General features: G+C 44.3%; 1 protein-coding gene across 4 annotated transcripts; it reads left to right on the plus strand.

The window, feature by feature from the left end:
• Positions 1 to 264: 264 nt before the first annotated feature.
• KMT5B (lysine methyltransferase 5B) lies at positions 265 to 50,426 on the plus strand (the record flags this gene model as incomplete). 4 transcript variants are annotated; one of them, XM_079708844.1, is made up of 10 exons in its annotated part: positions 17,817 to 17,991; positions 24,664 to 24,811; positions 28,651 to 28,719; positions 33,050 to 33,215; positions 33,596 to 33,705; positions 35,371 to 35,537; positions 35,811 to 35,830; positions 35,912 to 36,048; positions 41,617 to 41,813; positions 48,736 to 50,426. In XM_079708844.1, 10 exons carry the CDS (start codon positions 17,832 to 17,834, stop codon positions 50,214 to 50,216), a joined length of 2,655 nt encoding a protein of 884 aa, XP_079564970.1. In that variant the 3' UTR covers positions 50,217 to 50,426. The 4 variants fall into 4 exon arrangements, with proteins under 4 accessions (XP_079564969.1, XP_079564970.1, XP_079564971.1 ...); XM_079708845.1 differs by lacking the exon at positions 48,736 to 50,426 and adding an exon at positions 42,868 to 43,048 and having other exon boundaries at positions 17,832 to 17,991; XM_079708843.1 differs by lacking the exons at positions 17,817 to 17,991; positions 28,651 to 28,719 and adding an exon at positions 265 to 352.
• Positions 50,427 to 65,166: the final 14,740 nt, after the last annotated feature.

The following is a 65,166-nucleotide window of genomic DNA, read 5'->3' on the forward strand; positions in this document are numbered from 1 at the left end:
GCGCCAGGACCCGGGACGCGGAGCCACCAGGCCAGCGGCTGCCTTTGGCACCCCGAGGCCGCGCGAGAGGCGAGGTGAGGCCCGCGGCGCGGGGGCGCGGGGGCGCGGCGCGGTGGGGGCGGGGGGCTCCGGCCGCGGCTGGGACTCATTTCCCGACAGCGGATGGAGCGGGCGGTGCTGCGGCTGGGGCCGCCATCTTGGATTTTGCTCTCCATTTTTCTCTGGAATTATTTTTGGTGATTAATATTCTTGGGGGACGGGGAAGTGTCGCCGGGCAGCGCGGGTCCCCCAGCGCAACGGCGGGGCGGCGGTGCCTCGACGCGCCCCGAGGAGGAGCGGGCAGCGCCCGGCGGTGAGCGGGGGGCGGGCGCCGGTGCGGGGGGCGCAGGGGCGGCGGGCTGGGGGCGGGCCGGCGGGAGCGGGGGCGCCGGGCCGGGCGGGGGCCGGGGCCGGGGCCTCGCGGGTGGAGGGACGGCCGGGGGAGGGGCGCGGTGGCGGCGGCGGCGGCGGCGGCGGCCGGGGGGCGCGGGCCCTGCAGTGGGCGCCGCCGCCGGAAGGGAGCGGTAGCGGCCGCCGGGCAGCGCCGGGCCGGCCCGCGGCCGCACGAGGGGAGCAGCCCCGCCGCTCGCGATTGGGGGACTCTGTTTTCCCTTTTCTCCAATGGGCAGCCGTGAATGGTCTCGCCCAATCTGCTCCCTCTGCCGCGCTCAACTTTGGGTTGTTTTTGTTTGGGCTCGAGCCTTCTTTCAGATCTCCTCCCGGGCCAGTCCTCCGCCCCGCTCCGTCCCTCCCCTGACAGCGGCTCCGGCTCTTGGCCGGGGCTTGCCTCCCGGGCCCCCTCCGTGGGCCGGCGACTCGGGTCCCGAGAAAAGGCGTCGGTCCTCCCAGAGTGACTCGATTCTTTCCACATATCCAAAGATGATGTATCAGCGTCACCCCTACCTATGAGAGTGGGGGAAACGTTTACAAGATGACAACTCGAGCCAACTTGCTGGAATGGTAGAGAAGCACGTTGGACCCAGAGAAACTCACTCCCTTTCTGTTTGGGTTTATTTGACCCCGTGTTAGAGTTCTTTTACTCCCGACCCATTGACTGGGGGAACTTTTAAGAATACTGAGGGGGTGAACATGTGTTCTTCGAAGTTAATTTTAAAGAACTTGCCGTCTGAAATTCACCGTGGGGGGGGGGGAATCTTATCTAGAGTGGTGGGCAGAAGAACTGACTGGTTGCGATTGTGCTTCTTCTCATCAGGACCTTTTAAGATTTAAACCATTTTGATATAAAGTATAGTTGAACGTAGCTTTATAGGGTCATCAGAGGAAACAGTTGCCAGCTGAAGCTTTTTTTTTTTCCCTTTAATATTAAGAACACGCCTGTAACTTTTGATGACTAGTTATAAAAGCGTAAATATTTTGAAACGGGAGGGGGCAATCAGTTTAGCCTGAAATAATCGCAGATAATTTGTGCATACTGAGAAGTTTACTTAAAGAGTTACTTACTATAGGTACAAGTTTACAAGTAGCCGAATGTTTAGCAACTTCCACCGCAGGTGTGGGTCCGTCATCTAAGCATTCTCCTCTTCCTTTCCAAGCCCCGGCCCCAGTGGTTTCCCCTTGCCTGGTGCCTTTTGCTCGCACCCTGCCCGGCATTCCTGCATCCCCGCATCCCCTCCCCCGGATTAATACTCGCCTTCAGGAAGGCCCAGTGAGAGTGTTACCTCCTGGATAAATCTTCACACCCCTTGCAGACGTCTTACAACATAAGGGCAGGGGCTGACCCACTCAGGAGAAGGCACACTTCTGCTTTGTTCCCTGGGCAGTTGTTACATTGTATCATATTTGGTTGTTGACCGTCCCCTCAGCTTTCTTGTGAGCTTGTTATTTATCTCCTCTGCTCAGAGCAGGTACAGAGTAGGTGCTCAGTAGACACTGGATGAAAAATGTTAATTAATAGAGCTTAGTGATTTATACTTAGTTTTTCTTTTCTTTTTTTAAAAAATATGTATTTATTTATTTGGTTGTGTTGGGTCTTAGTTGCAGCAGGCGGGCTCCTTAGTTGAGGCATGTGAACTCTTAGTTGCGGCGTGCACGTGGGATCTAGTTCCCTGACCAGGGATCGAACCCCGGCCCCCTGCGTTGAGAGCGTGGAATCTTAACCACTGTGCCACCAGGGAAGTCCCTATATTTAGTTTTCAAAATATGTTCATTCTGTTGTTATTGAAAACGTTGTTGTCATTGACACAACAACTTAGTTTGGGTGTGAAAAGAATAATGGGGAGACTTACTCTTCAAGAGGAGAGTAGAGTAAGGCTTACTTTTTTATTAGCCCGTAAACTTTGAAACCACACTCAAAGTCATTTCCACGTGCCCTCTTGCCTGTGTTTTCATTTGTCTTCACATACACACTGAAGTGCTTATGTTTTGAATGCTCCATACCTGAACCGAATACCAGTGGGCAAAATGGGGGGAGGGGAGGATAGGGGTATAGCAGAATATGCATGTGAAGGAAGTGGTAGCAGGTTGTGTGTCTTTGAGCTTAGAGTTTTGTGGGTGGAGCATGTTGGTTTATAAATTTTCCCTTGGGTCATCTGTATCTGGGATTGAATCTGATTTCCCTTTGAGTGTCAATTTGTGGGCTTATAGGACATGAGCGTGTGGCCTGGTTGTGTTGCAAAGTCATTTGTGTGTGAAGCATCTGAGCAGCTCCCTGTCCACAGGAATGCCCTTCCCACGGTTTATGAGAGCAAATCCTTTCAGATGAATGATGTCAGTTCCATTATTTTCTACTCTTGCCTGCCACATATGAGCTCTACTTTCTCTCCACTCACAAACTCCTTCTCCTTCATGGGCAAGAGTTACACGACTGTGTCAGCCCTAGAACACTAATTGCTGAGTTTTCCACAACAGTGTTAAAGATAGGGACCATGTGTGTTTGTTCCAGTATGACACACTGTTGGTTCCATAGATACACTGAGTAAATGCAGGAAGAGAGCTTAGGATATCTGTATCTCAGATAGAGCTCTATGCAATAGAAGTTTTATGTGTAAGATGTAACTTAATTTTTTAGCCTGATTTTTAGTTACTTTTTATTTTGGGGAAAAAATGTATTTTACTGATGTGTCTTGGTGTAGGAAATGGTTCTAATTGCAATAAAAACACAAACTTAAATTTATTACAGGATAAAACTAGCCAGTGCACTTTAAATTTCAAGTATTAGGGAGTTCTAACCATTAGAACACAGTGATTTGAAAAGTAATTTTTTTCTTGGACAGACTGTCAACTTTGAAATCTTCGAATTGAATCCTGTGGTTTTAAATGAGTTTCATTTAACAAGCTGAATGGGGAAGGGTCCTAGCGAACAAATCAGGGGACCCCGGGGCTTAGGAAGGTTTCACAACTTCCTTCAAATTCTTTCTACCAACTCTACATTCCGCCCCCCCCCCAAAAAAACGTTCTAAAAATCTGTTTTTACTTTAGTTCTTACAATAATCCCTTTTCTTCCCTGTAATTTGGTGTTTCCTAGAAGATTAGAAGTGCTGGTTGAGAGGAAACGTCATGCCTGACCAATATCTAACCCTGTGTTTTTCTATTAATGTGATTGGAGTTTGTCCTAGTCAGATTACAGAAAGTCTAAGTAAGTTTTCACTTACAGTTATATCTTATTTTATTCACCAGACACATCCCCAAATTTTAGTCATGCACACCTTATTTTACATGCATTACAGGATTTTGCTATTTTAAAGGTGTGGAATAGAGAGAATCCATCTGTGCATGACAGACTCATCACCTTATTTTTGTAAATCAGCATTTATGTCTAGCTTGAAAAGAAGAACAAAACACTTTTCTTTTGATCCCCATAGTTGGTGATGGAACCAGAACCAATTGCATTAATTCTAAAATATTGTCACAAAAGGGAAAAAAAAAAGTCACTGATTTCCGTAGTCATTTATACTATAAATTATGCCTTGCTTCATGATTTTCCTTCCATCAGGTTAAAGGTTCCTAGGACCACTGGACCACTTTGGTCACTCACTGCCTCTGGCTCCCACGTCTGCCAGCCAGATTTGAAGCTGTCTGGTATCTGTGTGAGACAGAGTCAAACACTGCACCATCTTCTAAGGTTGTATATAATTAGAACTACAGTTATACGTATAATTCTGGGGCTGGATGAAGGTCCGCTGGAGTAAGAATCAGTACCTGCATTCCAGTCTGCTCCACCTTATTTGTGTAACACACTGACAGGGCCAAGCCTTAGTTTCTTCATCTGTAAAATAACTAAACATTAATCTCTGAGATCACTTGCAATTCTAAATTATACTTTATCTTTTACACTTGATCGCCACCCATTTTCTCACTTCTAAGAGCTAATTTAATCATATTTTGCCAACTCTCCAATTGGTTTACATAGTTCATCTGTATATTCCATGTAGTCTTTTCTCCTTGTTTTGAAATATTATTAAGTTGATGGTACAGCCTACATTCAGTTGGGTTTTAGAATTTGGAGACTAGGGTCCCAAAAGCCTAATTCTTAAGGTCTGTATGGTTCCCACATCTCTGTGGCTCCTACCTCTGAGTTGCATTTCTGCAAGATGTCTTATTTTCTGTATTATAAGAGTACACAAAGAAAAGTGGAGCTAGGAAGCATTCCCCAGTGATAAGCCTGTATGTTTGTGGGTGATGCACATGTGACTCAAATATTGAAGTAAACCCCAGACTTAGGCCTGAATGCTAGGGTTCTAGACTCCGCCTTACCACTTAAAGCAGTTTGACTTCAGGAAGGCAACTTCATTCTGAGCTTTAGCCATCTCATTTGTAGCGATAATACCTGTCTCGCCTACCTCATAGGGTTGCCAAGCTGGTGAACCCTCAGTCATGTGTGTTAGGGTGCAACAAACACCTAACTTGCACATCTTTATAGGAACACCGGGTCAGTACATCTCTCATGACACTAGGATTGCCTCTCACCTTTAAGGCAAAAGATCCCTTCAGTGAAGGGTCATTCTGCTTCCTATTCTGCACTCTTCTGCTCTGTTCATCAGATACTTGGTTTTCACATGCTTCTGTTTGGTTTTGCAAGGTCCCCCACTCCGTAGTAGCTCTGTGCAGATTTTCCTGAAAGCTGAAACTCTCGTGCGCCCTCTAGTGTTCCCTGCACACAACCAATATTCCAGCACCACGAACAGTGCCCGGTGGCTCCCAGTAGGTTCTTGATAAATGTTGGATTGAGTTGATTCTAGGTCTTCCGAATGATTCATTTTGTCTGTCTCATTTTTATAACAAGGTTGAAATATATGATCCCTGAAAAGTATTAATGATCTCTGAGAAGTATTTTTATTTTCAAAAAAAATCTTTATGTTGCATGTTATGAAGGGATATATATTTTTATCAAGAAAACCAACCTACTCTTAGGAAGATGGATCCCCCCAGCTAAAGAGGAAAGGGGGTGATCCTTCAGCCAGTGAGCCCATAGAGTCTGGAGCCGGAGAGGCCATATACAAACCTGCTTCTCCCTTCCCGTTAAAAAAGAAACAAAAATCAGACCTTATTCAGAGGAGGATTTAAACAAAGCCAGTTGCCTCAGAAAATATTTGTTTGGTGGATATAAATAGATACCAGGAGTGTTTCTGATCCAAAAAGAAGGTGATTGTTTCTGTATTTATGCTTTTGATTTATTCTCCTTGATCATCCAGTCTAAAGTTTGTTCCTATATTATTCTCTCCTGATATCCTAGTTGCTTCCTTTATAGCTCTTACCAGAATTTACCATTTCATGCTTATTTGATTGTCTCTCTTCCCACACTATACTCTGAGCTCCATAAAATCAGGAACCATGTCCATTTTGTTCTAGGGTCTTACTCTTCAAGTATGGGGCAAAGCATGTTTAAAAATTTGAGTCAGGATTATATTACTTTCTTATATGGTGTCAAGAGTGTACAGTCTTTAAAGCCCACCTTGGCTAATTTTTTTTTCTAATTCTCTAAGGCTTCCTCTCCTTTGTAAAGTGGGGGTGATAATAGTATTTTATATGTTGTATATATTTAATGTTTTTATTATATGAATTATGTTGTATAATTTAATATTATACATTAATGAATATTTAAAATATATTGTATATGTTAAGGGACTGTGATGTGGGTGAATGATATGATATATGTGAAGTTATTAGCACAGTTCTTGGATCATAGTAACGAGCAATAGTGTGAAATGATGCCCAGAGAACTGGAGCTAAGAGGTGTCTCTCTGTCGTCCCCATGGCACTCAGTTCTTCACTCACGTCTTGAGTGGACATTACTTAGCTGTGTGTTGGACACTGTGCTAGGCATTGAGCGGCGTGCCCCAGGCGCTGTAAGTGGGGAATGCTCCTTTGCAAGGCCTCTCTGACTCTCACGGTGCCAGCATGTGTCTGTTGCTTATTTTATTTCCTTTTCTCTTCACTCCCCTTTTCCTTTCATTTAACTGACCATGATAAAGCTCAAAAAAATCTTTTTTTTTTTTTGGTTTCACATATTCGTACCATGTTATCTTGTCAGAAGAAGTGAATTACTTTGGGCAGGTAATACGTGTCCCTGAGCCTGTTTCTTTTAATCTAAGACTTTTTGCTCTGAAATTCTGTGATTTTTTGAATTAAGATAATGTTGAAATGCTTGGTGAATTGTAAAGTCCTCTGTTAATGTTACTCTTTGCACAGTCACTTCTCTCCTGAGTTTTAACATCTTAAGACAGCTTCACGTGGGTGGTGCCCCATCCTCAAATTCAGCAAACCAAACTTTCTCATCTTTCCTGCAAATGTGTTCCTTCTGCAGTCCCTAACTCAGTTCATGGCAATCTTGCAGTCTCCCCAACTGAAACTTCTACCCCAGCTAGAGATTTCTGACTTGACTTCCTTTCTGTCCCTCAACCCCTATGTCTGATTTGTCACCAAGTCTTGCCAAGCTCGTATTTGAAACACCAGAGCTTTCCTCTCTCTTCCCATCCATTTCTACTCTTTGTTGCATTTAGTTTTCTAACTGGTCTCTCTGCCTCCAATCACATGCTTTTTGGCTAGTGGGATCCTTTCTATGAGTACAATTGAGCAAATTCTCCAGTCTTTCATCTGTGTAACCGGGGAAAAAAAAAAAAGTACCTGCTTTACAGGGCGTGACAAATGATAAAGTTAATATAGGAAGCACTAAGGGAATGGAGGAGCAATTATTTTAACAAATGGAGTTACAGTAACATAATATTTTATCAGATACACAACAAAGTGTATTCTGTTGTAACAAAATCTGCAGTCCCTCTGAATGTTGACATGTGAGGCTAATTCAGTGATGTTTAATTATACATTGTTGCCAGAAGTCACATTCCTTCTCTTCAGGAGCTGTAGGAAAAGCAAAGCTGATCTCAGCTCTGTATCATAACTTAGCACCCCTGGTCCTTTTTTATTCTCTTGAAAATTTGTACTTTTTTAAATGGATGAGGTGATGTGATTTTTTTTTTTCTTTCCTTGTGTGAGTTACGGTAGGATGAGGAATGGAGGGGAAATTTCTACTTGATTGTTTAAAGTTTTGTGAATAATACATCAACATATCTTCTTTGTTTCTTTCTTAGTTACATGAAAAGAGGCGACAGTTGGAGACCTTTATTGTATTAGCAGTTTCTGCTTATTTAATCCTTGTGCCAAACCTCTTTTCATTTTACTGATGAGACATTAGCGAGGTTAAATGGCTTGTCCAGGGTCACATTGCTGGAGAGCAGTGAGTGGAGCCAGGGCGGCACCGATGCTTTGACTCCACCCCGAGCCACGTCCTGAGCCACTGTGCGCGCTGCCCCCTGCACGGTCTGCCACCTGGCCTTTAGGACCCAGCCCAAGAACCACCTTTTGGAAGTTTTTTCTCACCCTTATCTTTGCCCAGTAAGAATCAATTGTCCTTTGTTCTACTTACCTCATAGCCTCTCAGGAACTGTGGGCTGTACTTACAGACTCTTGACACTAGGTGGCATCTGTTTATAGAAAAGTAAAATGCTGTTTGGGTCTCAGAGACTACTCTAACAAAGGAAGCATCCTTGGTTTTACTTATAGGCCCTACGCGGTAAGCGGATGGGTCAGATGCGGAGAGATGGGGAGGAGATTTTAGGGAGATTAGGGGCAGAATTCCCCTCAACAACCACGTCAGCTAAAACCTTTATTTTAGAAATACCTACTGAGACAATTGGAGACACAGATCTTTCTTACATAAAACCCTTTGTTGTGATACGTGTTGGTGTACGTGTGGTGTACATAAATAAGGAACTGTGAAGCAGTATTTTCTGTAATGAGGAGTTTATCACATGCTCAGCTGTAGTTCAGTGGCTGAATAAGTAAGTGTAAGTGTTGCAAACGTCTGATCGTAGACTTAACCAGCGGTGGCTGTTTTGCTGTTTAAAATGGTCTGCTAAGTGAAAAAGTCTAATAGTTTTGATTTTCATTTTTTTTAATTGTAAACATATATGTAAATATAATAATGTTCAGTATGTCACGTCTAAGGGAGATCTTGGGTAACTGCTTAATCCGTGCATGAGTAACTAGACGTGATTGAGACACCAGCTTTATCTTCGGAATCCATATAGCTCGCTCTGTAGCCGTGTTTCACATGTGCAGTTGAAGGGGGAAATGTCTTTTTTAAAAAGTGTATTTAAGACAACTTTTTAAAGGTGCTTAAAAATCTCTTTTCCTGTGACATGTTGGAATTTTACGTATTTCTGGAGTCTAATTAGAAAGCATTTTTACTTTGATTTGCTTTTTCATGGTCTCTGTATTAGTTTCCTGTGTGTGCTGTAACAAAGTACCACAAACTTGGTGGCTTAAAACAGCAGCCATGTATTCTCTCACGGTTCTAGAGGCCGGAAGTTCACCATCAGTTTCACTGGACCAAAATCAAGATATGGGTAGGGCTCCCTCCAGAGGTTCTAAGAGAGCATTGTTCTTTGCCTCTTCCAGTTTCTGGTGACTGTGGCATTCCTTTGCTTGTGGCCACCTCACGCCACTCTTTTCCCCTTCTTCTCAAGTGTGTGTGGTGTCAAATCTCCCTCTGCCTCTCCCTTTTAAGGGCACTTGTGATGACATTTTGGGCCCATCTGGATAATCTCTTACATCTCAAAATCTGTAATTTACTCATATCTCCAAAGACCCCTTTCCTTATAAATTAACATTCATAGGTTTCAGATTAAGACCTGATAGATATCTTTGGGGACCATTTTCCAGCCTCCTTTAAAGAAGTTATTGCAACCAACTTAGCAGGATTAGTGGCGCTATCTCTAGCCATCATTTTATCCTAAAAGGAGGTGGGTGGGGCATTATTATGCATTGGTGGGAAACTGCTCTCTTCAGGCACCATCCTCTTGCTGGTCTGATTGGGGCTTTGCCACCTGAGGCTACTTGAGAAAGCTGTTAAATTGGCGGAAGCAAAACGCATATGAGTTTGACTGTACAAAAGCTGGAAAAGGTAAGCAGAAATGATACTTTTAATAATAGCACGTCATTAGTAATTATTTTACAAGTATAAAGACCTATTCTTTGCTCTGGAGTTTGGTGCTAGATACCCGATTAGCATTGAATCTGCATGACAGCTCCAGTTTTAGAGCAACAAGGGCTTAATGCTGAATTAAGGAGAAGAAAAATCCCCAAGACTTTTCTTTCGTACCACTAGGACTAGTTGAACTCTGACAGGTCATCTAAATTCTTAAATGAGATTTATTTCTGACGGTGTTCATAGGAGCAAGTTTTAAGGTGATAGGTGAGATCGTGGATTCCTGGTAGCTTTCTAAGAAACTGGCAACTGGGCAATCACCCTGTCAAACTGCATTACAGAATTACAATGGAATAGTGATCCCAGAGGCTTCTCATGGCTTCTCAGGGCTTCTCAGGGCTTCTTCAACTGGTCTGATTGTGTGAATTATTACTGTAGGATTCCATGGAGCCTTGGCTATATGTTATTTGCAGATGAATTTGGAATAACCGTTGATAAAGACTGACATGGAATTCTTCGGTACATATATTATAGAGTCCTTTTGTAATTTTAGATTTGAGGGAGAGAACTAATACCCACTTGGGCTTATGTGTAGCAGTTACGTTTGAGACTAGAAAGGGGGGTATGACATGAATAGACCTGTGGTATGTTGGGCCTTGTGCTAGGTTCCAGTGATACGAAAGTGTACCTTAGCTCGTTTATACTGCAGTGGGGAAGGCAAGTGTCACCAAGTAATTACATAAAGAAGTGAATACAGTTGTAATAAACACCATGAAGGAGAAATATTCAAGCATGTATCCAGACAATCTACTGGGTGGTGGAGTGGGAGGTGGGGACTGATGGGCAGGTTGGCAGTATCCCAAGTGCAAAGGCCAGTGATGGGAAGATGCCTTGCACACTAGAGGGTTGTAAGCTAGGCTGTGTCTGGAGTATTAGCTGGAGCAAGGGGTGAGACTGGCAGGGCTGGATCATGCAGGACCTTGTAGGCCTTGGTAAGTAAGGTAAATTCTGTTAATGGTAGTTCTTAACAGTTTCAAAATACTTTTATTTTTGCTATTGCATGTAATTTTCACATGTGAGATAGGCTGCACACATGAGGCCCTAGAAGGGGGAATTGGTTTTTCACTTAAGTAGTGGGATGTTGTTGGAACTGATAGTAGTCTGAGTAGTTTCACCCTTGGTCCACCTTGTGCTCTTTGTTGTTTTTGTGGGGGGGGAGCGCTGTGTGTTTGTTTGCTGTTTTCTTCTTTGGACAGTGCTTTCTTTCATTTCTATGCTTTTTATTTGTGTTTGTCTTCCTTGTGCTTATTTAAAATATAAAGCCCCTGGGAGTCTGGGATTGTGACACTTGAGCATCAGAGTCCACAAGCAAAGATATCAAAAACTTGTGAAAGTAGTTCAGTGATATTTTTTCAGTTCCCATCAACCTAGAAGTCTGATTTTTGAATTGCTGTGTTTAAAGTTTTAGAAATTGGCTTTAACTTACATACATACGGATGATGCAGAAGGATTTTTGTGAAATCTGCTTTATTTTCCTTATATACACCTTTATTTTTTTATTACAAAGTAATATATGTTCATTTTGAAAAGTTGAACCTTTTGAAGAATATGTCATGTAACAGTTAAAAACATTGCTTGTAATCTTTTTCTCCAAAGATAAAACTGTTAACTGGTGTATCGAATTGTTTTCTTAGCAAATTGTAACTGAATCACTTGAAAAATGTTTGTTCTGCTTTTTCTCAATAAAGATTTTCAAAAGTCCTCTAGCAAGCTAGAGCCTGCTTTTTAAAATATATATGTTATCTTTTCATTTTCAGCCACTTGGGGATTGTTTCCATGTCGATGGATAATTTCTCTAAGATAAACTATCTGCAGACAAGTTCAGCTTGTAAACTGGTTAGCGTTCTTGGTAATGGCACAGGAATTATTTTGAAATTCTTGGTAGTCTTTCAGAATCAATATTTTCATTTTTCTGACAGATGTTTTGAAATCCTGATTTGTGTTTAGGATATTCAACAAAAAATTCCTTTCCAAAAGCTTTAATGAAAAAGAATTGAAACCAGAGCTCTCAAATTGGAGGTGAGCAGCTGAGCTCAAAAGTCACTAAGAGTTTATGATCCTTGTGTGTGTCCATAAAGGGACAGTGGGAGGATAGGAGGGTGTTGACATTTGTTGAGGGTCCATCACTGGGAGTGGAGTGGGCACTTTACATAAACCAAGCGCATTTTTCTATGAAACAACTCTGTGGTTTCTTTAGAAACGTGAATATCAAGTATTGGGGGAAGCGGATTGTTGGGTTTTTTTCCAATTATAAATAAATAGGTTCACTGTAAACATTTTGGGGAAGAAATCTTTTTTTGATGTTAATCCCATTCCCCCAAAGACAGCCATTGCTGTTGGTGATTTGGAATGTATGATGGTGTGTGTGTGCATTTTACCTTCGTGGCATTAAAATGTGATTAAACTTTCCTCTTTAAATGCAGCTCTTACTTTAGCAGTTTTCTAGTACGTTTTGTATTGTCATAAATTGTGTGCCCCTTTGTTTACATTTGATACTAGAATCTGAAGTGTGTGCATCCTTCCCCACCTATTGGTCCAGTGAAACCTTTCCTGTTGATTTCAGGTAGTCCCTGGGGGTGGAAGGAAGGTGTGCCCATGCCGGAGCATAGTCACAGCTGCGTTTCCTTAGAGCCCGGTTGTGTCATTTTTGTGAACACTCATAAAAATAGAGGGGGCAAAGCCTTGCACAGAACCCTCAGGGATTCAATTCATCAGCATACTCAGGTGATTTATTACTCCAGGCCAGAGAACTAATTAATCTGTTCGTTTAAAAACTTTTTTTTTTTTTTTAAACAAAGATCCTTGTAAACTCTCTCAAGGCATGCTGGTCTCAAATTAACCTATTTCCACCATCTCCCATCCTGTGAATATTACACATATCTTTTCTGGCACCTGAAATTTGGACTCTTTTTCTCTTGTTTGAAACAAATAACAAGAACTTAGGACTCTATTCATTATTCTTTAGAGTCCTTTCTGCCATCTCATTCTTTCCCCATGAGCCCATGTTTCGAGACATTATGTCCATTTCAGAAGTTCTCTGTCGTTTCTGAGAGAGGCTCACAGTGGCCCATCTGTCATGACTTTCAACTCTTCAGAGATTTGCCTTATGAGCAACTGCAGCCTGTGCCCAGCTGGGTCACTCCTTCCTGAAGCACTGGGCCCTGGTTTGCTTTTGCTTCTCCTCCTGCCTCACTAGTTGCTCCTTGCAGTATCCTTAACTGCTGTTTCCTCATCTTGATCGCTAAATATTTGGGTGTCCCTCAGTCCTTAGACTTCTTTTATCTCTACTCCCTTCCTAGGTGATTTCCTCTTGCCCCATGGCTTGAAATCCCATTAGTCCCCTGACTCCAAGTTTATACATCCAGCCTGGGCCTGTCCTCCAGACCCAGCTGCCTAAACATCTCTGCTTGGTCTCTAATAGGTATCTCAAACATGACCAAACCAAACTCCTGCGCCCCAACCCCTGCCAAAACCCGACCTGCCTGTGGTCTTTGTCACCTGCATAACTGCTAATTCCATTCTTCCCCTTGCAAGCACATCTGAGCCCTCTCTCTTTCACACAGTGTCGGCAAAATCTTCGGAAAAGATCCTGAGACCAACCACTTCTCGCCGCTTTTGCTGCTGCAAGCCACCAGCATCTATTTCCCCTCTCATTGATTGCTGTGGTCTCTTAACTGCTTTCTCTCTCGTCCCCCCAAATTGTTAGTCGCTTTATTAGACCTGCTTTTTCAAAAGCATTCAAACTCTTCGCCACGTGACAAGCAGCCAGCTTGGGCCTTTAACACTTCACTCCTGTCACTCCTCTGCTTTCTCCTGGGAGTTAGTGCCCACGTCGCAGCAGGGGCTTGGAGGCCCTCTGGCCTTCCTCCTGCCCCTCTTAGCCCCTGCTCTGCTCCAGCCACACTGGGCTCTGTGCTGGTCCTCGGACACACCAGCTGCTTTTCTCCCTCGGCTTTTGTACTCGCCCTTTGCCTGGTGCACTCTCCCCAGTGCTGCCCCGCTTTTCCCCATCCCGCCCTGGCTCCACCTGAAACACTCCCTGCCACTTAGAAACGGCTTTATTTTCTCCAAGGTGCTGGCATTTATTGGTTAGTTTGTTGTTTCCCAGAGCTTCCTTCATTAGAATATAGGCACAGATGAGGGTTAGAAACCTTGTTTGCTGTATCCTCAGTGCCTGGAATAGTGTCTGGGATGTAGTAGGTGTCTAATAATTTTCATGATAGTTTTGTATTGGGAAATCAGATCAGAGGAAGATTTGTAGCTGTTAGGTAGGCCATTTAAGGAGTCGCCAGTACTCCTTTCTTGAGAATTGTCTTTCTGCCAATTTTGGAATAAATTTGAGGCAATTTTAACTTCTAGATATAGTCAGTGGCCAGTTAGCTCGGATACGTCCACCAAGCCACGACCATGGTAGTATTTCCATGTGAGCCAGCTGGGTTCCAAGCCAGAGAGACTGCACCCTTGCTCTGTTGGGAGGGGGAGCTCTGGGGGAGCCACCCGATGTCTTCAGCTCCTGTTTCTCCTACTAAAATATCCACTTGTGTTAGCTTTTGAAATTCCATCTCCACCTTTAATATGTAAGTGTTCTTCCAGCTCGTAGTCTTACGGGAATGATCATGCCAACAGCAGATCCTGCACTCATGAGGGCAGAACAAACAGTGACCTGATGATTAGTAGAGTATATGTTTGTTTTGAACTAAAAGTTTATAAATAGCCCCCAATTTCTGATAGCTTTACTAGAACTGGTTTTACAAAATATTCATTGTGAGCTTAAGTCTTCTGCCTTAATGATAGCTGTTGTTATCTGGACGAATGGAGAGTATTGGTGCCTCTGCTAGGATACATCCAGACATAACATACAGTGTGTTCATACTAGTGAAATTCAGCCACATCTTGTGATTGACAGTGCTTGTCATGCTATGGTACCTTCAGTTCAAACAAAATAATATCAGTTGACTGCAATATAAGTGAGACCCAGGGTTAGGAATTTGCTCCATTTTGGATCATTAACCCACATTTAATTGAAATGATGCGTAAGTTAGAGTGGATCTCAGTCTGTGTTCCACACTGTGTTCTAGTACACAGTAGCTAGAGTATACTATTAAAATGATTTGTTGGTGAACTTTTCCAAATTCTTGGGAAAACTTCGGTTGATAGGTATAATTTCCTCAAATTAAAAATTTTTATTCCATACTTCTTAAAATTTTGGTATTTGCTCTTTGCCCTAACAGTTGAACAAATGAATGAATAAGTAACTTAGAACAATAGTTCTGACACTGGAAAACTAGTGTCAGAATCACCTGGAGGGCTTATTAAAACACAGATTGCTGGGCCTCGTCCCAGGTTTTCCGCTTTTTATCTCTGAGTAGGAAGCTTGGTTGCGACTTAAGGATTCTCTGGAGAGGTGACTTGCTCTTCTTTTGTCTCTTAATTCTGTCTAAAGCCACATTGCTCTTTTCTGTTCCGTATAGTTACATTTTATGTGTTAATCATTGAGGAAGTATTAGGACTCCAAAGAGTCTTAAAGACACATTCTTCCATCATTATCTGTAAGTTGTATGTTATATGTGGGCGTTCTTGAGATGAATTTCCTAAAGGACCCAAAGCACTTTACCACCTTCTTGTTCTTTTTCTCTGGAGGTGCAGAGTCGGGGGTGAACCAGAAAGCATAGTGGCAAGTAGTAGGGAGGTTGATGGTGGTGATGGCTGATTCCTGCCATGTCTTGCCTGTGCCAGAGCTGCTCCAGCCGCCTGTGACAGCACAAGCATCTTGAGGAAGAAGAGCATTTGAAGAGGTCAGGTTTTAATTTATAGTTTAAAAAAAAATACAAAAGTGGCAGCTCCTGTGAGGTGGTTTAGACCACAGCCTAATTTATTTATTCTTTCATAAGTTGAGTGCCTTTGATCTACTTTGTGCTGTACTAGAGAAAAGAAAAATAAGTTCTTGACCTCAGGAGCTCTCAGTCCATTAAGGAGGCAGACAGGCCTTCACTATATGGTGACATAAGGGGTTTTACCCAGGGTTTTTTTTTTTTGTTTTTTTTTTGGCTGTGTTGGATCTTCATTGCTATACGTGGGCTTTCTCTAGCTGTGGCGAGCGGGGGCTACTCTTCGCTGCGGTGCCCAGGCTTCTCATGGTGGCTTCTCTTGTTGCGGAGCATGGGCTCTAGGCACACGGGCTTCAGTAGTTGTGGCACGCAGGCTGTAGAGCACAGGCTCAGTAGTTGTGGCACATGGGCTTAGTTGCTCCACGGCATGTGGGATCTTCCCGGACCAGGGCTCGAACCCGTGTCCCCTGCATTGGCAGGCGGATTCTTAACCACTGTGCCACCAGGGAAGTCCCTCACCCAGTTTTTTGTTTGTTTGTTTGTTTTGTTTTTGCGGTACGCGGGCCTCTCACTGTTGTGGCCTCTCCCGTTGCGGAGCACAGGCTCCGGACGCGCAGGCTCAGCGGCCATGGCTCACGGGCCCAGCCGCTCCGCGGCATGTGGGATCCTCCCGGACCGGGGCACGAACCCGTGTCCCCTGCATCGGCAGGCGGACTCTCAACCACTGCGCCACCAGGGAAGCCCCCTCACCCAGTTTTATAGTAGGCTTGTCCACCTGGATTTGGCAGTGAGGGTCAAGGAAGACTTCCTGGAACGTGAAGGAATTAGCCAATCAAAAAGACAGGTCGTCTAAGTATAAATATAAGATATTTGATCATCAATTGGGGGTCTTCTGTTTAATTTGATAAAGTGTATTAGTTGAAAAATATTTAGCTTAGAACTGATGTATCAATATTTTACTTGCCCATTCCTATTATTTAAGTAGCAGCATTTTTCTGGGTTTAGTGAAGCCTACAAGAAGAATCAAAAGATAGGCACAATAAAAGTTGAATACTAATTGAATTTTAATAGTGAAGGAACCAAGAGAAAATTACATGTTCGAGAACAATTGTAAAAGTATCCTTAATATGGATCAGCTGTTTTTCACGTTTTTACCTAAGCATGTTGCTCTCACCCACATTTTACCTCACGGAATTCACACAAAATTCCTGTGACGTGAAAGAGACTGGAGGTCAAGTAAAAATTAATATTTTGTATTTGTGTTGGGTATCATTAAAGACGTTTCCAGGTATACATTTCTGGGAGCACTTCAGAATAATTTATCGTGTGTACTTTTCTGTGTGTTTGGAAAAAGTGAGGGAAAATGAGCTCTGTCTGGTGTGGTGAGATGAGAGGCCCTTGGGCAGCAACGCCTGGTTCTCCTCTGGCTGCGGCTGCAGGCTGATTGTGTGGCATTGGGCGTGCTGCCTCAGCTCCATCTGCAAATTGAAAGAGTTGTGCTAGAATCTTAGGGTTCCTTTAGCTGTCAAGCTCTGTTTTTACACTTTCTTATCCTGGAGCCTTTTTAGTCTGACTTACACTAAAGCATAATTCCGTAATGAGGTGCTTTCATGGACATCCTTTCTCATTCCATTCCAACAAATGTAATCTATTATACCTTCACTTCCAAAGGTCCTTATAAATTACAAACATTTCTCACTATCCAAGACATTTTTTTCCCAAATTTAGCTAATTAAAATTCAGATAGTGAGGGATACCACTATATTAGCAAATACAGTAATCTCAATTTTTGTTGCTATCATAAAGGAATGCTAAGGCAGGTATTTCATGATGGGCAATACTTTGATATTCGAATGTTGGTCCCTTAAATATCCTGAATCCTGACTTCAAACTAACAGCAACAAAAGGATGTTACAAAGCTGTTGTGGACAAAGCTTAACTGAGATGCCTTTTCTTCAGCTCCTCAGAAGAGAAGAGAGAACTTCCTTGTTTCCTCACAGAGTTAATAGAATGTTACCAAAACGTGCAATTTGAGCAGGTTATTGAGCTATATACCTAGGTATCAAGGCAATAAGAAGCAAAGATGATTCTTACTGGCAGCTGAAAGAGATAAATATTTATTGAGCACTTACTAGTTACCAATCACTCCTCAGAGCACAACCAATGAGCAAGGCAGAACGAGTCCCCCCTCAGTCTGGGGGCACGGTAGACCTCAGCGTGACGCGGGATGCAGGGGGAGCCAAGGTGGTCTGTGAGGAGTGGAAACACTAATTGCGAAGTTACTTTGAATACTCTGAAAATTTCTCAGGGGTCTGTGTAGCATGGTCTTTTATGTATTTACCTCCCCATTTTGTTTTGTTTTTTCATGTTTTGTTTCTGTTAGGAGAGAACATTGAAATTATTCTCTAAGCTATTTGAAGAGAGTGACTAAATGCACCTGGGTCAGGCTGTCTGTGGGTATGAAGTGGTTGGGAGAATCCAAGAACATGGTGGTGAATGGCAGGAGAAATGGAGGCAAGTTGTCTAATGACCATCAGCAGAATCAATCAAAATTACAGCACACGGGAAAGGACACCGTGAAGGCTGGCAAGAACGCAGCCGAGAGGAGGTCAAGCAGATGTATGTACACACTTCAACTGTCACTCTTTTGATGGTGATATGGGGCAGTAATTCTTTCCACTTTGTAATGTGTGTTCTGTTCTCTGTTGTTTTCAAAACAATTTTTTTTATGTTCTCACAGCTAACAGTATAGTTTTTTTACTCTTTCAAAGTTATATCAACTTTTGTTCCCATCAAACATTGTATACAACTCAAGTTTAATTCTTAATATAATGTTTTTATATGCATAACTTTATATTTTGTAGAATTTATAACTGAATGGTTATTTGTTCTATTAAAAATATTAAAGTACTGCTATTAAATTTCTTTTAAGTTCAAACTGTGTTTTTTTACATTTGATGTAAGTTTAAGTATGTATTTTTTAAAAAAGTTATATAGAGTAATATGAATGATAAAGTCAACCCTAATTTACATGATAAGTGGAAGTTAGGGCAGCTTTTCAAATTGTCACCATTTCTTCTGTTTATATAGGGTGAACAGTTTATCCTAACAGAGAAGAAGTATTGATAATGAGTTACTTTTTTACCTCTATGTCTCTTGGTGAAAATGAGGCTACTTCCTGAGAGTTCAATAAAGTGTAGATTTGATACATGTTTCATAGTTCTCTTAAGAGTAGTAAAATGCCCCAGGATAAGTGTAAAGCTAAGTAGGCAGCTATATAAATACTGTCCAAAATTAGATGGCCATGTTAAGGACAAGTTTTTCTTCCTTCCTTCCTTCCTTCCTTCCTTTCTTTGTCTGTGCCATGCGGCTTGCGGGATCTTAGTTCCCTGACCAGGGATTGAACCCGCTCCCTTGGCGGTGAGAGCGCGGAGTCCTAACCACTGGACCACCTGGGAAGTCCCAGACAACTGTTTATATTTCTTCTTTTCCTAAGGTTAATTTAGCCACAACTAAATAGCCTTAGTTTGTGTTGGAATTGGCCTACTTCCAGTAGATTTGGATTGATTAGCCTGGGGTTTGCTACAGTTTCAGATAGAGTGCACCAGTTCTGATTTCATTTCCTTCTTACCTTTTATGGGTTTATGCTCTTCACTGGGCCCAGGCTGCCCTTAACTTTTCCATATCAGATCAGGACACTGTTTCTGTTTAAAAAAAAAACCCAAAGAACAAACAAACCAAAAAAACCAGACAGATATCCCTGCTTGGGAGAGGGCTAAGGAGAGAGCCCAAGACTAATGGGTTTGCCTCTACCTGGACACCTCCTCACCCCCTTAGCATGTGGTGGGAACCTGAAGGAACTGAGAAATGTAGTGATTATGGCAATGGTATTGGCTCTGGTCAGTAAATTAGGCATCTCTTAAATCTTTTTTTTTTTTTTTTTTTTCAAATTGCTGTTGGCCTCCTTTTTGGGCATCAGTGCAAAAAGGTCTTAATTAGTTTGGTTGTTGGAGGTACATAAGAATTTAGAAAATGACCATTACATGAGCTACACTTTGCCAAGTGTAGACAGATTTGGAGGGATGGGTTGGAAAAACCCAGAGAGTGTGAAGATGAACAGCATCACATTGAATGTTATTGGGCATGAATGGTGCAGAAATAGAGCCAATGATGAAGAGAAACAAAGCATTGCATCACCTTAGATAAACTGCAACAACTTCACCTACCATCCGAGCCGCAGAATACATGAAGCAGAAACTCACAAAATTGAAGGGAGAAATAGATAATTCAACAATAATTTGGAGACTTCAGTTCCCCACTTCCAATAATGGATAGAACAGCTTAAGCAGAAAATCAAGAAGGAAAGAAGACTCAAATAGTCCTATACCAACTCTTCCTAACAGACATCTATAGAACACTCCACCCAACAGCAGCAGAATACACATTCTTTTCAAGTGCCATGAAACATTATTCAGAATGGACCATAGACTAGGCCATACTTTAAGCCCCTCAATCAATGTAAAAGGATTGAAATCATACAATATATGTTCTGACCACAATGGAGTAAAATTAGAAATGAATAACAGAATTTGGGAAACACAAATATGTGGAAATTAACCCGCTCCTAAATAACCAGTGGATTAAAGACGAAATCAAAAGGGAAATGAGAAAATACGTTGAGATGATTGAAAATGAAGATACAACATACCAAAAACTTATGGGATGCAGCTAAAACAATGCCTAGAGGGAAATTACAGTTGTGAACACTAAAAAAAGAAGAAAGGGGCTCCCCTGGTGGCGCAGCAGTTGAGAATCTGCCTGCCAATGCAGGGGACATGGGTTCGAGCCCTGGTCTAGGAAGATCCCACATGCCACGGAGAAACTAGGCCAGTGAGCCACAACTACTGAGCCTGCGCATCTGGAGCCTGTGCTCCGCTACAACAGAGGCCGCGCCAGTGAGAGGCCCGCGCACCGCGATGAAGAGTGGCCCCCACTTGCTGCAACTGGAGGAAGCCCTCGCACAGAAACAAAGACCCAACCCACCCAAAAATAAATAAACTTATAAAAAAAAGATCTCAATCAATAACCTTTCACCTTAAAATGCCAGAAAGAGCAAAACTAAACCCAAAGCAAGCAGAAAGAAGGAAATAACAGAGTAGAAATTAACAAAATAGAGAATAGAAAGAGAATAGAGAAAATCAGCAAAGCTAAAAAGTTGGTTCTTTGAAAAGATCAACAAGAATTGGCAAACCCTTAAGCAACAATGATTAGGAAAAAACTCAAGAATCAACATCGAAAGAGGGGACATTACTACTGCCTTAGGATTGTAACAGAATACTATGAACAACTGTATACCAAGAAGTTAAGTAACTTAGATTAAGTGAACAAATTTCTAGAAAGTAATAAATTACTGAAACCAATTTAATAAGAAATCTTACTTATACAAAATCTGAATAAATCTATAGCAAGTAAAAAAGATTGAATTAGTAATTTCAAAAACAAAACAAAAACAAAAAAGACTACCTACAAAGAGAAGGCCAGTATTATCCTGCTACCAAAACCAAAGACATCATAAGAAAAGAAGACCTATAGACCAATATCTCTAATAAATATAGATGCAAAACTCCTCAATAAAATACTAGCCAACCAAATCCAGCAACAGATGAAAAGAATTCTATAGCATGCCCAAGTGGGATTTATCCCAGGATTGCAAGGTTGGTTTAATATCTGAGAATCAATTGATGTAATACCATATGAATAGAATCAAGGACAAAAACCATACTGTCATCCCAATAGATGCAGAAAAAGCACTTGACAAAATCCAACACCCTTTCAGGATAAAAACAGCAAACTAGGAGCAGAAGGGAATTCTTCAACCTGATAAAGCTTAATGTCATATTTAATGGTGAATGGTTTCCTCTAAGATCACGAACAAGGCAGAACTATATTTGTTCTCACCACTTCTATTCAGCATTGTACTAGAAGTTCTGATTACAACCATTAGGTGAGAAAATGAACTTAGAGGCATCCAAATTGGAAAAGAAGAAGTAATACAATATTTGCTGGTGACATGATTGTGTATATAGAAAATCCTAAGGAATCCACTAAAATATTAGAATAAATGAGTTCAGTAAGGTTGGAGGATACAAGATAATTACACAAAAATCAATTGTATTTCTATGCACTTTCAGTAAACAATCCAAAAATGAAATTAACAATTTCATTTACAGGGCATCAAAAAGAAAAAATATTTAGTAATAAATTTAACAAAGTGTAAAACTTATACTCTGAAAATGATAAAACATTGTTGAAAGAAATTAAAAGAAGATCTAAACAAACAGAAAGGGCTTCCCTGGTGGCACAGTGGTTAAGAATCTGTCTGCCAATGCAGGGGACATGGGTTCGAGCCCTGATCTGGGAAGATCGCACATGCTGCGGAGCAACTGAGCCTGTGAGCCACAACTACTGAAGCCCACGTGCCTAGAGCCTGTGCTTCGTGACAATAGAAGCCACCGCAATGAGAAGCCCGCGCACTGCAACAAAGAGTAGCACCTGCTCGCCGCAGCTAGAGAAAGCCCGTGTGCAGTAACGGAGACCCAACACAGCCAAAAATAAATAAATAAATAAATACGTAAATGGAAAGAAAAATAAATGGAAAGACATCCCATGTTCATTGATTAGACGACTTAATACTGTTAAGATGGTAATACTCCCCAAACGACCTGCAGATTGAATGTAGTCCCTATAAAATCTCAACTGGCTTCTTGGCAGAAATTGACAGGCTGATCCTAAACTTCTTATGGAAATTCAGGGGATCCAGAATAGCTAAAACAGTCTTGAAAAAGAACAATGTGGAAGATTCATACTTCTCAGTTCCAAAGCTTACTACAAAGCTGCAGTAATCAAGACAGTCTTATGCTAGCATGTGGATAGACATATATTTGTGGAATAGAATTGAGAATCCAGAAAGAACCCTCATGTTTGTAGTCAACTGATTTTTGACCAAAGTGCCAATAAAATTGAGGAAAGAATAGTCTTTTCAGCAGTTGGGGTTGGCAAAACTGTATATCCACATGCAAAAGAATGAAGTTGGATCGGACCTCACACTATGTAAAAAACTCAAAATGGATCAAAGACCTAAATTAAAAGCTCAAACTATAAAACCCCCCAGAAGAAGACGTATGCATAAATTTTCATAACTTTGGATTAGGCAGTGGTTTCTTGGATATGACACTAAAAGCACAGGGAACAAAAGAAAAAAGTAACATGAAATTTACCAAAGTTGCAAACTTTAAGGGATACCATCAAGAACATGGAAAGACAGCTTACAGAACAGGAGAAAATATTTTCAAATCGCATATCTGATAAAGGACTAGTATCCAGAATAAAGAACTCTTACAAGTCAATAATAAAAGACAAACTCCAGGACTCCCCTGGTGGCGCAGTGGTTGAGAGTCCACCTGCCGATGCAGGGGACACGGGTTCGTGCCCCGGTCCGGGAAGATCCCACATGCCGCGGAGCGGCTGGGCCCGTGAGCCATAGCCGCTGAGCCTGCGCGTCCGGAGCCTGTGCTCCGCAACGGGAGAGGCCACAACAGTGAGAGGCCTGCGTACTGCCAAAAAAAAAAAAAAAAAAAAAAAACCTCCAAATTTTAAATGCGCAAGGGATCTGAATAGACAGACGTGGCCAATACATGAAAAGATGCTCAAAATCATTAGTCATCAGAGAAAATCAAATCAAAACCACCACTTCACAATCACTAGGATGTCTGAAATCAAAAGGACAAATAGTAACAAGTGTTGGTGATGATGTGGAGAATTTACATACACTGTTTTTTGGGAACATAAAATGGTGCAGCCAAATGTGGTCAACCCACACAGTGGAATATTATTTGGCCATAATAAGGAATGAAGTACTGCTGCATGATACAACATGGATGAACCTTGAAAACATGCTAATTGAAAGAAGCCAGTCACAAAAAAACACATATGATTCCATCTATATGAAATTTTCAGACTAGGCAAATGCCTAGAAACAGAGTAGATTAGTGGTTGCCAGGGTCTGTGAGGGAAGGAGAAATGGATAGTAACTTCCAGTAGGTATGGGGTTTCTTTTGGGGATGATGAAAATGTGCCAGAATTGATTGTGGTGATGGTTACACAATTTTGTGAATATACTTAAAACCATTGAACTGTACACTTTAAATGGGTGAACTGTACGGTAGGGGAACTAAATTTTAATAAAGCTGTTGTAGAAAATGTAACTTTGATAGTTTCATACATACCTACGTGCAAATAATTTGATTCAAAATCATATACTGACCCTTTGGCAGGGTCTTACATGTAAGTGTTTATTTATTTATTGGAACAGTGGGTGAAAAGGTTAGACATCTCACTTTGTCACTCATTCTTCCACCTCTTAATATTGAGAGGCTTAAAGTTATACTGCTGGAATCCTCTGTAATTGCATGTGCCGACTCCATGAAGACCCTCAGTGACGTATACATCAAACGTGAATCAGCACTGATGAAACTTCATCCATACAAATTTGGCCTTCCTTTCCTCTCTTTACACTGTTCTTCTTCCATAGTTAAACCCAGTTACTTCAGTTATCTTTTTCAGTCACTTCCCTATTTTTATCCATTCCTTCAAAATCTGTTTCAAACAGGTGTTAGAAATAGGCCTATCAGTCTCTCTCTACTTCTTTCCCCTCTTCTCCTACCTAGCTTTGTAATCACAGGCAAGTTTCTTAACCTCTGGGCCTGAGTTTCCAGCAAAGTGGGGATGATAATCACACATCTGCCCACAAGCAGGAAGTTGAAGGTAACGCCTTGAGGCTCCATTTTGGTTCTTGAGATTTAGCCTTCTGGCACTTACTGCAGAGGGTATCTTGTGTTCCTCTTGTTTCCTTCTCATGCCAGCCCTGTCTGTAGTGGCCCTTTGTGCTGTCTTGCTACTGTGATGAGCATCTGCCCATCTCCTGTGTCTCAAATCTTCCTTGGAGAGGCAAGTAAGGCATCTGAGCCAGAATCTCACAACTATCCAGACCCTGTTCTTGGGAAACCTGATAATATTATCTAACAAAAATGCTCTCAGTAATTGGGTTAATTTACTGCATTTGGTTTTCTGTTTTTGCAAAGGGTACTCCATTCTTAATTAGTAAAACTGATAGAAATAAGCAATTTCAATTCTTAATTACTAACTTGAATGGGCAGTGAAGCTAAAGGTTTTTAAGGTAGATTTAAGTAGTACTCAGTGCGAGTTAATTTTTCTTCTTTTTTCTTCTCACAGGTAATGGTAATTCAGGATTCGAAGGACAGAGTCGATATGTACCATCTTCTGGAATGTCTGCCAAGGAACTCTGTGAAAATGATGACTTAGCAACCAGTTTGGTTCTTGATCCCTATTTAGGTTTTCAAACACACAAAATGAATACTAGGTAATTTTAAGTCTTTATCCTGAGTGGAACAGATGATATCGTTGAACTTAAGAAAATAGATGGCTAATTTTACTTTCAGTCAGAATTTAAAATGACATTAAAGGAAAGGTTTTGCTGCAGGAGGATTTTCCATGTGTGAGTCAAGAAAAGCAGCATAAGGTTCCATGAGTTGTCAGTTTTAATTCCGTGTTCTTATTTTATCTTGGGATACTTCTATTAAAATACAAAGTTGGAGAGACATCTCCATATTCTCTTTTAAATGTTGATGAGAATTAGCTGAAAGAAATACATGCATCCTGTAAAACCTTGAAAATGTGTATGATTTTTTTCTACCTAAATAAGGTTGCATCAGTTTTTTTCATGATTTTATTACAAACTTATTCTTTCACATACTTTCCACTGTATATAGGGAATTTTGCCATTATGTTTTTGGCATCTTTATTGGAATATAATTGCTTTACAATGGTGTGTTAGTTTCTGCTTTATAACAAAGTGAATCAGCTATACATATACATATGTTCCCATATCTCTTCCCTCTTGCATCTCCCTCCCTCCCACCCTCCCTGTCCCATTTTTGCCATTATGTTTTATCTTTGAGACTCAGCTAGTCATTATAAGTTAGAGTGAATATTTTTAAAGACATGTGCTTATATTCAGTGATACAGGTAAGAACATAGATGTGTAACCACTTTACTGAGTATCAAATGCCATCTGTATAAAATACTACGTAGCCCTTGAAATCTGTCACCCTTTAAAGTTCTTTATTCTAATTCTCTTAAACATCATCTCGCTCCCAAAAAGGCCTTTAGATAATTTCATAATTAACTGCCAGCAAGCACTAAATGAGAACTTTACAACTTTTTGTTACCTCTTAACTTCCATGGCAAAGGCTTTCGAGTGATAGAAAAGCCTAACATCAGGGATTTAGAATGTGGAACAAGTTCTGGACCACTGTTCACTCTTACCATAGCTGCAGTGTCAGTGACTGCCCTAGAGGGACTTGATCACCAGGGGGTTAGTCACCAGTAATTAATTGGGGGCAGGTGATTAGAGGAAAATCGTGTGTCCGTTTTTTCCTATTTTAATTCTGTCCCTTGCTGGAATTAAAACAAGATAATTCATTTATCAATTATATTCTAAATCCCAGAAGAAGTAATTCAGGTTAAAACGTGCCTTTGGTATTTTCGTGTAATTTCCTGTCATCATATATCTTTACTTACTAAAACGAAGTGAAAGTTGGAATGGACTTGAGAGATTATTTAAATAGTTCCCTGCTGTCAGAGGGGCACATACTTAAATTTTCTACATAGGCAAATGGATGGCTGTTCTCTGGAAAATCAGCAGAATTGGATGCCCTAGTGTCCAACTAAAAATCTAGTTTGTGGGTATCCCTGGTGGCGCCGTGGTTGAGAGTCCGCCTGCCGATGCAGGGGACACGGGTTCGTGCCCCAGTCCGGGAAGATCCCACATGTCACGGAGCGGCTGGGCCCCTGAGCCATGGTCACTGAGCCTGTGCGTCTGGAGCCTGTGCTCCGCAATGGAAGAGGCCACAGCAGTGAGAGGCCCGCATAACACACACACACACACACAAAAATCTAGTTTGCATTATTTTAAGCCCACATCCCCTATTTCCCAGTGAAACCAAGAGACCAGGGCTCATTCTCCTACTATTAGGGTCCCAATAGTATTTAACTCACCTGTTAGCCTTTTTTTTCCGAGGTAAGAAATGTGATTCACTGTTTCACAGAACAGTCTAGTGGCATTCAGAATATTACACAAAGGCCCATAATTATGGCCCGGAGTCATCATTGAAACAGATTCAGTTCGTTATGCCTTGTATACTGAAACATGGAAGCAAATAAACCATTTTAAAAACTTTTCCATCAGAATTACAAAAGTTGTAGCGGCTTGGGAAAGAACTCCATGTATTCAGAAGCCCCCATGCTTTGACTATTCCAGAGGATGAAGAGTTACCTGTTACTGGGTTCTGCGACAGAAAATAACTCATGTTTTGTAAAAAATCCTCCTTGACAACTGCTGCTTTTAATTAGTTTACATATGAGTCACTTGGGGAATCTTGTTAAGATGCAGGTTCTGATTCAATAACTGTGAGGTGGGGCCTGAGAGTCTCCATTTCTAACATGCTCCCAGTTACAGTTGGGAAGCAAGGTCCTAAACCGTCTAGCCTACTGAGCTTTGTCCCGATGTGATAAATGGATAGAAAGTTCCTTATCAGTCGTTTTCTAGGGCTCACTTTAAAACATGTAATCCTAAAATGTCAAGTTTAGGTTTACCACACAGATATTGTTAAAACTTAAGACCTTACCATATCCAAGTACCTCTAAATTCATATTTTCCAGTGCAACATTTAATCCTACTCAAACACTTCCTAAAATAGCCGTTCATGGTGTAGATAATGCTACTGCTCCCTGGTTAGACTACGTTGGCTTTGTAACAGTGTCGGCACTTAGGCCAGTGCGGTTGAGCAGTTGATGTTGCTGTGTCAAAGCAAGGTGTGCTCTCCGCCTTTCAGCAGAGGCATTCATTCCAGAGGTATTTTAACAGACTCTCGTAAGCTGACATTTGGGGAATATACAGAATTTTTATTAATGAAGCTTGTTAATCTTAATGAAAGGTATATACATTTTCATTTAATCTTAATGGATTTATTTGAAAATTATCACTTATAGTTCTTTATCGTCTGAGCAAGAATTTGCCAGAATGTCACCCCATTTTCAAAGGTATTTTATAGACAATAAGGGAAATCTATAGTGCTTTATTTGAATAACCCTAAATATTTCTTAAATTATTAGCTTTTTGTAGACTTCTCTTTCTTTGGGGTGCAAAAGAAGTGACTGGAGGACGTGATTGGAGCTTTGGGTTTTAATTCTCCAAACTGTCCGTCTGTTACTTATATAAGTGGTCTCTTTGTTCTCATGTTTATACATCTGTGATTTGAACTTAGTTTCTCTTTTTTTATGCCCTCCTCCTCCTTTCTACTTATTTCAGTTGTACCTTCAGGAATACTGTTCAGAAACAGTAGATATTTAATTATTTGGCTATATTATGAATTGCTTATGTTTTTACTCTTAACATATCCCTGTATTTACTAAGAAGGCAGTCAGAGTTGTGGCATGAATGCCTAGAAAAAGCATAAACAAAATAGTAATTTCAATTTATTGGGAAATGTTTCAGTTTAGTTGACTTTTGTCAGTTATGAAACTTAAATTCTTCCTTTTAACCAGAGAATAGAGTTGTTAGTAATACCTCTAATTTTTTTTAAAAAGCTAGTGGAGAGATGAATGTAGCGAAGCAGGAATGGATGCTTTCAGTAATGCGCCCTCGTTCAGGCTGCGTGACCAGCGATTTCGTGGTATCCTGAGGAGTTGGGGGACATCACATTGTAAAGAAATGGGAAGAGTCCTCTCAGGGCACGGACTTCAGCCTGTGTAGTCCTTACTCATCCTTCCACTACTGTAACCGTCTAATTTTTATTTTCCTTATATATTTGATTATTCGTATCCACCGTTGAATATGAATTTATAAATCACTTTAAATGCCTCTTGAAAATCAAGTGCTTGACTAGAAAGCATAAAGAAATTTTTCAACCTTCTAACTTAATATAATCAAGGGTAAAATGATGTTATGTGGGAAGGAAAGCGTTTTAGCTTCCTGCACTTTGTTATCATGCTAGGCCGACCCGTGGCTTCATAAAGTTCTTGAATATCACAGCGTTTTAGGGATTTCTGCTACAACCAATATTGTAAGTCTGTTTAGAAATTACAAGTACAAATTATACAAATAGTTTTTTATTGTTGTTTGTTTTTGCATTTATATAGCGCCTTTCCTTCGAGGAGCTCAAGGCATTTTTCAAAATCTGACAGTTTTTCTCACAACAACCCTGTGAGGTAGGTAGAGAGCATTACAAACAGTAATAAGATACAAACTAACCTGTTTCAGCCTTTATAAATGTTCTTTTATGTTAAGTAATTGGAGGTGTCAGCATAAACACGATTTTTAGAACATTTTGCAAACCTTTTAAAATAGTTTGGTCGTAGTAATAGCTATATTTAAAAAAACCACTTGTACTCCATAACAGGGTAATTTTAAGAGAAATCATTCATCCAAAGATCAGGAGTCACTCCACGGGATTAGCTGAGCACTGATTGCAGGACTCAGCCAGGTATGTTTCTGGTTGCTGTTTATTTTCAGGTCAAGAAGGAATGAAGAGCTGTGGTCCTAGCCTGACTCCTCCACTCGGCATCTACGAACTGTCAGTTCGCAGTTAATCTTTCTTCAAGGGGGAAATGTGTTCACGATGTTGACTCACGGCTTTATTTTATATCTTACATATCTGAGCATTTTTCTCTCTCTTCCTCCCTCCTTCCCTTGCTCCCTTTTTTCTGTCTCCCCTCCTCTCTCCCCTCCCTCCAGTAGCTCTTGGTTGTACATGCTAATGGAAGGGCACGGTAGTGCAGCTAATACAAATCTGCAACTTTTCTTCATTGCCACAGTGGTCTCTTGGGTTTGGAAACAGAAAAACCAAATAGCAAGAAAACCTGGGAAGTCAGTCTCTGGAAAGAGTGGGGAACAGGTGTGTGGGAGTGTGAATTCATATGTTTTTTCCTGCCCCTTTTAGTAGTAAATAATTGTAAATGACATAGTTTTAAATTTCATATACCAGCCATTGATCAGAGAGGTGTGGAAAGAGAAAAATAAATGTTTGGTTTATTTAAAGTTGCAAATGTTAAATAGTAAGAGGGAAGAGGGGCACATTGATGTGGAAATGCCGAATACCTGTTTCTCTTGCCTCCCCTGCCATCCCAGGCCACCCCACCCCACCCCCAAATAGTCAATTTGTTTCCACCCCTTTCACGGCGCTGTCAGGGTACCGGTCAGCACTGTCTCTGGCCGAGCTCAGTGCTGGCGCTCAGCGGTAAATACAAGTCAGACCCTGTTCTCCTGACAGAGCGACACAAGAGGGCTCTCGTGGTTCAGATAAGAGCAGGGCCGAGAAAGGCCTGGGTAACAGCCCCAGTCCTTCCAGCAGTTAGCCCTCATTGGGCCTTATTTTCCTCATTTATGGAACAAGAGATAATTTTTAGATAATCTAAATTTTCTCCTAGCTTTAGGAGCCATGGCGTAAGGATAGCTTTGTGCAATTCGTCTGGGAGATTTAGAGTGATTGTGGTTAAGGAGAGGACAGCGTATTTTTCTATTCAGTGATAGAAAATTAATTTTTTCTAAGGTCCTCAGTGCCTTTTGCTCTGGCCCTAATAGTTGTAACAATCTTATGTTATTAAATAATTCTTATTTCCCCGCAGTTTTTGTTACAATGGGATTTGACTGGAACTGTCAGCCAGGTGATTTTGATGTTCTTCTATAGGGTTATCGAAAACAACTGTCTCTTCCCCTTCCCATCTGCACCCAGAACCATTTTCTTCCTCCTTTGCCTCACTGTCATTTCACGCCTATAGCAGCCAACTGTGACAGTAAGTTTTGACAGTAAATTACATTTTAAGTAAAGTAGAGGTTCTTGCCTAGTGGGCAACAAGGGACAGTTTTGGGGGTTTGTGTTTGAGGCAGTAGAAGGCAGGAAAGCAGAAATAAAAGTCACAGGATATGTGGAAGGCAGAATATTATTAACTCAAGAGTTGATTATTTTGTGTTGGTTTTAGCATATAAATTGTTTGGCATCATGAACAAAGAGTAAACAAAAGGATAGCTGAAAGGCATTATTAGATAGGGAGGAAGTTTCAGGAAGCGGAGAGCACACGTAAAACCTGTCAGGAATAGCCGGTGTCCGTTCCAGGTCTGTGGCTTATTTTCTGGCATGTTCTTAAGATCTTCAGGTGAACTTCGTCCTGACTCTTGCTCTCTAATGTGTCGAGCCATGCATTTATTTTACAAGTGTCACCGTGGGTCAGTCCTACGTTGAACATGTAAAGATTGCTTGGCTCCTGTCGTCTGTAGCCCCGTCCATCACTTAACATCGTGGATGATTCATCGTATTTGCTCAAAGTGAACTACTGCTTTTCTGTTTACTGCGTAAAACTCCGGTTATCCGTTTCCCATCACTTTGTATTGCCTGGAGTGGTGTGCCTTAGCTAACAGCTGCTTGGTGGTCTTATCTGTCCTTCATTTGCAAATAACCCCGTGGTGTAGGGTTGCAGCCAGAAGGATTTAGACTGGGTTTCTTAGAGAAACCCAATCTTGACGAAATCACTTAATGATGGCTGCAAGTAAGTAGTTTAATATTATAACTGTATGGAAGTTTGGATACTTTCACAGTTCTGCAAATCTTTATGTTAGTGGTTCTCTGATACCATAGTCTGACAGCCTAGTTAAAGACATTCGGAATTGTCTAAAGGACTTCCACTCGTCTGTCTGTGAGGGCTGGTGTGCTAACTGATTGAAACGGGAAATGAAACAGGGCATATTGTCCGTTTCTTCACATGATGTCTCTAGAACTCCTTCAGATCGTTTACTTAGTAGTCATAAGAGCTTACTGAAACTGGAGTCTGCAGCTAGTAAGTTCCTCGAGGTGTCAGCACGCTCACACATCTGAAGGCCTCTGGAGATCCTGCCTAGCAAATTGTATTACTGTCCTGTTCCTCATGTCTCCCCTCTTCCTTGTTCTAGAACTCTCCTTTACTGTTGCTCGCCAGCTGACTCCCTCAGCTCCTGTCATCTCTGAATCAAGCCTTAAGATCCTCTGCTTCGAATTTCTCTCACTTTGCCTTCCTTCTTTTGATTCCTTCCTGCCTATAGTAATATTCTGCTTTTTCTTTAGAAATCTAAATTCACCACTTTCCTCATTGCCCATATCAAAGTCAACTCCAAGCTGCCCCCTTCCCAAACAAACCTTACACCTTAGTTATAATTTCCATACTTTAAAGTGCTGCAGCAGTGTTGTTTGTACCACATGAACATGCATTTGCATATTGATGCCTTGCTTATCTGTTCGATGCATGAATATGTCTTTCGGTCCCAGCAAAATTTTACCTTCAAGAACAGTAGCCATGTCTTCTAGCTTATATTTTCCACCATAGCACATGTGTACACAGCACCTAATAAATAAGCCTTGGTGAAATATTGTGGCTTAAAATTTTACTGAAATGTGATGAATACATTTGTGATAGCTTATTTGGAAAACAAAATACTGCTTGAATGCTTCCTTTGCTGGAGTCTATGCTAGATGTTATCTCAGTTTAGAATTCTCAGGTGTCTGCGATGTGCAGTTTTAGATGCTAGAGCAAGATTCATAGTTCAAATAGTTTTTCTCCTGAGACACTAATATTTTTTTCTTAATGTATTTTATTTGAAGAACAGTCTGTAATTCCTTGTTTTGTTGGATGTTAATTTAAAAAAAAAAAACCTTATTTTGGAAAGTAGACCAGATGAAATCGACATGAGAAGAAATTTTGGAATTAAGATCCAAGTACCTTTAATCATATTACATGTTTTATTGAGAACATAGCTTTAAAATGAGTACAACTTAAGTTTTACTTGGGCCATGATTGTATCATGTGTTAATATGTGCATAGCCATGTGATATTCTGTAGTCATTATAGCTGATTTTACATGGAAGCCTTCTAAAATTCTACCCCAACAGTTTTTCCTTCCATCACCACCACAACAGTATCACCGCTAGAGTTGTACTTTTGCACACTTTTTGTTCTCTGAACGCAGTTATCAAAGATTAATTTGACATGGATGTTGGAACATCAAGGTGTGTTTCAAGACCTGTTGGGATGCTTAGTTTGGGGTTTTTCTCACTATGTACATAGAGGATGTTTTTGTTTATGGCATGATTTTGTTTGCTTCATCCTTCTTCTGAAGCTTATTGCCTTGCACTCTTCTGGCTTGATTCTGCATGTTTTAAAAAATTCTTGTCATTCTAACTCAATTAGATGAGCTCTATTCTAGATCTATTGTTTTGTACCTCCCAAAGTAGATGACTAGTTATAAAAGCCTGAATCAGACAGCTTTCATTTGAATCACCTGGTCACCTCTCAGTTAATGAGCTAACTGAAATAAAAATATTAAAGTATAGTTTGAAGAAAGAGAAATTATATATCCTGGTGATCAATATTACTTTAGTAATAATTATCAAGATTACTTATTATTACTCTTTTGTTAGGTCTGGCTGTTTTTAGGTTACTTTTTTCTCAAGATCTCTTAAGCAGTGGCCCAAGGATGATGGAAGAAAACTAAAGTTACTCTGATTTCTTTCAGATTTCGGCCTATTAAAGGAAGACAGGAAGAACTAAAGGAAGTAATTGAACGTTTCAAGAAAGATGAGCACTTGGAGAAAGCCTTCAAATGTCTGACTTCAGGAGAGTGGGCACGGCACTATTTTCTCAACAAGAACAAAATGCAGGAGAAATTATTCAAGGAACATGTGAGTTTATTAACCAAATTAATACTATTTATCTGTTTGGATAAGAGTAAAGGAAACTAAAGCCTAAATTTTAGGGAACACTGAAATTTTAAATCAAATTTTCATAAAACTAATCAATATGAAGACCTAATAACACATCAGATAACTTCTATGACTATCCATAGAGAAAACTGTCATCCAGAAGGGAAACTTACTGTGAACTTTTAGAGTAACATAGCCAAGTCACCAGGTACACAAGTATGGGAAATTTTAAAATAACAAAATTTGTTACTTAATCTTAAATTTTTTCATTGTTGGTGGTGGTTTGCTTTTATAATTCTGAGGAAGTCTAGCAAGGTAAATAATGTAAAGTAGGTATCAGTTTTTTTTTTCTGTTTTAGGTATTTATTTACTTGCGAATGTTTGCAACCGACAGTGGATTTGAAATATTGCCTTGTAATAGATATTCATCGGAACAAAATGGAGCCAAAATTGTTGCAACAAAAGAGTGGTAACTATTACACTAGTATAAACCTGTAAAGTAATTTTGTTTAAAGTTCTCTCTTAAATTACTGTTCATGTGCTAAGAAAGTTGTAGGAAGGAATAAGGCCAGAGCTTACCCTAAAGGAGCCAATGCAGTGCCGGTGCCTCAGCCCAGTGACTGGGGTCGGGATGGTGAAATTAGAAGTCTGAGTTGGGGACTTCCCTGGAGGTCCAGTGGTTAAGACTTCGCCTTCCAATGCAGGGGTGGGGGTGCGTGTTCGATCCCTGGTTGGGGGGCTAAGATCCCACCTGCCTTGGGGCCAAAAAACCAAACATAAAACAGAAGCAGTATTGCAACAAATTCAATAAAGACTTAAAAAAATTTTTTTTTTGTAAAAAAGAAGAAGTCTGAGTTGAACCAGATCCTAGCTCTAAGCCAGAATGCTTTGTGTTTTCCTTTTATTGAGTCTGGATGCCTGCTCAAGGACTACTGAAAGGTTAGGGATGCTGGGGTTGAATAACCTGGCTTCCAGAGTCAGTCTTTTACTGGCCTCTAAGAAAGGTTATGTAGGAATTTTGTGTGTAGAAGCTTCCCAGCACAATGCCTGCTTCAAAATATATATGTGTGCCAGCTTAAATAAAAGTAGTAAAGTTGAGCCCAGCTAGGAGGGATAAAAGCCATACATGAAAGAGAGAATATGTGATTATATCTTTCCTCTAATGCCTGTGCCCTGCCTTATCTCCCAGAAGAAACATGTAACCCCTCTCTTACACCACCTCCGGTATTTTTTATAGCAAAAATTTTAGGGTCAGGTACCTGAAAATGGAATGGGAAAGAGCCTTTCTCCTGGGCTTCTTGCGTGGGTGTGTGTACGTGAGTGAGTGTATCTGTTTGCTGTGGGACGGTATCCAGCCTGTTCATCGGCTCCCGTGGCTCCGTGTTGCACATGGCTGTGGAGGTTTGAGGTCTTGGGTTCTAGAGCTGCACCGTCCAGTACCATGAACACCAGCCACGGGTGGCTGTTGAACCCTTGAAATGTGGCTAGTCTGAATTGAGAAGTGCTACAAATGTGATATACATGTGAGATTTTATATTAAATTGTAAATATTTTTCATTAATATTTCATACTGATTACCTGCTGAAATAGCATTTGGGTTATATTGGGTTAACATTTGTTACTGAAAGGACTTGCACCTGTTTTTCCTTCCTTAATGCGGCTGCTAGAACACTGGCGATCGCCTGTTTGGCTTGCACGACATTCGCCGTTGCTGCTCTGCAGGGCTGCGTCCCAGTTCCGGGCTCTCCCGACCCTTCTGCTGCTTGTCTCTGTCTCCTTCCCCAGTGTCAGCAAGTTGAATGCAGTGCAGCGGGTCTTTGAGTCCTTTCTGCCTGCAAAGCACTATGCTGGGTCCGGTAGGGGATTCAGAGGTGTAGGTAGCACGATTCCTAGTGTGGACTTTCTAGTCTCTGGTAGGGATAAGGCAGCTAGCTGCACAAGTAATTGTGCCCAAGGCTGTGGGGCTTCCAGGGAGAAGGAGATGACATCCAGGTGGGGATCCAAGTGAGTCAGCTAGAACATGCACAGCTAAGTCTTCTCGATTCCTGGCGTTTATTGGACAGGCTTATTTTATTAAAAGAAGCCTTACGATTTATAATTACTAGTAATTTTTAACATCACATATTTTAAATAGGAAACGAAATGACAAAATAGAATTACTGGTGGGTTGTATTGCCGAACTTTCAGAAATTGAGGAGAACATGCTACTTAGACATGGAGAAAACGACTTCAGTGTCATGTATTCCACAAGGAAAAACTGTGCTCAGCTCTGGCTTGGTCCTGCTGCGTTTATAAACCATGGTAAGCTCTGTTTCTAAGGTGTTAGCTCTAGTGTTGGGTAGCACTGCTAAAACTTAGAATGACCTTATCTTCCTTTAAAGGAGGGTTGGAAATAGAAATTCTTCTTTTTGCCTAAACCTATTAAAATAAATATTCCTGTAGTTTAACTTAAGACCTGAAACTTCTATCAAAAGTTGGTAAAGTTATGTGGAAAGCTTATTTCAGATTTCTGTAATTGTTCGTGTTTCAGATCTTATCTACAGTTAATTGACTTTTCTTTTGGACATTTTTCAGATTGCAGACCTAACTGTAAGGTAAGCATAAAAAATATTTTATCTCAAGTATTTTGTTTTTGCTTCAGGTATGAGTTTCTTAATGAGTTGATTTTATTTCAGTTTGTGTCAACTGGTCGGGATACAGCATGTGTGAAGGCTCTAAGAGATATTGAACCTGGAGAAGAAATTTCTTGTTATTATGGAGATGGGTTTTTTGGAGAAAATAATGAGTTCTGCGAGTGTTACACTTGTGAAAGGTAAAGTATTAAGTAAGATATTTGGCCCTTGCATTCTTTTAACCACCTGATGATTATGAGCATGAACTCACGTTATCTTCTCATCCTTTAAATGATAAGGGATAGTCTTTTATGTTCTACAGCATTGCACCCAGTACAGCATGCATAAGCAAAACCAAAGAGTACAGAACTATTCAGGGGCCCCAGCACCTGGCCCTTTAAAATGTTAAAATCATTACCAGCAGTTATCATTATGAGTTAATCAGAATGCAAATATGCTTAAAGAGAGAATGGGAAATACCTTACACACACATGCACACGCACACACCCACACACACACGGTGCCAGGGTGGGGTTGCTCCGAAAATGGCCAGTGAAGTTCACCACTGCTAATCATGTAAAAACCCTGAGGTTGTCTTGGGTACTGCCAAGCTGGGTCTTCTGGAATTGTTATGTTTTGAGGCACATGCTCTTAATAATTTCTAAGTTCCGTTACTTGGTGAAGAACTTCTTTTTGTGACCCGTCAAGATTCTGGAGTCCTTGGAGAAATCCCCCACATCTGACTTAGCAGGACTCCTTGTCCACACTGCTCGTCTCCTTGTGGTGATTTCTGCGTGTCTGAGCTCAGAGGCAGCTTCACAAGCTTGTCCGGGCCAGTGCTGCAGGGAGGCCCCCATGCTGGCATAGGCCACACAGGGAGCACACCTGGATTTGGTTTTTTGGTTATTGTTTTTATTTTTTTAATTGAAGTATAGTTGATTTACAAGATCATGTTAGTTTCAGGTGTACAGCACAGCGATTTGGTTATATGTGTGTATATGTATATATTCTTCTTCAGATGAGCACACCTGGATTTGTTGAGCCCATTTTACGTGCTGTACTGGGTGCTTTACTCACCCTGACTCATTCAGTCCTCACAGCTGTCCTGAGAGAGAGCTGGTGGTGTGGCCACACTGCAGGTGCAGAAGTCCAAGTCAGCCTGACCTCAGAGCCTTTTACGCATGGAAGCAAAGATAGGCGGTGGTACTACTTCTCCGCCAGCCAGCCGGCCTCAGGAGAAATGCTGATTCCCCAGAGCCCACGTTTCCCTTCTTTCAGGGAAGCCAGCAGTTTCCCCTGTGTCGTGAGAGAGCAGAGGCATGGGGTCATGGTACAACCCCAGCTGTTTCTCTCCCAGCTCTGGGATCTTTGCCATGAAGGGAGGGCAGAAAACCTATTCCTGATGCTGCTGAATTTTTGCCCCTTTTGCAGGGAGGGAGTGGGAATGCAGGGGGATAAAATTTATCTTTTTCTAAATTAAAAAAATGGTTCAAACATTGGTTAAATCTTAGACCAGTCCACAAAAAGACCCTTTAATCCATGAAGTAGTTTAATTACAGTTGAATAATGCTTTAAAACCATTTTATAGAGATAACATAGTATAACAGTGATGTGCATGAGATCTGGCGTCAGACTCCCTCAGTTGGAATCCTGTGACTCTGCATTTCATTAGCTGTGTGATCTTGGGCAACTTAGCTGCTTTTGTGCCTTAATTACCCCATCTGTAAAATGGGGATAACATTAGAAACTATCTCATAGGGTTGCTGTGAGGATTAAATTTATCTCACGAAATGTATGTAAAACAGCACACACGGTTAATATTCAGATGTTAGCTATAAACTTATTTTGTGGTTTCTGGTTATTCTCCCATTAGAATGCAAGTTCCATGAAGGCAGAGATTTTTATCTTTTTCATTTACTGCTGTACTCCCAGCGTCCAGAACAGTACCTGACGTATAATAGGTGCTTGATAAATATTTGGTGAATGAATGAATGGAGTAAGTAATATGCTAAATATGCTTTTGGAGGCTGTCCTGAAAAATGTAACCACATACACAGGATTCCAGACCACCCCTGAAACAGCTCTTTGCCTAGTTTAGAACCCCATGTGTCATCATGTTCCTCGGGCAGATTAGTTCTCTTCCAGGAGACTGTTTCTCACTGGTCAGAAGGGCTATCCTGCCTGCTCCACAGGGTTAGTGTGAGGAATAAATAGAAACGTGCAAATCCTTTTTAAATGGAAAGGCCTCATACAGAGCAGTAGGCTCAGCTATTGTCAGACTGTTTGGGAAGTTTGATTTAAAGGTTGGCTGGGAATATTCTTGAAATTCTCAGGAGCACCAGATTGTTTCTGCCTTTCCAGAAATTAGGCGAGAGGATGAGACCAAAGGAACTTATTCAATTATTCATCATATAGTAACTGAATAGTTAGTTACTTTATGTTAGGCCTCATGCAGGCAGGGTAAACAAGACTAGCACAGTGCCAGCTGTGAGGGCAGTGCCATGAAAGGGACACACACACAGTGTGCTAGTTGCTGTAGGGTGAAAAGAGGTGGCCCAGTGCAGGAAGGAGAGCGGACAGAGGGTTTACAGAGGTGCTGACATGGTGGGTACAGCGTCCAGGGTACATTTGACGCGTGCTTCTGGGAAATAACCGTCCTAACAAAACAGTAATTGTAATACTTTCATAAGTAAGTACGGCAAATTTCACTCTAGAAAATTTGAGAAATGAAATCTAATGAGGGACCGAAGAATATGAAGGACCAAATTGTCTTAAAGCTTATGTGAAAGTATGTCTGATGATAGCCAAGAAAAAATTTCTAAAGTATAGTTAGGGGCAGTTGCCCTTATTAAAAATTTACTGTGAAACAGTTGTGATCAAAACTTGATGATGCTGGCCGATATGGACAAATAAGAGGACATGAACAGACTCCTGAAACAGAGCTGAGTGTGTATGAAGTCTTAATACCACGTGTGGGGAAATGATGATTTCTTTAATAAATAATAGTGACATAATTCATTGTGTGCCTGGAAGAAAACCAAGCTCAACTCCTATCTCACACCATATACAAGATAAATTCCAGATGGATTAAAATTTTTAATTTAAAAATATAATGTGATTAGAAAAAAATTAGGAGAATATACGTCTACCCTTGGGGTAGTGGAAATCTGAAAGAAGTTAAGACAAGAAATGGTGAATATGAAAATTTTTGAATAGCTGAAAGCAAAAGTCAGATTAATGACAAACTGAAGGGGGAAAAAAGTACATACACGGCAGAGTTAATATCCCAAGGACAAAAAGCTCCTATAAGCTCATTAAAAAAAAAGACAGACTTCCACTAGAGAAAAGAGAGGTAAGGAAGATGCTACACAGAAAATGATGGCCATAAGCAAGGAAAACAATAACTAGGTATCCGTTTTCACTATCAAGTTGGCAAAATTTAGAAGTGTAGTCTGTGCTGCTGGTGAGGATGTGGAGAAACAGGCACTTAACACAATGTCACTAGGGCTGTAAATTGCTGTAACCTTTTGGGAAAGTAATCTGGCAATATTTGTTCAAAATAATCACACCCTTTTGTCTGGCAGTCAGTTCCATATGGAAGAATCTATCCTATGGAAGTAGGAGCATTAGTTAGTAAGGATTTGGTTTCAAAGCAAGGTAGCAGCAGCATTCATGGTGGCAAGCAAAAACCAAAAACCTACAAGTTTCAGTAATCACCAGTAGTGCTTGAATAGATTATGGAATGTTTAGTCTGTGTAAAAGGTACAACTTTCAAAAGGTGTTCAATTCAGATTTACTTGTGCATGATGTAATAAGAAAGCTGGGGGAGGAAAAAGCAAGCTGGTTGCTGAGTAAGATGTATGGTATTATCCTCTTTGGGTTTTGTTTGCTTAGGAAGAAACAACAATACGAATAGGTGTGTAGCTCATGGCAAAGGAGCAGAAGATGAGGTGCTGGCAGATGGTTAGCACTGGCGCCCAGGCGGGGTGGGGGGGCTCTGGGGATGGAGGCTGGCTGGGGAGCACTATTGACTTACGCTTTATGGAGACAGAGCCTAAGATTGTCTCACCTGTGGCAGCAAACACGAGCATGTGTTACTGTCATAAGTTAAAAAGAAGTAAAGGAAGTAGAGAAACAGATGAATGGGGGAGTTTTACTTTTAAAAAAAAATTTTCCAGATAATTCCACCATGATCATTTATTTTGTATTTAAGTAAGGCCCATCTTTCCAGAAATATTACAAGTTATGCACAGAATATCTGAAAAAATTTATTAATTCCTTAATCCACCTGAAATGAAACAGCCTTTAGGATTTACGCATTTACTTTCTGAATATACTTTATGGTGGAGTGGAGTGTAATTGTCGGCCTGCCGTGGTGAAGGTTACCTAGAGGCTTTTACAGTGATTTCTAATACAGCTTTTGGGAAAAGAATTGAGGCAGTCCCACAATATGTTTGTTGTTTTTACAAAAGCATTAATAAAAGTAGAATTCCAAATCCATTCTAGGAAGGCAAAGAAGGCAAGAATGCTCACCTTAGTCACCAAGCCATAGCCTCTGCGTTCAGACTAGGTCTGTGCTCCTCCCTGGCGTCAAGAGGTTTAAGAGGGAGGGAGAGAAAATAAAATTTCTGTTCTCCCTTAGCAAAAGGTGCAATGCTCACATTCCTTGGAGGAGAAAAGTTATTTGCTCCTCATCTAAATCCTGAAAGAAAGAAATCACATGGGATCTTTTGGAGGGCAATATTGCTTTCATAATGGGAAGCGTTCACAATTTTGCCTCAAGTTCAGAAGCTGTTATTATATGGCTTTTCTTTAACAAGCTAAGGCCAGTGAAAGGCAAGTCAGTGAAGGCAATTTTGGCCAAAGAGATTTATCATTTTTTAAACGCAATATGTAGCGCTTAATTTTTTAACCTCATTAATTTATATTTTATTTATTCTTTTGAGCAGAGCGAGTAGAAATTTACCTTTATAACACTGAATCAAGCAAAGATTTGCAAAGCTAGGTTCATTAAGGAAGTTTAGGAGGACTTCTTACTAAGCACCCACTTCATTAGAATTTATATAAATATAAATAACTAAAGCAGGTTACAAATCATTCTTAGCCAGTGGTAAAAGCAAGTCTTTTAATGTCTTTTATTTAGTAACATTTTGTTAACTGTGTTCATTCAGTAACTTTAAAGGAGGAATTTAACAGTTTTCATTATTCCAGAAGTGAGATTTTCACTAGGGTAGCCTCGCCTTCTTATACAGAATTTCAGTTAGTATTTGTTTGTATCTAACATTAGCTTCTAAGCAGTGACTTAATTTATGGAAATTCGCTGGTTCCTCTTTTAATTCTGTAATTCTCAATATTCAGTAATGTAGTGTTAAATTATGCAGAACAAAGCTGGGATATAATTAACAGGTGGGTTATTTCAGTTACAGTTTAGACCTAATTATTGTACAAATCGGTTTTGAAATTGAAATTTTATTTATTTTTACCTACTCTTGAAACTCTACAGGGTCCAACCAATAGCTTCTCATGGGCAATTAACAATTGATGGACAGTAGTCATAACAAATTGTTTTATTTTAAATCTGGGGCTTTTTTGCATTAATTTTATATATGTATGTATTTTGAGAGTCCTAGGCTTAGCGGCTCTCCAGTGGCGATTAGGGCCTCATCAGTTCATCATGCTTGCTGATCTGATGTGGCCAAGCGCGCTCAGCAACCAGGCTTACGTCAGTGAGGATGCTGTTTGTGTAACCTGTGCTGTTTCTCTTTCAGACGGGGAACTGGTGCTTTTAAATCCAGAGTGGGACTGCCTGCGCCTGCTCCTGTTATCAATAGCAAATATGGACTCAGAGAAACAGATAAACGTTTAAATAGGCTTAAAAAGTTAGGTGACAGCAGCAAAAATTCAGACAGTCAATCTGTCAGCTCTAACACTGATGCAGATACCACTCAGGAAAAAAACAATGCAAGTAAGTAAGGGAGATTTGATAAGCATATCTTTTTTTTTTTTTTAAGTATTTTCACATAGTTTGCTTTCTAAAGCATGCTCTAATAGTTTTGATCTTTTAAACATTGAGAGAAACTCTGGGATTCATGCATTTCACCGGCACTGCAAGGTTCTAGAAGTGACTCGAGCACAAAAGCAGTCTGTATCATGCCTCCAGATTTAATATGGTACTAAATTGTCTGCTTTTCTTGAATACTGGGTAACTGGATATTAAATTCTCCATCGTGTGTTCCAGGGTCATCATATGTTTGACAGAAAGCTTTTCAAGGTGTTAGTTTCTCTGTAATGATATTGTTAGGTCCGCAAGAAGACAAAGGACGGGGTGGCGTCACACAGGCACATACGTGTTCTGCGCCTGGCCAGTCTGTTAGGATGGATGATGGACTTGGGGAATTCATAGCTTCTGGCCTCAAGGCTTCCACCCTTTTACTGCTTGCTTGCCATTTTCAAAATGAACTGACCCAATTCACCAAACCACCAGTTACCAGACTCAGAATTGTGATAGAGGAGCAGTTTGAATGTCATTATACTATGACGTGTTGTAATACCCACTCGACCGAAAGTAGCAAGAGAGATGAAAAGGAGAAAGAAACAAGCTTTAAGATACCACTTGTTGGGGGGGTGGGGGGGCAAGACCTGATAGAAACTGGAAAAAGAGAATGAAGAATAAAGAGAAAAGAAAGAGAAGAATCCTAAGTGAGCACAAGAAAACACATCACGTTTGTGGAGCCTTGAAGTCCTGGCACCATCCTGATTGCTACTGTTTTTCATCTGGGTAACACCAGTTTTCTCTAGTTGCCACTAAAGCCGTAGGCTCCTTAGTCTGACTTGTCTCTGATAGGAATAAAGTTTAAAAGTTTTAACTTGATGGTCCCCAAAGTATGCCTGTTTTGGCACTATAAATGTCCATACGTACTTGTTAGCAGTAAGTACCGTCTGAGGTCTGATTATTTTAGGCTCTTCTCCCTGTCTTCAGATGTTTTCAGCCCAACTCTGGGTACTCCTCTCCACTACAGAAAATCCCAAAGAAAAGGGAAGGTGTCTCCCGTGACGGTGACTGTCACTGCCGTGAATCCTGACTCTACCTTCTGCTGGGAGTCAGAGGCCAGGGGTAACCTCTGCCGTGGAAGAGCGATGCCGCATTCCTATTCCAGTCTTTAACGTCCAAAGTGAACAAAGAAGAGCAGTTAGTTTGTCATTCACTGTTGATTGTTGGTTTTAATAATAAACGCAGCATAATCAACATTTTGTTTTCTGAGTCTGGTTCCTTGGTGAAACTGGCGACTTGTGAAGCCCATTTTATAAATGTCTACATAAAAACACTTAGGAGTGTGCTGCCAGCCACATGTGGAGATGGCCACGACACTGTCCACGTGGCTCTGTGACGTTCGTGCGGGTGTTTTGTGTTATGCGTTAACCATATACTGATGTGTAGATACTGTACTCAGTACACCACTTAGTTTAAAAAATCAAAATAGGAAAAATTTTTGGAAGGTGTTGAGTGTTCTATTATGTGACCATCTATGGGATATTTACTAATAAACCAAATACATGTTCAAAGCCTGCTAGTTGTTAAAAAGAGAGAGAAAAGTGTATGAGACTTGGGCCCCTCCCTTGGGGAGTTTATGCCTTAGCTCCAGGATGGGACCAGTACACAGTAACTATGCAGAGCAGACTGTAAATGCCGCTTCCTAAAGGCTAGAGGGAATAGGTAATCCCTTTGAGCTGTAGTCTCAGCATTACAGAATAGAAATATAGCACTTTACCGTGACTGCTTATATTAGGGTGCTTACTTTATTCAGATTACTTTTCTGCAGATGATTGTCTTGAGTAATTCAAGGGTTGGCATAAGTAGCTTTGAGGGTCATGTGACAGCTGCTAGACGTGGCTCAGGGCTCTGAAGGAGCTCGAGGTTTGCTCCAGTGGTCTCTGAGAACATTGTGCACTAAGTATGTTCATAGCAGTGTTTTCTCGGGCTCTTACATGTGTTCTTTTAGGCTGTATTTCTTTTGCTGTTTGTGTCTTGACCAAACCCTTCTACCTGTTTGAAAGAAAAGACTTTTTGAGACTGCAGTGGATGCAAGGCCAGATGTGCCCAAGCCTTTCTCCCAAGGGGCGTGGGCATACATCTTGTGTATAGATTCCGAGTACCCATCTTATCCTGCAGTTTGGTTAGAATTAAGCAGCTGACAGCTAGAGAGGAACTGCTTTCTTTGAAAAACGTGTTTGTTCTTTTTAAAGAAACGTTTCTGCCTAGTTGGAAGAAAAAATTATTTCTTCCTTCCATGCAGGTCCTTTTTTGGAAGGTGTCTCAAGAACCACAACTTGACTGTTTGCTTTAGCATCCAGAGAGGAGACAAGAAAGCCATTTTCACAGATTCAGTCCACAGACCTGAATTATACTGCCATTACTAGAAGAGTCGGGGTTTTTAGGCCTCTTGTGCCTCCGTGGCTAGGCCACCCCCATAGTGCTGCGTCCTGGACGTGAGTCACTGAAAATGCCACGAGTTGGTGCAAGTCCCAGAGGCCTCCCACCAGTGGAATAAGTTCACTCAGCTGGACTGAGGAGCGCCTGTCCTGGAGACAGTGGGCTGGGCCACCAGCTGTCACTCTTTATCCGGCCACAGACATCACTGGTTGGTCTGAACACTTTTCTGCTGAGCCTGCCGGCTGCTTCAGAATCCTTTCCAGCACCTTTTCCAGCCATTCACTCCTGTGTTGGTTGCATGAGGTTGGAGCCTGCTTCTTGTGCCTGACAGACTCCTTGAACTGGAGTCTTTAAAATCCTATTGAGGGTTTTTTGGATCCTCATGTTGGGAACATGCCAAGCTGTGTGTGGCCCTCGTGTTCCCTTGGCTCCACAGTGTGTGTTTCTGGGGCTTGTCCACTGCAGAGCATGGGTGCAGCCCGAGCGTTCTGGAAGCTTTGATGTCGTTTTGCTGCTCTCGTGTCTGGCTGTCATTCTCGATGCCCACACAGAGCTGCCGTATGATTTTGAGGACACCCTGAGGGAACCGCGATAGCTGTACCTTGGGTCCTTTCCCAGGAGCTGGGACTGGCCCCGTAATAGCTCTGTGGTGTCCCTTAGAGGCCGTGTGATGGTGCGGTTTAAAGCTTGAGATCTGGAGCCACAGACCTCAGTGCACGTCCCATCTCTGCCGCTGACCGGTGGATGCTCTTAGGCACGCTAGCCCACCGGAACTTGGTTTCGCTTAGTGTAATAGCTCTTACTTCAGAGAATGCTTATTATGATTGAGATCATACTAATTTGCCCATTTGGCACTGTACCTAGTATGTACTAATTGCTAAGAATGTGTATCTTCACCTGAAATTACTGTCTAGGTTTATGCATTTGGGATTTGTCCCAGCCATGAGGGAAGAGAGCCACACGTGGTGTGTTAGTGCCAAAGCCAGGGCAGCCGTGGCCGTGCCTTCCCTCCACTGTGTCAGGATCCTCAGTCTCTTGATAGACTTTTCTTAGTTTGCCGTTGTGACCGCCGTCTCTCCCTCAGCCTACTGTTGCTGGCACTCACCCCCATCCCCCCGCGCTAGTGTAGTAGCGCCTTCGTGGCGCAGTGAAGGCCCTGGGTACTTAGGCAAGTTGCTCACATTTCTCTCACCCGGCCGGCCTGTGCCTTTTCTGCCCTTTGACTTGAGCACACCTTTTAGCTGGGCTTTTGTTGAGATAACGCTTTTCAAACAAAATGAGAATACACTGTTAAATACATAAATATGTGAGTGAAGTTTCTCTATTGAAATAACACGTAGCATCCAATTCAGTCTCTCTTGTGCTCTTTAAAACACACTCTGAAGTGCCTTGTCCGTGGTTCACTGCAGTCGGCTAACAATGAGCCTCTCGGAAGGAGGGGTGGAAGCGGGAGAGCCCAGATGCAAAATCACCGTAAGTGAGATTCATCCAGTGACTCAACATCAGGACCCAAGTGAGGAGACTCCCAGGTGCCGTGAAGAGCCATAGGCAGGGTGGCCTGTCACGTGTAGAGTCGTGAAAGGCTTCCTGAGAGAAGTGCTTGCTGAGCTGAGTCTTAAAAGGGGAGGAGACGTTGGCCAAGTGAACCGTGCTCAAAGCAGAGGGAACGTCCCAAATGAACACGTGGGCACTAGTGTAGGGTTTGCATCAGTAAAGGTCATCAAGGCTGGAGTCGAAGGTGGGAAGAAGGGATGTGAGCATAATTTAAAATTTTGGACTTTATTCTTAGGTATTAGGTTATTGGCAGGTTTAAAGCCCAGAAGTGCCGTGGCGTACTAGGAGAATCATCTGGGCTGCGTGGTGGGGGATGGAATGTCGGGGAAGCAGTAGGGAGGCAAGGAAAGGCGGGAGCTAGTGCCAGAGTCGAGGCAGGAAACGGTGGCATCAGGAATGGAGAGAAGGAGGTGGTTCTAGCGACACTGCAGGAGTGGACTCCACAGGACCGCTGGCTGGTCGGTGCGAGTTAGCGAGGGCAGGCGTCAAGGATGACCTCCCCGTGTCTGCTTGGGCAGCTGGCTGGGTGGTGGTGGTATTGACCAAGATGGAGAACGTAGGCTTGGTGGTGAGTTCCCTTTGGGCATGTTGACTTGTGAGGGGCTCACGAGACAATCTTAGCAGGCGATCAAGGTCCCAGTGGACCTAAGGTGATGCGGATCTGTAATGAAGGCGAGAATCAGGCTAGCGACTGTGGTTTGGGAACTGCCAGCATATCGATGGTGACAGCCGTGGAGGAGTGGCTGCTTACCGCCTGGAGACTGAGTAGAGTTTTCAAGGGGCCTAGGATAGCAGAGGCCTGAGGAGTGCAGTCCACTGGGCAGATGGAGGAAGAGGGCCCGGGACACAGAGGGAAGGCCAGGAGAGTGTGCTCTCGCAAGCAGCCAAGGAGAGAGGGGTTTCAGGAAAAATAATGGCTAGCGGCGTCACATTCTGCAGAGAAGGGAACAACGGCACAGGCTGGAAGGGGCTGCTGGGTTTCAGGACGAGGAGACCGTGAGGGAGGCTGGCAGAGGTGCTGTTGAGGAGGACAGGCTGGATCCGCACTGCAGGGGGCCTGCAGTCAAGGATACACGGCATAAGTGATCATTGTGGAGGGGCGGTTGCAGGTCGGAAATGAGAACCGCTGGCCTCGGTCGTAGAATGGTCCTTGAAGAGCCACAGACAGCAAAGTCTCACCATAGCCACATTTGAGAGAGGCAGGCACCAGCACTGGTGTGTTTACATCATAAGCACATCGACTCTCACCTTGTAGGAAGCCTTGTAAGCACAAAGAAATCCTTTAGCAAAAGCAGTCCCTAAATATCCTTATAGTTAAAAAATTATTTCTGATAAGTTCTGTATAATTCAGTTCATAATACGTCGGTGGTTCTCAAATTGAGTGGCACCCAAACTTTACTGCTACTACTGTTCTAAAAACAAGTTGCCTCCCTGGTAGCATCCCGCACAGATAAGCGTGTTCTTGGTTCAATCAGTGGATCTCACTCCTGGGAATTCTGCTGGTTTGGAGATTCCCAAAGCCATTCGTGAGCCAGTCTTCCTGAGTCCAGAGACTTCTGTTCTTGGCGGGTTGATATTTCTGGAATGCAGTTATGCGTTCTTGCTCCTCTCCCTCAATTAAAAACTTAACTAACGGTAACCTGACTTGCTCAGCCATGCAGAAGGAACAGCAGTCACCCTGGTGACCCTCAGGCGTGTAGTAAGCAGCAGTCTTGTTGGGCAGCATGCTGGGCTTACCCACGTTCCCTGGTTTTTATTCCCTCTGTTTTCTGTCGAGAGGTGGTGATGATTCGTTTGGTCATCTCAACTTCCCTAGTGAATGATTTAAAGGGGTATTTTGATGGGAAGAGCTTTTCAGGTGGGGGATGGGGAGCAGACTAAGTGATCGAGAAAGTGACACACGTAAAACGCTATGACTATAAATCCAAAATGTAGACGTAGAGAAGAACAAAGGTGGCGGAAAGGAAAGTCAGTGGCAAGGTCAGAGGCTCACCACGCGGCCACCTTACACTTGAGTCACATACAAGCCTTTTGAGAAGCCGTTCAACTGTCATGCTAGTTCTCAGGTTGTCATTCCCAGTAGGTTGTCATCCCCTTGTCCAGAGGAAGGCAGTTGGGTCCCCCTTGTCCCGAGAGTGTAACTCTAGCAGTGCGCTTCTCCCCCCTTTCGGTTTGATTGTCGGTGGCGGGCAGTCAGTGGAGGGAAGGGGCCCAGTAAGTTCCGCAGCCTTCAGAGTCCCTGCTGGTCCTCACAGCATTGAAGGGAACAGCTTAGACGGTGCGGTATTTGGGGGTAAATGTCTAGTGGGAGTAACAATATGTGGTTCTTAGGATCTCTTTTTCTTATTTGAAAACATCGTGATAGAATTTGTCTCTGAGAGCCCGTTAGTCATCTGTTGCTGTTCTGGATTACTAGTCAAGTAATATACTTTGAGTTAATGAATAATGGATTTTAGAAACATTTTAAATGATGATTTTAAGAAGAATTTGTGAAAGAAAAATATTATTTTTACTTAGCTTTACTTCAAATATTTTATGTGGTAAAAGACTAGATCAGGGAAAGAAATACTCAGTTTGGACTAGTGTCGTCGTGATAGATTAAGGACACTTAGAGTGAAATCCAGGTCCTTGCTGTGCTAAGAGCTCTTTAACCCTAAAATTACATCCCTGGAAAGTGAATAGATGCTTCTTAAATTAGAGGCAGAAATTAGAATGTAAAGGAAAACTGTAGGAAGTGCTTGTGTGCTGGCAGAAATGCAACTGGGGTCTGTCTACCACGTTCTTTGTATAATCTAAACATTTCATAGCTAATCGTCCGGGTGTTGGCGTTGTTTTGTTGAATGTTACCGTGTTACCAAGACTGTTTTTCATCCTTTTTTTTTTTTTTTTTTAAACTTTGCAGCTTCTAACCGAAAATCTTCAGTTGGTATGAAAAAGAACAGCAGCAAGAGCAGAGCATTAACAAGGCAGTCTATGTCAAGAATTCCAGCTTCTTCCAACTCTACCTCATCTAAGCTAACTCCTATAAATAATTCCAGGGTACCAAAGAAACTGAAAAAACCTGCAAAGCCTTTACTTTCAAAGATAAAATTAAGAAATCATTGCAAACGGCTGGAGCAGAAGAGTGCTTCGGGGAAACTCGAAATGGGGAACTTAGTACTTAAAGAGCCTAAAGTAGTTCTCTACAAAAATTTGCCCATTAAAAAAGATAAGGAGCCAGAGGGACCAGTCCCGGCCGCGGTGGCCAGTGGGTGCTTAACTAGACACGCAGCGAGGGAGCACAAGCAGAACTCCGGGCGAGGCGCCCCTGCACACGTGGAGGGTGCCCCCTGCACCTACACAACCAGGCGGTCCATGAGGACGAGGATGAATTTGAAGGAGACCTCCGACATCAAGCTTGAACCAAATACGTTGGATGGCTACAAAAGCAGCTTGACGGAACCTTGCCCAGACAGTGGCGAGCAACCAGCTCCTGCAGTGCAGGAAGAAGAACTGGCTCACGAAGCTGCACAGAAGGGGGAGGCCAAGTGTCCTAAGAGTGACAGCAGCATGTCAAAAAAGAAATCACGGCAAGGGAAACTGGTGAGACAGTTGGCAGAAGCAGAGGAATCCGCCGCGGTGCACGATTCTCCTGGCAGAGCTGGCGTGGGGCGAGAGGGGGTGGGGTCCCACCCTGACCAGGGCGAGCACAGCAGCCTGGAGGGCGTGCCCGGGAGCTACACGGACTGGCCCCCTTCTCCTGTTAGTGGTTCTGTGGTCGCATCAGACAGCTTCAAAACAAAAGACGGCTTCCGAACTGCAAAAAGTAAAAAGAAGAGGCGGATCACTAGGTATGATGCACAGTTAATCCTAGAAAATAACTCTGGGATTCCCAAATTGACTCTTCGTAGGCGTCATGACAGCAGCAGCAAGACAAATGACCAAGAGAATGATGGAATGAATTCTTCAAAAATAAGCATCAAGTTAAGTAAAGACCATGAAAATGATAATAATCTCTATGTAGCAAAGCTTAATAATGGATTTAACTCAGGACCAGGCAGTAGTTCTACAAAATTAAAAATCCAGCTAAAACGGGACGAGGAAAGTAGGGGGTCGTATACGGAGGGGCTTCACGAAAATGGGGTGTGCTGTAGTGATCCTCTCTCTCTCCTGGAGTCACGCATGGAAGTCGATGACTATAGTCAGTATGAGGAGGAAAGTACCGGTGATTCGTCCTCTTCAGAGGGAGATGAGGAGGAGGATGACTATGATGATGACTTTGAAGATGACTTTATCCCTCTTCCTCCAGCTAAGCGACTGAGGCTCATAGTTGGGAAAGACTCTATAGATATCGACATTTCTTCCAGGAGAAGAGAAGATCAGTCTTTGAGGCTGAACGCATAGCAAGCTCTTGGTCTTAATTCGACCCGGGATAACTAAAGAAATAATCAATTCCAGTCAGTTACTCCTCAACTGAGAACATTTTAGGGGCAGCACTTCTGTTGTCTTTTCACTTATCAGCATAATACTGTAGAAAGTGTACAGCGTACTGACTCTTCTTAAAAGTCTGATTTGTGCAAATTTTTATTGTACTTTTTAAATAGCCTTCTTATGTGCAATTCTGAGTTAGAGGTAAAGCCCTGTTGTAAAATAAAGGCTCAAGCAAAATTGTACAGTGATAGCAACTTTCCACACAGGACGTTGAAAACAATAATGTGGCTACACAGTTTTCTTTTTTTATCTTTAAGAGCATCAACTGTCTCTTTAATATATGACTAAAAAATAATTTAAAACAAATCATGGTAGCAGCATATTAAGGTTTTCTAGTATATGCTAATATCACCAGCAATGTTCTTTGGCTTTTTGATTTATTTGCTAGATGTTTCCCCCTTGGAGTTTTGTCAGTTTCACAGTTTGCTGGCCCAGGTGTACTGTTTGTGACCTTGGTTAAATAGCAGACCATCGGTCGGGTGGGAGTGAAATTGGTTTCTTTAAAAAAAAACAACAAAAAAACAATTACATGCGTGACAGCTAACTTTTCAGTACGTTATATGTACGAGGGTAGCAGTGTGCAGGATGAGTTTCGATACAGCGTATTTATTGCTTGTCATGTAAATTAAAGACCTTGTATTTAACACTTTTCAATCCTTTTAGATAAAATTGTTCTTTGCAAGAATGATTGGTGCTTATTTTTTCAAAAAATTTGCTGTGAACAAATGTGATGACAACAAGCAACATTTATCTAATGAACTACAGCTATCTTAATTTGGGTCTTCAAGTTTTCTGTTGCACTTGTAAAATGCTACAAGGAATATTAAAAAAAACTCTATTCACTTTAACTTATAATAGTTTATGAAATAAAAACATGAGTCACAGCTTTTGTTCTGTGGTAACCTATAAAAAATGTTTGTCTTTGAAATTCAGTGTAAAGAACTGAAAACAGTGTATATGTTGTAAATATTTGTGTGTTGTGAGAAATTTTTGTCATAAGAAATTAAAAGAACTTACCAGGAAGGTTTTTAAGTTTAGAAATATTCATGCCAATAAAATAGGAAATTATAAATATATAGTTTTAAGCACTGCATCAGTGGGAGTTCTTGGCTTATGTTAGTTTATGTATGAAAATATCAAAGATTTTTTTGACTATATTATCAGTTAAACAAAAAGAGGAGTCATTTAATTTGTTTTTGAAGCACTTTGAGAAGAGAAATTAATTTTAAGTAACTTAATGAGCAAAATTTTGATTACTACTTTATGTTCAATACCAACCTTCCATTTCTCTGGATTGTTTTACAAGTCATTGGACAAAGAATTTGAGAATATAAATCTGTAGCAGGTGTTTGACACCAGTGGATCTCTCTATTTCTGGGAAATGTGTACATGTACTTTCAAATATACAGTGTTCCTAAGTGAAATCAATTTAGGAGATTCGTGTAGTGTCTAGAAAAGTAGCCCATATCTTTAAATACTAAAAGGAATCTGCAGGTAATGAGAAGTCCAGTGGAGAAAACCTCAATGCTTACTGTTACTACTTGTTGATTCCTACCAGTTTCTAGGTTCCTGGGGACATTATTTAAATTAAGTTCCTTAGAACTATTGCTAGTAGGTTCCAAATAGAAATTAGTAACGTTCATAAAAGTTCTTTAAATTTAGAATTTTTTTCTCCTTCTGTTCTTCAAGGAATTACTTCTATAGTCTTCTGTCGTCTCGTTCCTGTTTGTTACGGTGCAGTTTCATCCTCAGGTATTAATGTGGGAGCAGGTGGCTGACCTCCTCGCCCGCTCACACCCCCCTTTGCTCGCTCCGTCTAGAATTCTTCACCTCTCGAAGCAGGGCAGCCCTGCAAGGTCTGTCCCAAGGCACTCGGAGCAGTCTACAACCTCACCCAGTCCTCCTGGTGTCTCTGGGTGGCAGTGGGAGACTCAGGCCACTGAGAAGGTCACGCTTAGACCCTGTGTCTGGGAGGTACCAGAGAGCAGGGGGTTGTCTTTTATTCCCACCATAGTTTGGAGTCTTTCAAAGAGGTTCAGAGACTAAATCTTGAACTGTTTTCTTGGATTACCAACAATAGCCATTTCAGGAATTTCAGTCTTAAGGAAAAAGTAACAAAATACCGCATTTCCCACTTTTCTCCATTTTTAAGCTTAATTTTAGTAATTTATTTATGATGTTTAACTTTACTGAGGCCTCGTCTTTGGGGGCTGACCTTCCCGTGGGTCCGAGCAGTGACGTTAGGTGGTGGTCACTGCCTCAGGAGTTGGTGTGCACAAGCGCTCGGCAGCCACTGCCGGCGCCTTCCAGGGAAACCTAATTTCCGTTTTTACAGTTAGGGGCCTCGGAGCTGGTCTAGCTCTGCTGTAGAACTTCACTGTGTGGAATGGCGAAATCCACACACTGATGACCACTTGGAAGAGGTTGCATTCAATAAAACTTAGCTAGAGCTTATGCAATGATTGGTAAAGATTTTGGCATTGTAAGAATTAGGAAATGATCATAGAAATATATGTAAAGTATTCAATTTTCAATCATTTTTCAAATTACTGTTTTAAATTGTTTTGCTGAGTTGTAATACTTTTGAGATACAATGTATTCCTTGTACTGAAAGAATGAAAAAAGGACTTTTTCAGCATTTGAGGTAAGTTCTTTAATGTTTCATTAAAAACATTTTTTACAAATATTTTGTACATGCACTTGCAGTATTGAGGTTAATCATTTTAATAAATTCGGAAATTAAAACAGTTTGGCCGGTGTTCACTGTATCTGAGAAGAAAAGATCAAAGTGGTGACTTTGTCCACAAGGTTTTCACGTACAGTAGAATTTGTAAAATCACACTTTCTGAAGCTTTTCAGTGTCTGAGTGTTCTGAGCCCTGGTCTCCTTTTGCTTCTGGTGCCGTTTGGTTTAAGCCCGGGGTAAACACTCGTTCCTCTCTCGGTGGGGAGGCCACTTTTAAACTACATAGCCCCCTGGCCCTGGAGCCCAAGAAGGCTTTTGCTACCCAGTTATTAATGGTGCCTGATTACTTGGTTTTTTCCCCTCTCTGAATTGAACAGAACTGGCATATCCAGCACTGGCGTGGGTCATTTTTTTCTCCCAGTTACTGTAGCAAAACTTAGTTGAGAAAGGAAATGTGACTGGCTTAGGAGTCAGGAAACCTGAATGTGCCCAGCTCTGCAACATGTGGGTGACCCCGAGAAAGCTGCTCACCCCCAGATCTCCTCTTCGCAGCACCTGTAGGTCAGCATGGACACCTGGTCCTGTTGCCAGTTAAGCTTCAGGATGAGCTGTGTCCACTCTTGGTGAGGGCGGTCAGGGTGAGTGGTGCAGACCAGGCCAGGAAGACTTCCCGATGAATTGAAATATCCACGCGAACTTGGGTTCCCAGTATGAGAAAAGGCTAATAGGGCTTCCCTGGTGGCGCAGTGGTTGAGAGTCTGCCTGCCGATGCAGGGGACACGGGTTCGTGCCCCGGTCCAGGAAGATCCCACGTGCCACAGAGCGACTGGGCCCGTGAGCCATGGCCGCTGAGCCTGCGCGTCCGGAGCCTGTGCCCCGCAACGGGAGAGGCCACAGCAGTGAGAGGCCCGCGTACTGCAAAAAAAAAAAAAAAAAAAAAAAAAAAAAAAAAAGGCTAAGAGGTGGCGCACCTGTTAAATCCACAGCCCCTTTCAAGGCTCGGGTTTGCTGTCTACCCTGAGATGAGTTGTGCCTTCTACATAACCAGTGGCAGCTCCCGCGCCGCCCAGAGCCCTCGTGTGAGTTCCTTTTCTCCAGCGCCGACTCTGTTGTTAACACGTGCCCATGATGTTCACTGCAGAACTCAGCGGGGCGCAAGCATGCTGCTGACCTCAAGGGCACTTCAGTAGCCCCAGGGCTACGGTCAGTGTGACCTCTCCTGCAAGGGGGGACGAGAAGGTCTCCAGCCTCCTCCCTCCCTAATGTCCTAGAGCTTGGGCAGCGCTTAGTGTTTGCTAGTGACAGGCCCAGAAGAAACGTGGGTTTTGACTCTTCAGGGAGGGGCAGGGTACACTGGACGGGCAGGGCTGGGCAGGGGGGTCTCCCACTCGAGCCCCCTCCCCCCTTCCTCCTGCCCTTCTGCCACCTGCACTCTCCCAGAGGGTTAAGCTTACGTTCCTGGAAGCAGTTGAAAAGCTGCTAACCTGGAGGACAGAAGATGGCCTACAGCCTCACAGAAATAACCTTGGTGAAGTCCTTTTTACCAGGTCCCGTTTTCTCCTTGGCAGATTTGTGAGTGTTCCTGCTGAGTTGCAACGGACAGCGACTTCTGTCTTTTGGGCGTCACCCACCCTGTCGGGCACTGCTGGGTCTGCTCAGGCCCACAGGAGGGCTGCCAGCAAGTCGGCAGGTGGCCCCCTCCCCAGTCTGAGACCCTGAGCAGGCAGTGTCCAGAGTGGCGGGGGCAAAGTTGCATTTCTTTGCTATTTGTCAAGCAGTGATTATCTTAGGTGCTGCTGGGGGTGGGGAGGCAAGATGTGTGTGTCTTCAGTGTGGGGGGTAATTAAAGCCTTGGGAGAAGGTGAGATAACGGACAAAGAGGACAGGCAGCCGCAGGGCCCTCTGGACGCAAGGTCAGGCAGGCGCTATCGCTCTTTGGTCCCCGTGCCCTGGGGGAGCACAGTCTGGGGAGGCCCTTCCAGGAGGAGCCAGGCAGGTGGAGGAGAGAGCAGGCGGAGAGGAGGTTTGACTGAAGGTGGAAATGATGAAACTGGAAGGGAGGTGGTGTTAAGGATTAACAAAGGACAAGCGGGTCTGACCGTGGAGGTGGAAAGCTTCCACAGGGTGGGGGAGGGGAGGGGTTACTCAGAGTCCGGGGAAGGAGGGGTGGGGCCTAGGGTGATGGGTCTGTTTTCCTGGGCAACAAGAAGAAAAGAGGTGGTAGGTGAAGCGGGGGGAGCCAGTTCCAGCATGAAGGTTTCTATTTTGTCTAAAGTAGGAGGTGAGGTCACCTGACTGGGAGGAGATGAGGAGCCCAAAACTTGAGCGTGAAGGAGATTTGAAATCAAGAAAGGGTACGCAAGCTGACGACAGGAACCCAGTGTGATGCATCACAGAAGTCTCAGTACCAGTCAGTGTTCTAGGCACCCATGGGAGCAAAGGCTGGTGGGAGCAAAGGCTGGTGGGAGCAAAGGCTGGAGGGAGCAAAGGCTGGTGGGAGCACTTCTCCGCACAGGTGTGAGGCTCTCAGCCAGGTGGGGGCCACAGAAGGCAACAGGGCTGGAGGCTATAGGGTGCAGGTGGGTAGGAGAGGGCTTGAACGGAGAGGCCTGCAGTGCACTCAGGGAGGAGGAGTCCGCAACCAGAGTGGGCCCCTGACCAGGGGAAGTGGACTTGCCCAAGGCCTGACGGTGCCCCTGTGGTCAGAACAGCCAAGCGGTAGCTGGACAAGCACACCGGGAGGACAGGAGGCTGAGGTCAGAGGGCAGGCTCTCAAAACTGGAAGAGCTTCATCTTCAGTGGGATGTGGGGGAGAGTGTTGTGGTCCTGAGACAGCAGGAGGTCAAACAGAACCGAGGTCAACCAAGATGAGAGCAGATCAGCCTTCACCGTGAGCCCTGGGAAGCAAGCGACCACCCCCGAAGCCAGACAGAGACTGAGCCTGTGGCAGACAAACACGGGGAGACACCCTCTTCAGGCGGCGGGGCCCGGTCTGGGGCTGCGGGAAGTAATACGTTTCAGGGAGAGAGTGAGTCAGCCTGCCTGAGGCCACGTGCCTAGGGCGGCAGTGGCAGCTCTGGCCCCAGGGCCCCACTCCTGGTGGAGTCGGCCTGGAGAGCGCTGGCTGGTGAGGATCACAGAGCCAAGGGTCGCTCCAGCCTTCGTCTCGAGGCCCCGCCTTCCCCAGGTTAATTCTGGAAGTCTCCGTCTCCTTCTTAGGAGTGAGTGACAGACAGCAGTCACTGCGCTTTACCCTCGTTTCCACGCAGTGACGTGCAGCCAGGAGAACTTTGTCCAGAGGTTATCGTGCAGATATGCTGGGTGAGCCACCCCCATTTGTCAAGGGTGGGTGAGGTGCCACGTGTGTTTGCTGGGCCCCCGAGGGGTGCGGACTTGTCTTTATCTGAAAAAGTGAGTCAAACACGAGGATACCTCAAGACAGCAAAAGAAGAAGTCCAAGGTATCCTCCAGCCTGGCAACTCTGCGGTGGTGACGGTGGCTTCACACAAAGGTCCAGATGTGAAGGAGGGACTGAATCTGACTGGGAGGTTTCTTGTGTTATCCCCTAAAATACACCTGTGGTACCCGCCGGACAACTGTCCTCTCATGGGACAGACTTCAGAAGCTGTAAGGACAGGCCCGGGAAGCAGGGTTCCATTCTAGGACAGAAAGCTGATTTCCATGTCGGAAGCACACCTGTGAGGCAGGTTACCCCATGTTTGGCTCCCGGCAGGTCAGGCTCTGAGGTTTCTCCGCAGCCCCTCCTTGGGGCCGCGAGCTGCACGTTGCACTGGCAGAGGTGCCCGGGATCAAGCCCGAGGCTGTTACCTTCCCTCCTGCTTCTGGCAGGTGGAGGAAGCCCTTCGCAACGTCACTCTCCTAGAAACCAAACAGACGACATTTACTTCCTGCTCTTGCCAGTTAAAGCACATTTTTCTTCTTCGGGTAAGAGGGTGAGTGAAAGACTGAGCCTTGCCAGACTCCAAGTGGACCAGAGCTGGCCCTGGAAATGGCTCAGTCTGGGCTCACGGCTAGTGGTTGATGCCTGGCCTCCCCCCACCACCGCCTCCCCCAGGCTGCCCACACGGGTTTGAGCAACACCTTTGGGCTTTCTGCCCTTTCCTAGCTAATGTGAGCGTGGGCTAAACACTGCCCCTCTCGTCTCAGCGTTCTCCCCTGCACAAGGGGGTAATACTGGCACTTAACTCTGGGATGGTTGAGGATTAAGTGAGACCACAGATTGGGCCTTTATGTGGGGCCTGGTACCCCAGCCAGCAGTTGGTGTCAGCTGGCATCAACATGTGCCACCTCAGCAGCCTGTGCGTGGCACCCCCGGCCCTCATGGGCCTCTGACCTCTGCGCTCGCCAGCTGACACCTACTCAAAGGGCCTAAATCACAACTTCCTCCATCCCAACCTCAAAACGCCGGCTGCCGGAGATGGTCTCCACTATTAACATGGTTCCAGATGATTCCGCTTCTTTCTTCCTCTGACCGATGCCTCCTCTGCCCACCAGAGGATGCTGCTCCATCCCTGTTCGTCTCCTGCTTCCACAGGGTCTCTCTGGTTCATCTGCTCCCTTGACGACCTTCCCTGCTTGGGCACTGAAGAGATGCTGGATGCTCACTCCAAAGCACAGCGGGGGGGACTTCCCTGGTGGCGCAGTGGTTAAGGATCCACCTGCCCATGCAGGGGACACGGGTTCGAGCCCTGGTCCGGGAAGATCCCACATGCCGCGGAGCAACTGAGCCTGTGTGCCACAGCTACTGAGCCTGCGCTCTAGAGCCCGCGAGCCACAACTACTGAAACCCGTGCGCCTAGAGCCCGTGCTCTGCAACAAGAGAAGCCACCACAATGAGAAGCCCGCACACCGCAACGAAGAGTAGCCCCTGCTCGCCGCAACTAGAGAAAGCCCACGTGCAGCAATGAAAGCCCAACGCAGCCAAAAAAAATTTTTTAATAAATAAATTTATAAAAAAAAAAAAAAAGCACAGGGGCCACAGGAGTGATTCGGACCCAGCCCTTTCCCTCACACACAGCAGATACACAAACAGCAAAGTGGCGTGAGAAGTGCTTGACTAGATGTGTGTGAGAAGCACTGATGGAGTACAGAGGAGGGTGTCCCCACTTCTGCTAGGGAATCAAGGCAGGCTTCAAGCAGGACGTGAGATTAAGAAGGGCCCTGAGGGATGAATAGGAGTTCATAAACTCAAAGAGCGGAGAGGCAGCCGACGACATGCGCGAAGTCCTGGAGACAAGGAAGGACAGGTGAGAAGGATGGTGAGAAGTTCAGTGTGGCCAATCTAGGAGGTTTAAAGGAAATAGGTGGGCCCAGCCCACAGCCCTGAGGAGACCGGGGGTCAGGGGGAAGGAGACAGGGCCCCTCTGGGGTGAGTGGCAAGGGCTCTGGTCAGGCGCCCTCGGGGCAAATTCTGTCTCCACCACTTCCTAATTTCGTAATCTTTGTTTCCTGTTCTGTAAAATGGAGACAAGAGTCGTGTCCACCTGGTGGAGGATTAAATCAAACAGCAGAAAGATGCATGCTGATGGGTAACTGATAGTTGCTTTCGTTTCCTGGAATCTAATTCCAAAAGCTGTGCTTTTTTCTCTGGCTTCACCCAGTCAGACCCAGGATCAGCCTGGACCTCCCCAGGCGCCCTCTGGACCCCAGCCCCAACTGTGGCCCCGCATCCCAGGAGGCCACTGTAGAGAGGAAAACTGACCCCCGGGAGGGACATTGCCTTGCCTGGGGTCACACGGCGAGCCGGAGGCAGAGGAGGCTGGGACCTGAACCCAGGGCAGTGTGGGCAACCTCAGCCCACCTCCCTGGACGTGGCAGGTAGTGCCCAGGCAAGGTTCCTCTGTGTTCTGACTCAGCGGGCCAGCCTGGCCGGTGAGACAACTCCTGTTGACATGTGATAACGTGTGTTTGTTTAGCTGGGGCCACTTGCCAAGGGGGTTAATGTTCAACTCCCTCCAGACCTGGAGCTGCAACAGGGAGCCAGGTAGTGAGATCCCCAGCCAGCGCTGGGCCCACAGCCTGTCTCTCCTACCCCCCCCAGATACAAGTCAGCCCTCGCCTTGGGGAGCACCAGGCGAGGTCTCCCAGGGTCTGTCTTGGATCTCTGGAAAGATGTGCAAAGGCAGCAGGTGGGGCCCCTCATTGCCACTCCTGGGAGGAAGAGCCCGAGGTTCTGAGTGCGACAGTTTCACAAAAGCCCACAGGGCTCCATGATGTTGGGCTGAGCTGGGGGCATGGGGACCCCTGGGAGGCCGTGGTGGGCTGGGACACAAAGTGTGGGGGCGGGGTGGGTCTATCAGTGGCCCTGGGGCTCACTTGGGTTAGGTGGTCTTTGCTTGCTTTTCCCTTTGCCTGGACCCCTCCTGCCCACCCTCACCCCAACCTGAGCAGCTCCTTCTCACCTCTCAGGTCTCCGTGCAATGTCACCTTCCAAATCCTCTCTAACCCCGATTTCCTCTCTTCTCAGCCTGATCCCTGGTGCCCTCTGGGGTACTTGTGGCCTGACAGGTATCAACCCCAAGGAGGCCTGGGCGAGCTGGACCCAGGCTGATGGGAAGAGGCTTCCTCCCTGGAGAAAGAGCCCCTTGAGAGATTTCCACTTCCTGTCCTCATAGGTTGGCTGGCAGGGGTCAGGCTGCCACCAGCCATGGGACCCCCTGGGCCGGCCTTCCCTCCTCCCTCCTGGTGAGGCTGGAAGCGCAGGGGCCACGCTGACAAAGGGGCCGGAGCAGATCTGGGCCCCAGGACCCTTCACTCCACACAGTGACTCCCAGAGAGAAGGAAATGGGGAGCAGAGCCCGGGTTCTGTGGAGGGCCCGGGGACGTGGCCCGGATCTGGGGCAGGGAGGGCCGCTGGCCAAGGGGGAAGTGGGCGGGGTCAGCAGGGTCTCTTGCTTCCACCTGCTGCTGCCCCAGCCGTCATGCCAGGGGAGAGCGGGGACCGGCAGGGAACCCGCGGTCCTCTGCCGCATTCCCCGCCCGCCACCCACCCACCTCGCTTCTGGGCACAGAAACAACTGCTTCCCGGGGCTTCCCACACAGCCCCGAGGGCTGGGCCGCACGAGCCCTGAACTCACAAACCCAGCCTCATTCGGCTTCAAGGAGCCTTCTAGATCTGCCTCTGGACACCCAGGAAGCACAGAGAGGGGAACAGGCCCCTGAGGGCCAGGGTCTGCCCTGGGTAGGGGCCGAGCAGGCACGAGGGCCTAAATCTCTCTCCTCCGGGCCGAGTGCCCTCCCTGTGGGGATGGCAGGCACTTCCTGACAAGTGAGCAAAGCTGGAGGCACAAGAGGACAGGGCACCTCGGCTGCCCGCCCCTGAGGGAAGGAGTACGAGGGGCTGAAGTTGCAGGATGCCCAGAGGGAGACCAAGGGCCCTGGAGACAGTCCTGCCCCGCCTGCCAGCCTGCCTGCACTGGACAGTGGGCCCAGTGAGGACCAGTGGGGCTGGCATCTGCACCTGGGTCAGAGAAGAGACAGGCCGGGCAGCCCTGCACTGAGAGGGTGTGGGTGACCCCGGGGCCAGGTGAATTCCGGGCACTGGGTCAGATACGCAGACTGCAGCCAGGGTGGCAGCGAGCATTGGTCACGTGGCTTCCAAAGGCCTCGGTGTCAGCTGGGTTGAGAAGGGCCTGTTAACCGTGGGCTGACCTTGGACTCCGGCCATCAGGAGCTGCAGAGAACCCAGCTTCGGCTACCCACGGACTACCCGCCAGGCCCCTCACTCTGTAGTTCAGTTCATTCCCTCCCGCCCTCATTCATTCACTCGTGAGGTGTTTGCTAAGCACACCCTGGGCACCGGGGAATCCCCTGTCCTTGCTTTCTCCCAGGGGACTCCTCGTCCACAGTCTGATAGACAGACAGACAGACACACACACACACATGATGTGGTTGGGGCTTTGATTAAAGCAGCCCAGGGGACAAGGTACACAGGGGAGGGTGGTGAACACAGCAGGGAAGGCTTCTCAGAGGAAATGTCCTTTGAGGGAGCAGCTGGGCCGGAGAGCCGGGGAAGCCCCAGGAGTAAAGGCTCCACCCGCCCTCTCACTGCACTCCCTCACAACACCCCCCTCCCTGGGCGGAGAGCTGAGGCCTCAGACACGACCCTTGACCTGATACTACTTGTTCCACAGCTGTGGCAGCACTGCTTTAATGACACATGGATGATATTTCAAAAAGAAAATAAAGAGGGGCGCCTGGTGGAGTCAGATAGACCTGGGTCTGAGCCTGGGCTCAGCCATGTGCCTGCTGCAAGCTTCGTCTTTCTGAGCCTCAGTTTCCTCATCTGTAAAATGGGTGCTCATGGAGCTTGGACAAGGATTGAATGAGATGACTGGCTTAATGTGCTTAGCACGGTGCCTAGCAATTGATCAGCTCTCGATCTGATCTTGGCTGTTGGAGGAGGCCCCCTGAGATGGAGGCCCCCCGAGATGGAGGCCCCCCGCAATGAAGGCTGGCCCGGGCACTCAGTGTTTGTGTGGGGGGAGAGGACCAAACACTCCCCTCCCGCAAGAGAACCTTCTTTCCTCTGCGGCTTCCTGGACCTGCCCTGAGGGTCAGCTGCTCCAGCACATCCTAGCCGCCTACCTCCAAAGTCCACCAGCCCTGCTGCCGAGGGGGTAAAGAAGCCAGGGCGGCCACTGTCAGCAGGGTTGGGACAGGACAGGTGTGGGCCTCCGGTTCCCTCGTCGTGTCATTTGCTACATGCCCCTCCTGGAGGCTGTTCCCCTTCTTTGGAAACGTTCTTAGTTCATGTGACTCAGGGTAGACCACACATCCCAGCCTGACTCCGTGGCTGGCCAGTCAGAGGACATGTCCCTGGGCACTGTGACCAGTCCAGGGATGGACATATGACCAAGTTAGGGCAATGAAATGCAGCTATGGGACTTTGGCCGGGACCCTGCAACAAGGGGCACCCTCTCTCCACTGGGGTTTCTTCATCAGTAGGACGTGAGCCTGGAGCTGCCACCCATCTTCTTGCTACCACAGGGAGAGGCCGCCAAGGGGGCAGGTTGCATCAGGCCAGCTTTGCAGCCCCAGGTACCTCAGCCCACGACCCAGATACCTCCTCCAGCCCTTTGACACACTGCTACTGCGCTGAGCAAGCTGGGCCTGGTGATGGGATTAGAGGCTGGAGGTCAGGTCACTGAATTGCTGGGTGACCAGGGCCGGGCATTGGGCCCCAAAACCATAGACCCACAAAGTGGAAAGAGCTGGGGTTTGATCCCTGGTTTTTCTGTTCTGAAGCCAAAGTCCCCCACTACTTCCTTTAATACCTGCTCCAAGCTTCTGCCAACAGCCAACTCCTTCCCCTGCCTTGTGAAGTACACAGGTCTGGGCCGTGCTGCCGGGCCCCACTCGGCGGCCCCAGGAGAGAACGGAGGCCGCCTGTCAGCTGCTCGCTCCCATCATGCTGCTGCACCTTCCGTGGGGCACTGACCATACCGGGCTTGCCCAGTGTTTAAGGCCCAGGGCACACACAGAGGCAGAAAGGGAGGCTCTGGAGGCCTCACTCCTGGGTTTGAATCCACACCCTGCCACCTCATGGCTGTGTCATTTGGGACAAATGACATCACCTCTTTGAGCCTCACTTTTTTCATCTGCCAAATGGGAATAGTAACAACTAATCGTCAGCTGTCACCTAAATGTTGACACTGGGCTTGAATTTTCCATATGTTATCTTGATTTTTCCTACAAGCCGTAAGGCAGACCTCACCGCTGCGTGTTCTCCGTGAGGAAGACCACAGACCCACAGAAGTGACAGAGCTGGTTTTTGAACCCTGGTTTTTCTGTTCTAAAGCCAGTGTCACCAATTACTTCCTTTTTTCTTTTTTTTTAATTGAAGTATAGTTGATTTACAATATTGTGTTAGTTTCACCCAACTACTTCCTTTAACGCCTTCCTTACCAGGTGCTGTCTCAGGTAAGGTTCAGCCAGGAAGAAAAGATTTCAAGCAGAGAGGGATTGAACTCAGGCCCTGAGGGGCTGCAAAACCACTGGAAGCACTGGGGCAGTAGATGGTGGGCAGTACCCCCGACCCTGGCGTCTGGAAATCGGGAAGGGCAAGAATTGCACCACAAGCGGGGTGAGCCCCAGGAAGACCCCAGAAGCCCTGGCCAATTGTCACATCTGTCTCCCTCCAGCCTTTCAGATCTGGAGAATGCCTGAGACTGTCAGAATCTAACCCAGAATCCTGCTGCAGGGGACTCTGGGACCCACCATGTGGTCCTGGGCCAATGGCCACATTTCCCCACGCCTGCCTCACCATCACCCATCCCAATAGGCTAATGTGAGGATTCTAACCTGTGTAGAAACTGGTACCCAGGAAGCACTCAGCAAACACCAGCTGCTGTTAGGTGAGATGACATTTATTCGGGTAGGAGCCATGGGCTGCTTTGTTTAATGGCCCCACCTCTGCTGTGCCTTCTGCAGGATGGAATTCCCCACTGTGAGGGTCTTGACCTGTCATTCTTCCACAGAGAATCAGGGACCACGAGGGATCTTCCTGGGAGCCATGGCTGCAGCGTCCCCCCGTGACACTCTCCCTGGTGGCGTCAGGCATCCATGGTGTCAGTGGCAGCCACAGCAGCTCCTAGAGCAGAACCCAGGCTGTAGGCTCTTGAGAGCCTCCCCCAAAATTCTTTTACTTCTTAAGTTGACCTGATCGGTGTTTGTGGTCTGAAACCAGCAGACCCACCTGGGGCATCTGGTGGCTGCGGGGCTGCGGCTCTCACATCTGCTCTGGGGGGAGGTGTGGGGCGGGTGAGAGTGAACAGGGACACATCCATGGATGGGAAAATTTGTAGCCACTGAAGCTGGTATCTTCAAAGAACAGGGAAAACGCTCATGATAAATGTTTCCGCTGAAGTATGATTTACGTAAAGTCCACAAATTTTAAGATACAACTCAATCATTTTTGGACAAGATACACACCTGTGTAACTACCACCCAGCTCAAAACCTAGGACGTTTCCAGGCCCCAAAGTGTCCCCTCCCAAGTAATACTTCCCGAAAGGAAACCATGATCCTGACGTCTATCATGGATTCTGTTCTATCATACACTGTTCTAGAACCTCCTATAAATGGGATCAAACAGCGGGTACTCTTTTGTCTGTCTTCTCGCACCCCATGTTATGTCCATGAGATTCCTTCACAATGTTGTGTGTACTATTCAATTGTGTGAATATACCACAATTTGTTTATACATTCTACTTGTGTTGGACATTTGGGTTGTTTCCTGTTTGAGGCTATTTGCTGGGCCTCGTTCATGCACATCTGGTGTGGACATAAGCACTCATTTCTATCAGGTATATATCCAGGAGTGTCATTACTGCTACCTAAGATACATGTATGCTCGCAATTTGATTGTTTCTCAACACTTTGTTACGAACAATTTCACACCTACAGACAATTTGAAAGAATTGTTCAGTGAATCCCACATTTTCTCCACCTGGATGCCACAATTCACATTTTCCTATAATTGCCTGATCATATCTCTAGCCATCTGTCCATCCCTCCATCCGTTCATTAATGTCTCTACTTTTGTTGATGCAACAGTAAAATTTTAAGGAAAAAAAGAGGCAGGATACAAAATTATCCAAAAGCCATAGACCCAGAGACATTGGGAGGAAATGCAGCAAAGCCCCAGTGGCCACAGACATCTCTGCTTGTAGGATTTAAACATTTTTCTTTTTAGGATTTCCCAAATGTTCTGCAATAAACTTGTATTAATTTTTTTGATCAAGAAAAAAATCCGGGCTTCCCTGGTGGCGCAGTGGTTGGGAGTCCGCCTGCCAATGCAGGGGACACGGGTTCATGTCCCGGTCCGGGAAGATCCCGCATGCCGCGGAGCGGCTGGGCCCGTGAGCCATGGCTGCTGGGTCTGCGCGTGCAGAGCCTGTGCTCCGCAACGGGAGAGGCCACAGCAGGGAGGGGCCCGTGTACCACAAAAAAATAAATAAATAAAAACAAACAAACAAAAAAACGTGGTCTAACCGGGACTTCCTTGGTGGTCCAGTGGGTAGGACTCCACACTCCCAATGCAGGGGGCCTGGGTTCGATCCCTGGCAGGTAACTAGATCCCGCATGCATGCCGTAACTAAGAGCCCGCGTGCCACAATGAAGACCTGGTGCAGCCAAAATAAATAAATATTAAACAA

Source organism: Hyperoodon ampullatus (assembly GCF_949752795.1).
Source record: "Hyperoodon ampullatus genome assembly, chromosome: 7".
NCBI lineage: Eukaryota > Metazoa > Chordata > Mammalia > Artiodactyla > Ziphiidae > Hyperoodon > Hyperoodon ampullatus.